The sequence below is a fragment of the Monodon monoceros genome, unplaced genomic scaffold (assembly GCF_005190385.1).
Source record: "Monodon monoceros isolate NGI ecotype Baffin Bay Population unplaced genomic scaffold, NGI_Narwhal_1 Super_Scaffold_22, whole genome shotgun sequence".
NCBI classification, from domain to species: Eukaryota; Metazoa; Chordata; class Mammalia; order Artiodactyla; family Monodontidae; genus Monodon; species Monodon monoceros.
In genome coordinates this window covers 71,845,870-71,906,817 of record NW_021703779.1, presented here as the reverse complement: position 1 = coordinate 71,906,817, position 60,948 = coordinate 71,845,870, and the positions used below count along the sequence as shown (strand labels likewise).

At 38.0% G+C, this 60,948-nt stretch overlaps 2 protein-coding genes across 3 annotated transcripts in view; one reads left to right on the top strand and one right to left on the bottom strand.

Moving 5' to 3' along the window:
• Positions 1–2,614: 2,614 nt before the first annotated feature.
• On the top strand, positions 2,615–27,948 carry SATL1 (spermidine/spermine N1-acetyl transferase like 1). Its single transcript, XM_029240202.1, has 6 exons — positions 2,615–2,947; positions 20,394–20,445; positions 25,883–25,963; positions 26,362–26,463; positions 27,018–27,058; positions 27,721–27,948. Exons 1-6 carry the CDS (start codon positions 2,615–2,617, stop codon positions 27,946–27,948), a joined length of 837 nt encoding a protein of 278 aa, XP_029096035.1.
• A 4,900-nt stretch (positions 27,949–32,848) lies between these two features.
• Positions 32,849–60,948, bottom strand: part of APOOL (apolipoprotein O like) — a 126,502-nt gene continuing 98,402 nt past the window's right edge. For both annotated transcript variants that reach the window (XM_029241320.1, XM_029241319.1), the window contains exons 7-9: positions 45,749–45,862; positions 43,981–44,098; positions 32,849–33,012 (exon numbers count right to left, since the gene is read on the bottom strand). In XM_029241320.1, the coding sequence (XP_029097153.1) occupies positions 32,924–33,012; positions 43,981–44,098; positions 45,749–45,862 (321 nt within the window). In that variant the 3' untranslated portion in view covers positions 32,849–32,923. The remainder of the gene's footprint in view (positions 33,013–43,980; positions 44,099–45,748; positions 45,863–60,948) is intronic.

The window sequence follows — 60,948 nt, the reverse complement described above, 5'->3', positions numbered from 1 at the left end:
CCTGAAATTTAAATAATATGTACACCTTTATTAAATATAAACAAGGTTGCAATGTTTATCATTTAGACTTTGTTTCTAAACTGGATTACATTTCTACCTTGTGGCAAAGACTTATTATTGATGCTTTTGTTTAAATATTGCAAAAAACTATTTTTTCCCTGATAATATACCAGTTATAGTGTGGAGATAATTTGCATGGCTGATGGAGACAGTCTCATTCTGTTTCTAAGATGGAACAAGTTGTGTTAATAAGTAACTGTGAGCAAGAATATGCATTTTTGTGTGTCCCCTTAAAATCACTATTGTATAATGTTAAAAAAACATTAAAAATTAAAAACAAACGAACACCTAAATCACCTTCAAGTGATGGAAAGTTCATGAGCCAAAGTACAAAAGAAACTTGTTAACAACTCTAGATCACTAAACTATAAATTTCTAATTTTACCCCTTTAAGGCATCAGCCAGAAACCTAACACGTCTCCTCCTTTTATAAAGCAAAAAGCAACGTCATTCATCCCCACAATAAATTATGAAAGTGATATGATTTTGTAAAGCAAACAGCAAAATTCCTTCACCTCTTTTCTGGCATTTCAGAAAAGCCAAAATGAGAACTGGGTTTTCCTTATTTTGTCTGGAGTTTCAGTTGTGTGACTTAAATCAAGTTACCTAACCTCTCTGAATCTCAGTTCCTTTACTTGAAAAATGAACATAATAATATAATCTACCTCACTAGATTATTGTGAGCATTAAGTGAGCTAATATAAGTAAATTGCTCCTTAGACCCATGCCTAACACCACAGGAAGCATTCATAAAATTTTAGCTCTCATTGTTATTACAGGTCGATCAAGATCAGGAATGTATCTACATCTAATTTGTGTTGAGTTTGGCATAGTTCTGCGATGTGACTTAATTTGTCTGTCATGCTAAGAAGGTGGGCTCTCTAGTTTTCATTTATAGCTAGTATAGGCAAAATGGTGATTGTACTCTTTAGTTCTATTCGAACCTTCCATCTATGGGATGGGCCTTGGACTCTCCCCATTCTGGCATGTATTAGATTTTGGAAAATTAATCTTTCTAAGTTCCAGTTTCTTTATTGATAAAAATGGGGAACAAGAGTATATATCTCACAGGGTTGCTTTGATGATTAAATAAGTTATGCATACCTAAAGACCTTTTCGCAAAGTGTGAGACTTCACAGCTTCAACCAATGTTTTCTGGTATGTTTAGAAAATAAAAGACACTCCATCTACAACAATATTAGCACTAGTTATATAATATACATTGTTGAGGAAGTGAGCCAACAGATAAAAAGATGGGAGAAGGAATTCTGCGAGGGGGGATGGGGTGAATGGGCAATATACCTGATCTTACAGATGTGGGGGGTGGAGAATAAGCATAGCATGTGTAAGGAGCAGGATAGTGTGATGGTAAAAACCCTGGAGTTGGAATCACATAGACGTGGGTCTGAATTCAGGCTCTTTGCCAACTGTTCATGTCTTGGTTAGGTTGCCAAATCTTATGAATCAGTTTCCTTAGAACTGGGGATAATAGGGTTGCTGTGGGATTGAATGACAAGATGCAAAGTGCCTCCCACTGAACCTAGGTCATAAAATAACTCAATAAATAGTAGCCATAGTTATTCTTAATTATTTGTAAACAAATATTTTCTTCATTAGGGACTTGAGCACCTCAATAGGAGAACCCTTTTAAGCATTCCACTTTCTATGGTGTGGGGAAAAGGTAATAAGTGGAAGTCAGAACAGAAATAGGAAGTGAATTATTTCAGGGCTGGGGCATGGGGAAAACAGAATGGGTTAGGGCAAATATCCTTACAGTTGTTGGTTAAAACAGTGGACACTCTTAGGGTGTCAAGCATATGCTCTGAGATTCCTCCCAGCTTTTTGCTTCAGTCTCTTAAGCTCTTGGGAGGAGGAAATAAAGTGGTGTAGCGGCCCCTGCCTCGCCCCTCCCCCACCACGTGGGGGAGCACTCACACACGTAAATAAGGGCACTGTGACTTCATCACTGTGACGCAGTGATGGTGCAAGGTGGTGAAGCAGTAATACTCTCCCAGGGTCATTTTCTTCTTCCCCTAACTACCAGCCTGTTGGCAGGGAAAGGCCAGATGACAACCTGAAACCCAGCCAAGCCTACAGCTGTGATAGCTGGTAAGGTCAACTCCAGCAAATTGGAGGCATCAGTAATCTTCTTTAGGTAGCACTCCTTTATTTTTCCCATTCTCATCTTGATAGAATGGTATCTCAAAGAACGAATCAAGTTGAGAAAAAAATAGAAACATCCTACAGCCTCCCACCACAGCACTGTAGTTAAGGGCTCCTGTTACATGAAGGCACTTAGTCATTGGCCAACCAGTTGTCTGCCAACCCATCATCCACCAACTAGTTCTAAACCAAATAGCCCTCAGCCAACCAGACACGAATCAACTGGGTATGAATCAATCAAGCTTACCAGACATGAACCAGCCAGGCACGATCTTACGTGGTATGAACCAATTGGACATGAACCAACCAAGTACAAGCCAACCTGACACTAACCAACTGAGTCAACCAGGTAACTAGGCCTGTGCCAAATAAGCATGAGGCAACCTGGCACATGCATGCAGGCCTGAGTCAACTTGGCATGAGGCAAACAGTCGTGAGCCAATCAAGCACGACCCAATCAGGCACAAGTCAGCCAGGCATGAGTCAATCAGGCATGAGTCAACTGCAACCAGACCCAAGCAAATCCAGCATGAATGAACCAGGTATAAGGCAAAAATGCCCAAGCCAATCAATCATGAGTCAGCCAGGCATGAGGCAACCATGCCCGAGCCAATTCAGCACAAGTCAACCAGGCCTGAGCCAATCAGGCACAAGACAAACAGCCATGAGCCAAACAGGCAGGAGACAATCAAGCATGAGGCAACCAAGCGTGAATTCTTTCCAAGTAAGACCTGCGGAGGCTCGAGACTGCCTATGTTTTCCTCTAAGAGTTTTATAGTGTCTGGTCTTTAATCCATTTTGAGTTTATTTTTATGTATGATGTTAGGGAGTGTTCTAATTTCATTTTTTTACATGTACCTATTCAATTTTCGCAGCACCACTTATAGAAGAGGCTGTCTTTTCTCCATTGTATATTTTTGCCTTCTTTGTCATAGATTAGGTGACCATAGGTACGTGGGTTTATCTCTGGGCTTTCTGTCCTGTTTCATTGATCTATATTTCATTGATCTATATTTCTGTTTTAGTGCCAGCACCATACTGTCTTGATTCCTGTAGCTTTGTAGTATAGTCTGAAGTCAGGAAGCCTGATTCCTCCAACTCCGTTTTTCTTTCTCAAGATTGCTTTGGCTATTCGGGGTCTTTTGTGTTTCCATACAAATTTTAAAATGTTTTGTTCTAGTTCTGTGAAGAATGCCATTGGTAATTTGATAGGGATTGCATTGAATCTGTAGATTGCTTTGGGTAGTATAATCATTTTCATAATCATTTTCACAAAATTGATTCTTCCAATCCAAGAACATGGTATATCTCTCCATCTGTTTGTGTTATCTTTGATTTCTTTCATCAGTATCATAATTTTCTGAGTACAGGTCTTTCGCCTCCTTAGGTAGCCCTAGGTATTTTATTCTTTTTGTTGCAATGGTAAATGGGAATGTTTCCTTAATTTCTCTTTCCAATGTTTCATTGTTTGTGAATAGGAATGCAAGAGATTTCTGTATATTAATTTTGCATCCTGTAACTTTACTGAATTCATTGATTAGCTCTAGTAGTTTTCTAGTAGCATCTTCAGAATTTTCTATGTATAGTATCATGTCATCTGCAAACAGTGACAGTTTTTGTTCTTCTTTTCCAAGTTAGATTCATTTTATTTCTTTTTCTTCTCTGATTGCCATGGCTAGGACTTCCTAAACTGTGTTGAATAATAGTGGTGAGAGTGGACATCCTTGTCCTGTTCCTGATCTTAGAGGAAATGCTTTCAGTTTTTCACCATTGAGAATGATGTTTGCTGTGGGTTTGCCGTATACTGTATATGGGCTTTATTACGTTGAGGTAGGTTCCATCTATGCCCACTTTCTGGAGAGTTTTTTTTTTATCATAAATGTGTGTTGAATTTTGTCAAAAGCTTCTTCTGCATCTATTGAGATGATCATATGGTTTTTATTCTTCAATTTTTTAATATGGTATATCACATTGATCAATTTGCATATATTGAAGAATCCTTGCATCCCTGGGATAAACCCCACTTGTTCAAGGTGTATGATCCCATTAATGTGTTGTTGGATTCTGTTTGCTAGTATTTTGTTGAGGAATTTTGTGTCTATGTTCATCAGTGATATTGGCCTCTAATTTTCTTTCTTTGTGACATCTTTGTCTGATTTTGGTATCAGGGTGATGGTGGCCTCGTAGAATGAGTTTGGGAGTGTTCCTCCCTCTGTTAAATTTTGGAAGAGTTTGAGAAGGATAAGTATTAGCTCTTCTCTAAATGTTTGATAGAATTTGCCTGTGAAGCCATCTGGTCCTGGACTTTTGTTTGCTGGAAGATAATTAATCATAATTTCAATTTTAGTACTTGTGATTAGTCTGTTCATCATATTTTCTGTTACTTCCTGGTTCAGTCTTGGAAGGTTGTACTTTTCTAAGAATTTGTCCATTTCTTCCAGGTTATCCATTTTATTGGCATATAGTTGCTTGTAGTAGTCTCTTATGCTCCTTTGTATTTCTGTGGTGTCCATTGTAAATTCTTCTTTTTCATTTCTAATTTCATTGATTTGAGTTCTCTCCCTTTTTTTCTTGATGAGTCTGGGTAAAGGTTTATCAATTTTGTTTATCTTCTCAAAGAACCAGCTTTTAGTTTTATTGATCTTTGCTATTGTTTTCTTCATTTCTATTTCATTTATTTCTACTATAATCTTTATGATTTCTTTCCTTCTACTAACTTCGAGGGTTTTTTGTTGTTGTTCTTCTTCTTTCTCTAGTTGCTTTAGGTGTAATATTCAGTTGTTTATTTGAGATATTTCTTGTTTCTTGTTTCTTGTGGTAGGACTGTATTACATAAACTTCCCTCTTAGAACTGCTTTTGCTGCATCCCATAGGTTTTGGGCCATCGTGTGTTTTTGTCATTTTTTTTCTGGGTATGATTTGATTTCCTCTTTGATTTCTTCAGTGATCTCTTGGTTATTTAGTAGCATATTGTTTAGCCTCCATATATTTGTATTTTTTACAGTTTTTGCTTTTCCTGTAATTGATTTCTAATCTCATAACATTGTGGTCAGAAAAGATGCTTGAAACAATTTCAATTTTCTTAAATTTACAGAGGTTTGATTGCTGACACAAGATGTGATCTATCCTGGAGAATGTTCCATGAGCACTTGAGAAGAATGTGTATTCTGCCACTTTTAGGTGGAATGTCCTATAAATATCAATTAAGTCTATTTGGTCTATTGTGTCATTTAAAACTTGTGTTTCCTTTTTTATTTTCTGTCCGGATGATCTGTTAATCAGTGTAAGTGGGGTGTTAATGTCTCCCACTATTATTGTGTTACTGTAGATTTCCCATTTTATGGCTGTTAGCATTTGCTTTATGTATTGAGGTGCTCCTATGTTGGTTGCATAAATATTTACAATTATCTTCCTCTTGGGTTGATCCCTTGATCATTATGTAGTGTCCTTCCTTGTCTCTTGTAATAGTCTTTATTTTAAAGTCTATTTTGTCTGATATGAGTATTGCTATTCCAATTTGCTTGGAGTATCTTTTTCCATCCCCTCACTTTCAGTCTGTGTGTGTCCCTAGGTATGAAGTGGGTCTCTTGGAGACAGCATATATATGGGTATTGTTTTTGGATCCATTCAGCTAGCCTGTGTCTTTTGGTTGGAGTATTTAATCCATTTACATTTAAGGTAATTATCAATATGTATGTTCCTATTACCATTTTCTTAATTGTCATGGGTTTTTTCTTGTAAGTCTTTTCCTTCTCTTGTGTTTCCTGCCTAGAGAAGTTCCTTTAGCATTTGTTGTAAAGCTGGATTGGTGGTGATCAATTGTCTTAGCTTTTGCTTGTCTGTAAAGCTTTTGGTTTCTCCTTCAAATCTGAATGAGAGTGTTGCTGGGTAAAGTATTCTTGGTTTTAGGTTTTTCCCTTTCGTCAATTTGAATATATCATGTCACTCCCTTCTGGCCTGCAGAGTTTCTGCTGAGAAATCACCTGACGACCGTATTAGAGTTCTTTTGTACATTATTTGTTGCTATTCCCTTGTTGCTTTCAAGGTATTTTTCTTTATCTTTAATTTTTGTCAGTTTGATTACTATGTGTCTCGGTGTGTTCCTCCTTAGGTTTACCTTGCCTGGGACTCTCTGCCTTTCCTGGACTTGGGTGACTGTTTCCTTTCCCATGTTAGGGAAGTTTTCAGCTATTATCTCTTCAAGTACTTTCTCAGGTTCTTTCTCTTCTCCCTCTGGTACCCCTATAATGCGAACGTTGGTTGTTTAATGTTGTCCCACAGGTCTCTTAGACTGTACTCATTACCTTTCATTCTTTTTTCTTTATTCTGCTCCTCAACAGTTATTTCCACCATTCTATCTTCCAGCTTACTTAGTGGTTCTTCTGCCTCAGTTATTCTGCTGTTGATTCCTTCTAGTGTATTTTTCATTTCAGTTACTGTGTTGTTCATCACTCATTGTTTGTTCTTTAGTTCTTCTAGGTCCTTGTTAAACATTTCTTCTGTCTTCTCGATCCATGCTTCCATTCTATTTCTGAGATCTTGGAAAGTCTTTACTGTCATTACTCTGAAGTCTTTTTCAGGTAGATTGCCCATTTCCTCTTTGTTTATTTGGCCTTGTGGGATTTACCTTGCTCCTTTGTCTGCAACATATTTCTCTGTTGTTCCATTTTGTCTAACCTATTGTGTTTATGGTCTCCTTCTGCAGGCTGTATGGTCATAGTTCCTCTTGCTTCTGTTGTCTGCCCTCTGGTGAGTGAGGTTGCTCCAGGGGCTTGTGTAGGCTTCCTGGTGTGAGGGACTGGTACCTGCACTCTGGCGGGTGGAGCTGAGTCTTTTCCCTCTGAAGGGCAGGGCCATGTCAGGTGGTGTGTTTTGGAGTGTCTGTGAGCTCAGTACGACTTTAGGCAGCCTGTCTGCTGATGGCTAGGGCTGTGTTCCTGTCTTGCTGGTTGTTTGGTATGAGTTTTCTTGTGCTGGAGCCTGCAGGCAGTTGTGTGGGGTTGGGTCTTGATGTTAATATGGACTCCTCCAGAAGTGTGCATGCTGAATAATATTCCCTGGGGCCAGGAATTCTCTGGCAGTCCAGTGTCCTGGACTTGGTGCTCCACTCTGGAGGCTCAGACCCAACCACTGGCCAAGGAACGAAGAGCCTGCAAGCTGCACAGTGTGGCCAGAGTAAAAGGAAAGAAAAGAAAAGAAAACCAACAGACAAACAAAACCCAAGACAAATAGCAAAAACAATGGCAAACAAACAGCAGCAATAACAACACTACACACACACACACCGAAAAAATAAAATAAAATAAACCAAGAGAATAAACATACAAAAGAATTTAAAAATGAGAATAGTCAATAAGGACTAAATGAACAAGAACAAAAAATGAAAAAGAAAACAAAAACAGAAAGCAAACACAGGCACTTCCCTGGTGGCGCAGTGGTTGAGAGTTCGCCTGCTGATGCAGGGAACATGGGTTCGTGCCCCAGTCCGGGAAGAGCCCACATGCTGCAGAGGAGCTGGGCCCGTGAGCCATGGCTGCTGAGCTTGTGTGTCTGGAGCCTGTGCTCCACAGTGGGAGAGGCCACAACAGTGAGAGGCCATGTACAAAAAAAAAAAAAAAAAAAAAAAAGCAAACACAAAACAATTACATAAAAATGATCAAAAAATATAAAGAACAAAACCAAAAATAAACACAAAACAACAGAAAACTAAAGTAAAAATAGAAAAATCAAAAAATATATTAAAATTTTTTATAGAATAAATAATAACAACCACAACTGAACAAAATGAAACAAAAAAAGAATAATAGTAATAATAATATTTTCCTAGGCTCTCTGCTGTCAGTGTTCTTACTCCCACAGTGAGCTAGAGCCAAACCCTGCCTCCCCAGGAGGCCCTCCAATACCTCTATTTAGGTCACTGGACCCGCTGTGGGTACTGTGGGGGCAGCTCAGACTCTGGGCTGGCCCAACTCCTGTGTATACTTTCCCCCAAAGTCCACTGCTTCTAAAGGTAGAACAGACTCAGTTGTGATAGCACTTTTTGTCCATTCACATACTCCACAGATGCAGGGTTTACCAAGCTGATCTCTGGGATTTATTCCTTAGCTTTTGCAGCTGCATGGAGAGGTTTCCATTCCTCTTCCTTAGTTGCACCACCCTTGGTGCTCAGCTTTGGTTTTGGCCCCACCTCTGTGTGTGCACCACCCTCAGGTGCCTGTTTCTTTCCCCGGTGAGAGGGAGTGAAAGCAGTGGCTGATTGGGGCACACTTACTCACTTAGGCCGGGGAGGGGCATGGCGGCCACAACTGGGGTGTGTGTGAATTGCCTGCAGCTGCATAGACAGTTGCAACAGACTGGGGTGTGCTTGCTCTTGTGGGAGTCCCTCCCAGTGCCTGCTGAGGCAGGGGCTGGCATGGGGAGGCAGTGGTGGCCCTGCCCCCTTGCATGCCACTCAACAATAGAGCCTTGTTTCCAAGGTAGACCATGCTTCCTCTAGGGGCATTCCACCTGTGGAGCCCCTCACCCACATCCCCTTTGTTATATATGCACAGCCAACATTGGTCCTGTCCCTGGATCTGCTTTCTTAACCCCATGCTTTAGCACTCAGCCCCCATCAGCTTTGGTGGATTCCCATTTCAGGCAGGGGTGACCAGGGCTGATTCCCAAGGAGGCTTTGGGATGGGCGGCACTCGGGTCCCCAGAGCCTACGCGGGTGGAGGAGACCTTGGCTTGAGGGGCGGGCAAGGCTGCTCAGATGGGTGACTCTCCCAGTGGCTGTGGAGGCTGAAGAAGCCAGCAGGTGGGGAAAAGGGTTGTAATTGCGGCTCCACCCCTTGTATGCCACTCAGCAATGATGCCTTGCTTCTATGGTGTCCTGGGCTTTTTCTAAAGACTTTCCTGGCTGTGGAGCTCCTTACTCCTGTCCCTTCAGGCTGTCTTTTCACAGCCAACAGCTGTCCCCTCCCTGGGTCCACGCTCCAAACCTCACTTTCCAACACCGAGCCCCCTTACGCAACAGGTGACTTACGACTCAGGCTGGAATGTGCAGAGCTGTTGTGTAGGCCATGTGTGCAGTTCTTACTTTGTCCTGCCTTCCACAGACCATCCACTGCATTCTCCTTTGATCCCCTGAATGTCCTTTTCTGTCCCAGCTGCTTTCCCCACCGTGAGGGAGTTTATCTGACCGTGGGGACCTCCCCTCACTTTCAGCTTCCCGCCAGGGTTGCTGGTCCCTGTTTTGATTCCTCTTTCCTTTTTTTCTTCTTTCTTTCATCCTACCTACCCAGTTTTGAGGGGATTTTTTTGTCCTTTTAGGTGTCCAAAGTCTTCCGCTAATGTTCAGCAGGTGCTCTATGAGAACTGTTCCATTTGTAGATGTATTCTTGATGTACTTGTGAGGAACAATGAATTTCATGTCCTCCTATTCTGCCATCTTGACTTCTCCTCAATTTTAACTTTGAAAGAGGATCTTTGATAAAAGGAATGCTTAACTCAAATGAATGACCTGTCAGTGATAGAATTTCAGGTATTAATGGCTAAGATTTTAGGGTAGGGCCTCTTGCTTTGAAGACCACACCTACATGTAGAAGCTAATGATTGACTGCCCAGAAAACAATATTTATCCACAACAAATTTTCCGTATAATTTCAGACTGTTCTTTGACTCCTGAAGCCCATCCACAGATAGCCTCCCAGAAGTCCAAGGAGCAGGGTTAAGTTTCTGATTTAAAATTCATTTTAATTATTTTCCTGGAAATCATCCCAGTGCAGTAAAGGTGACAAACTATTAGCCATACTTCAGCTACTGTGCTGAAGTTCTGTGGCACTCAAGGCAATCATGTATGTAATACACAATCTAAACAATTCCATATAAAAGCCCATATAAAAGCAGTAGCCGAGATTTTTTAAAAGAGTAAATATGTGGCTGGAACAAGGCACAGGTTATAGGTAAGGAAAACTTGTAAAAGAGTTTTGTAATGGAACTGTTTCCATATATATATATATATATATATATATATGTATATAATTTAAATTAGGCCAAGTTTCTGTTCCCTTTGATCAGAGCATGTATTTTAATGGACAAAATAAAATACCAGAAGTTTTCTAGTGAAATCTATCTGCTGAAATGATGCTAGGCCTGGTTACAGATCTATAAGAACTGGGTTATCTACCTTCCCATGCCTTCCATTCTATTCTATCCCCAAAAGTTCCCACATCATTTCTCTAACTGGCATTAATCCGCATGACTAGGTCATCAATCAAAATGCTATGCCCAACATGTTAATTATTCTAGAAGCACATTTTTCCAGGTAGAAAATAATTTTAAAGGTTTTTTTTTCTTAGCTTAGTATCTGACGCCCAGTTGGCAATTAATAAATTTATTATTGAACGACAGTGAATCTTTCTATCCAGAAAACTTACCTTCCTCATCTTTCCAAACAGTGCCCATTGTTATCACCAAGGGAAAAATACATCACTAGATTCTCCGACTTCAGTGAACCTGTATCTGTGAAGTTCCTAACCACATTTACTTTTGAATTTGCCTCATGTACCTGAATATACACTAGATGTTTCTTGGAAATAATTCTAATGACTATTCAGTGTAGAAAAATAATAGAAAAGCTAAATTACTCTGCAGCACAGACATGAATATAATGATTAATTAGGTTTGGGATGTTATTCTCTGATAAATACATGTCCATTCACCCTAACTCCTGTTCACTGATAAGTTTTCAAAGCATTCTCTCTTTGCTTTGCAAGGGATTTACGAGAGTTTGCCATCTACAAATTGTTTCCATCTACATATATATGTGTACATCTACAAACTGTTTCCATCTACATATATATGTGTAATATATATATATATACATATATATATATTACACACACACACACACACACACACACACACATATATATATAACTCGCATATATAAATACTCATTCCTTAACTGAGTATTTTTCAGGTTTTACTTACTGCCCTGCCACTAAAATTCTTCCAACCATCCTTTGTATGAATCTGTTTTATCTTATTCTTAATCAAACAATACCACAGCATTATTTGGGGATCTAGTCACTTTATGTCTAGACAGCTATAACTTCTTGCTTACCAGACTTTCCATTTAATGCCTTTTATTATGGTGGTTCTCAAACTGTGGTTTTTGGACCATTGATGATCCATACGAAGGACTGTGTACTATTAATATCTGATTTTTGTTCCTTATGCAAACACTGAGTGCATACTAGGGGAAGGCCACGTGCTAAGTACTATAAAGGATATCAGATTATTAAATTATAGTCCCGGCCCTCAAAGAGTGTACAGCGTCTTAGGGAAGGTGCTCAAAACAGCAGCCAAGAGGCTCAAATTCCATTGGGCTCTGGTTGTACTGAGAATAAAATCCAAATTTCTTAGCAATGATGTACACAATCTGGCCCTTGCTGTCTTCCTTATATATTTTATACATTTTTTCCATTATAAATTTAATGCAATTCCAGTCAAAATCCCCAAATTTTCACGTGGAAGAATAAACATGTGACTGTTTCTAGAAAAATATCAAAAAGAAGAGTGATGAGGGGGAGAAGATCCCTATCAGATATTATAAAACTGTAAGTAATTAAAATACTATGGTAATCTATTACGATAGATGCAGAGATAGATCATTGGAACAGAATGGAGAGTCCAGAAATTCTGTTAAGTATATATGAGAATGTAGTACATGATAAAATGGAAACTTCAAGTCAGTTAATAAAAGATACATTATTAAATAAACAGTGTTGGGATAACTGGGAGAAAAAGAAAAAGGTGAAATTCCACCATCTTACATATACACACACAAACAAAACCAAATTAATCAATTTAATATAAGGAATTTAAAACAGACTGGTGGAGGAAGAGGAAGATGGCGGAAGAGTAAGACGTGGAGATCACCTTCCTCCCCACAGATACACCAGAAATACATCTACACGTGGAACAATTCCTACAGAACACCTACTGAACACTGGCAGAAGACCTCAGATCTCCCAAAAGGCAAGACATTCCCCACATGCCTGGGTAGGGCAAAAGAAAAAAGAATAAACAGAGACAAAAGGATAGTGACGGGACCTGCACCAGTGGGAGGGAGCCGTGAAGGAGGAAAGGTTTCCACATGCTAGGAAGCCCCTTTGCCGGCGGAGACTGTGGGTGGTGGAGGGGGAAAGCTTCGGAGCCGCGGAGAGCACAGCAGCAGGGTTGTGGAGGACAAAGCGGAGATATTCCCGCACAGAGGATCGGTGCCGACCGGCACTCAACAGCCCGAGAGGCTTATCTGCTCACCCGCTGGGGCGGGCGGGGCTGGGAGCTGAGGCTTGGGCTTCGGTCGGAGCTCAGGGAGAGGACTGTGGTTGGCGGCGTGAACACAGCCTGCAGGGGGTTAGTGCACCACGGCTAGCAGGGAGGGAGTCCGGGGAAAAGTCTGGAACTGCCAAAGAGGCAAGAGACTTTTTCTTCCCTCTTTGTTTCCTGGTGCGCAAGGAGAGGGGATTAAGAGAACTTCTTAAAGGAGCTCAAGAGACGGGTGTGAGCAGCAGCTAAAAGTGTGGACCCCACAGACGGGCATGAGACACTAAAGCTGCTGCTTCCGCCACCAAGAAGCCTGTGTGTGAGCACAGGTCACTATCCACACCCCCTTCCGGGGAGCCTGTGCAGCCCGCCACGGCCTGGGTCCCGGGATCCAGGGACAACTTGCCCGGGAGAATGCACGGCGCGCCTCAGGTTGGTGCAACGTCAAGCTGGCCTCTGCCGCCGCAGGCTCCCCCAACACTCTGTACCGCTCCCTCCCCCCAGCCTGAGTGAGCCAGAGTCCCCGAAGCAGCTGCTCCTTTAACCCTGTCCTATCTGAGCAAAGAACAGACGCCCTCCGGCGACCTACACTCAGAGGCGGGGCCAAAGGCAAAGCTGAGCCTCAGGAGCTGTGAGAACAAAGAAGAGAAAGGGAAATCCCTCCCAGCAGCCTCAGAAGCAGCGGAGTAAAGCTTCACAATAAACTTGATGTACCCTGCATGTGTGGAATACATGAATAGACAACGAATCATTCCAAATTGAGGAGGTGGATTTTGAGAGCAAGACTTATGATTTTTTCCCCTTTTCCACTTTTTGTGAGTGTGTATGTGTATGCTTCTGTGTGAGATTTTGTCTGTATAGATTTGCTTCCACCATTTGTCCTAGGGTTCTCTCCATCCGATTTTTTTTCTTAATAATTATTATTTTTATTTTAACAACTTTATTTTATTTTATCGTACTTTATCTTATTCCTTCCTTTCTTTCGTTCTTTCTTTCTTTCTTTCCTTCCTTCCCTCCTTCCTTCCTCCCTCCCTGCCTCCCTTCTTTCTTTCCTTCCTTCCCTCCTTCCATGCTTCCCTCCCTTCTTCCTTCCTTCCTTCCTCCCTCTCTCTCATCTTCCCTTTCTTTCTTTCTTTCTTTCTTTCTTTCTTTTCTTTCTACTTTTTCTCCCTTTTATTCTGAGTGATGTGGATGAAAGGCTCTTGGTGTCCCAGCCAAGAGTCAGTGCTGTGCCTCTGAGGTGGGAGAGTCAACTTCAGGACACTGGTCAACAAGAAACCACCCAGCACCACATAATATCAAATGGCGAAAATTTCCCAGAGATCTCCATCTCAACACCAGCACCCAGCTTCACTCAACGACTAGCAAGCTACAGTGCTGGACACCCTATGCCAAACAACTAGGAAGACAGGAACACAACCCCACCCATTAGCAGAGAGGCTGCCTAAAATCATAATAAGTCCACAGACACCCCAAAACACACCACCAGACATGGACCTGCCCACCAGAAAGACAAGATACAGCCTCATCCACCAGAACACAGGCACTAGTCCCCTCCACCAGGAAACCTACACAACCCACTGAACCAACGTTAGCCACTGGGGACAGACATCAAAAACAACGGGAGCTACAAACCTGCAGCCTGCAAAAAGGAGACCCCAAACACAGTAAGATAAGCAAAATGAGAAGACACAAAAACAAACAGCAGATGAAGGAGCAAGATAAAAACGCACCAGACCTAAAAAATGAAGAGGAAATAGGCAGTCTACCTGAAAAAGAATTCAGAATAATGAGAGTAAAGATGATCCAAAATCTTGGAAATAGATTAGACAAAATGCAAGGAACAATTAACAAGGATCTAGAAGAACTAAAGATGAAACAAGCAATGATCAACAACACAATAAATGAAATTGAAAATACTCTAGATGGGATCAATAGCAGAATAACTGAGGCAGAAGAATGGATAAGTGCCCTGGAAGATAAAATAGTGGAAATAACTACTGAAGAGCAGAATAAAGAAAAAAGAATGAAAAGAAGTGAGGACTGCCTCAGAGACCTCTGGGACAACATTAAACTCACCAACATTCAAATTATAGGGGTTCCAGAAGAAGAAGAGAAAAAGAAAGGGACTGAGAAAATATTGGAAGATATTATACATGAAAACTTCCCTAATATGTGAAAGGAAATAGGTAATCAAGTCCAGGAAGCACAGAGAATCCCATATAGGATAAATCCAAGGATAAATACGCCAAGACACATATTAATCAAATTGTCAAAAATTAAATACAAAGAAAACATATTAAAAGCAGCAAGGGAAAAACAACAAAAAACACACAAGGGAATCCCCATAAAGTTAACAGCTGATCTTTCAGCAGAAACTCTGCAAGCCAAAAGGGACTGGCAGGATATATTTAAAGTGATGAAGGAGAAAAACCTGCAACCAAGATTACTCTACCCAGCAAGGATTTGATTCAGATTTGATGGAGAAATTAAAACCTTTACAGACAAGCAAAAGCTGAGAGAGTTCAGCACCACCAAACCAGCTTTACAACAAATGCTAAAGGAACTTCTCTAGACAAGAAACACAAGAGAAGGAAAAGACCTATAATAACGAACCCAAAACAATTTAGAAAACGGTAATAGGAACATACATATCGATAATTACCTTAAATGTAAATGGACTAAATGCTCCCACCAAAAGACACAGATTGGCTGAAAGGATACAAAAACAAGACCCATATATATGCTGCCTACAAGAGACCCACTTCAAACCTAGAGACACATACAGACTGAAAGTAAGGGGATGGAAAAAGATATTCCATGCAAATGGAAACCAAAAGAAAGCTGGAGTAGCAATTCTCATATCAGACAAAATAGACTTTAAAATAAGGACTATTAAAAGAGACAAAGAAGGACACTACATAATGATCAAGGGATGAAACGAAGAGGAAGGTATAACAATTGCAAATATTTATGCACCAAACATAGGAAAACCTCAATACAAAAGGCAAATACTAACAGCCATAAAAGGGGAAATCGACAGTAACACATTCATAGTAGGGGACTTTAAGACCTCACTTTCATCAATGGACAGATCGTGCAAAATGAAAATAAATAAGGAAACACAAGCTTTAAATGATACATTAAACAAGATGGACTTAATTGATATTTATAGGACATTCCACCCAAAAACAACAGAATACACATTTTTCTCAAGTGCTCATGGAACATTCTGCAGGACAGATCATACCTTGGGTCACAAATCAAGTAATGAAAATTGAAAAAAAGTTGAAATTTTATCAAGTATCTTTTCCGACCACAAAGCTATGAGACAAGATATCAATTACAGGAAGAGATCTGTAAAAAATACAAACAAATGGAGGCTAAACAATACAATACTTAATAACAAAGTGATCACTGAAGAAATCAAAGAGGAAATAAAAAATACCTAGAAACAAGTGACAGTGGAGACACGATGACCCAAAACCTATGGGATGCAGCAAAAGCAGTTCTAAGAGGGAAGTTTATAGCAATATAATCTTACCTTAAGAAACAGGAAACATCTCGAATAAACAACCTAAACTTCCACCTAAAGGAATTAGAGAAAGAAGAACAAAAAATCCCAAAGTTAGCAGAAGGAAAGAAATCATAAAGTTCAGATCAGAAATAAATGAAAAAGAAATGAAGGAAACGATAGCAAAGATCAATAAAACTAAAAGCTTGTTCTTTGAGAAGATAAATAAAAGTGATAAACCATTAGCTAGACTCATCAAGAAGAAAAGGGAGAAGACTCAAATCAATGAAATTAGAAATGAAAAAGAAGAATTTACAATGGACACCACAGAAATACAAAAGATCATGAGAGATTACTACAAGCAACTCTATGCCAATAATATGGACAACCTGGAAGAAATGGACAAATGTTTAGAAATGCACAACCTGCAAAGACTGGATCAGGAAGAAATAGAAAATATGAACAGACCAATCACAAGCACTGAAATTGAAACTGTGATTAAAAATCTTCCAACAAACAAAAGCTCAGGACCAGATGGCTTCACAGGCGAATTCTATCACACATTTAGAGAAGAGCTAACACCAATCCTTCTCAAACTCTTCCAAAATATAGCAGAGGGAGGAACACTCCCAAGCTCCTTCTACGTGGCCACCATCACCCTGATACCAAAACCAGACAAAGATGTCAAAAAGAAAGAAAACTACAGGTCAATATCACTGATGAACATAGATGCAAAAATCCTCAACAAAATACTAGCAAACAGAATCCAACAGCACAGTAAAAGGATCATACACCATGATCAATGGGGTTTATTCCAGGAATGCAAGGATTCTGCAATATACGCAAATCAATCAACGTGATACACCATATTAACAAATTGAAGGAGAAAAACCGTATGATCATGTCAATGGATGCAGAGAAAGCTTTTGAAAAATTCAACACCCATTTATGATAAAAACTCTGCAGAAAGTAGGCATAGAGGGAACTTTCCTCAACATATAGGCCATATATGACAAACCCACAGCCAATTTCGTCTTCAATGGTGAAATACTAAAAGCATTTCCAGTAAGATCAGGAACAAGACAAGGTTGCCCACTCTCACCACTCTTACTCAACATAGTTTTGGAAGTTTTAGCCACAGCAATCAGAGAAGAAAAGGAATCCAAATCGGAAAAGAAGAAGTAAAGCTGTCACTCTTTGCAGAGGTCATGATACTATACATAGAGAATCCTAAAGATGCTAACAGAAAACTACTAGAGCTAATCAATGAATTTGGTAAAGTAGCAGGATACAAAATTAATGCACAGAAATCTCTGGCATTCTTATACACTAATGATGAAAAATCTGAAAGTGAAATTAAGAAAACACTCCCATTAACCACTGCAACAAAAAGAATAAAATATCTAGTAATAAACCTACCTAAGGAGACAAAAGACCTGTATGCAGAAAATTGTAAGACACTGATGAAAGAAATTAAAGATGATACAAATAGATGGAGAGATATACCATGTTCTTGGATTGGAAGAATCAACATTGTGAAAATGACTCTACTGCCCAAAGCAATCTACACATTCAATGCAATCCCTATGAAACTACCACTGGCATTTTTCACAGAATTAGCACAAAAAATTTCACAATTTGTATGGAAACACAAAAGACCCCGAATAGCCAAAGCAATCTTTACAACGAAAAACGGAGCTGGAGGAATCAGGATCCCTGTCTTCATACTATACTACAAAGCTACAGTAATCAAGACAGTATGGTACTGGCACAAACACAGAAAGATAGATCAATGGAACAGGATAGAAAGCCCAGAGGTAAACCCATGCACATATGGTCACCTTATCTTTGATAAAGGAGGCAGGAATGTACAGTGCAGAAAGGACAGCTTCTTCAATAAGTGGTGCTGGGAAAACTGGACAGGTACATGTAAAAGTATGAGATTAGAACACTCCCTAGCACCATACACAAAAATAAGCTCAAAGTGGATTAAAGACCTACATGTAAGGCCAGAAACCATCCAGCTCTTAGAGGAAAGCATAGGCAGAACACTCCATGACATAAATCACAGCAAGATCCTTTTTGACCCACCTCTTAGAGAAATGGAAATAAAAACAAAAATAAACAAATGGGACCTAATGAAACTTCAAAGCTTTTGCACAGCATAGGAAACTATAAACAAGACCAAAAGACAACCCTCAGAATGGGAGAAAATATTTGCAAATGAAGCAACTGACAAAGGATTAATCTCCAAAATTTATAAGCAACTCATGCAGCTCAATAACAAAAAAACAAACAACCGAATCCAAAAATGTGCAGAAGACGTAAATAGACATTTCTCCAAATAAGATATAAAGACTGCCAACAAACACATGAAAGAATGCTCAACATCCTTAATCATTAGAGAAATGCAAATCAAAACTACAATGTGATATCATCTCACACCAGTCAGAATGGCCATCATCAAAAAATCTAGAAATAATAAATGCTGGAGAGGTTGTGGAGAAAAGGGAACACTCTTTCACTGCTGGTCGGAATGTGAATTGGTTCAGCCACTATGGAGAACAGTATAGAGGTTCCTTAGAAAACTACAAATACAAGTACCATATGACCCAGCAATCTGACTACTGGGCATATACCCTAAGAAAACCATAATTCAAAGGGAGTCATGTACCAAAATGTTCATTGCAGCTCTATTTACAATAGCCCGGATATGGAAACAACCTAAGTGTCCATCATAGGATGAATGGATAAAGAAGATGTGGCACATATATACAATGGAATATTACTCAGCCATAAAAAGAAACGAAATTGAGCTATTTTTAATGAGGTGGATAGACCTAGAGTCTGTCATACAGAGTGAAGTAAGTCAGAAAGTGAAAGAGAAATACCGTATGCTAACACATATATATGGAATTTAAGAAAAAAAAATATGAAGAACCTAGGGGTAAGACAGGAATAAAGACACAGACCTACTAGAGAATGGACTTGAGGATATGGGGAGGGGGAAGGGTAAGCTGTGAGAAAGCGAGAGAGAGGCATGGACATATATACACTACCAAACATAAAATAGATAGCTAGTGGGAAGCAGCCGCATAGCACAGGGAGATCAGCTCGGTGCTTTGTGACCACCTAGAGGGGTGGGATAGGGAGGGTGGGAGGGAGGGAGACTCAAGAGGGAAGAGATATGGGAACATATGTATATGTATAACTGATTCGCTTTGTTATAAAGCAGAAACTAACTCTCCATTGTAAAGCAATTATACTCCAATAAAGATGTAAAAAAAAAAACCTGATTGGTGGTTGTTAGAGGGGGGAGGTAGGGGTGGGGGCAATGGGTGATGGTAGTTAAAAGTTAAAGGTTTCCAGGTATAAGATAAATAAGCTCTGGGGATGTCATGTACAGTATGGTGACTATAGTTAACAAAACCATAGTGTATATCTAAAAGGTATTAAGAGAGTACATCTTAAAAGTTCTCATCACAAGAAATAAATTGTAACTATGTGAGATTATTGATGTTAACTAACCTTATCGTGGTAATCATTTCATAACATATACATACATCAATTCATTACATTGCCCACCTTGGACTAATACAATGTTATATGTCAGTTATATCTTAATAAAACTGGAAAAAATAAACAAAAATTAAGAAGGGAACAAAAGTGACTATTTTTATAATCCAAAAGTGGGGATTTCCCTTCCAAGCTTGAGATCCAAACTATGAGGAATTGACTTGAATGTGTAGAATTATTTTAAGAATCCAAATAAACAAAGTCTAAAGTTAAATTGGGAAGAACACCTCACAAGCAATCACAACAGACTTCTCCGTAAAGTCTATGAGCTTTATAATTCATAGACTTTGTGATATCTACCTTGAATGCTCAGAAAAACTTTTGGCTTTACTTCCTGATTTCTGGTTGTATCCAAGGCTAGTTACCTAGACAGTTGACCTTCACAGGAATGATGTATCGACATAGTTAATCGTCTCTCTATATATTGTCTTGTTGCATATGCTGTTTTGGATTTTAAGCTTCTAGATGACTGGAGTTAAGTCTGACTCACTTTTAATACTACCCAGGACGTCGTATGTTAATAAATACTCAATAAAATCTTAATGCCTATCATCTTTAGAATTTGTTACTAGGAATTCTCTGGCGGTCCACTGGTTAGGACTTGGCACTTTCACTGCTGTGGGCCAGTTTCAATCCCTGGTCAGGGAACTAAGATCTCACTAGGTGCTCAGTACAGCCAAAAAATTTAAAAAAGTAATTTGAAAAGTAATTAAAAAAATTTTGTTACTAAACCATAAACTGAATGTTTTCTCTACTTTGACAGGAATTGGCTGCCTGTGAAAACATGCTAGATGCAATGAAGTTAACAGCAAAGGGTAAGATGTTTTATGGTATTTTCAGAGCTAGAAAAAGAAGCATGGCATAATGTGTGCACAAAGTACTACTTGTACCTAGATATGTGGACACTGTTGTCCTTGGTACACAAAGAAGTTGTCATTAATAGTATTTAGATATACAGGGCAAAAGTTTGTATAAAAAGCTATTGTTTAATAGCTTTGTCAGTGCACCACTATTTTATATTTTCTTCATTTTTAAAGTATGAAATTGATAGTTAAGAGCTTTTACATCTTTACAGTGTCAATAAATTTCAACTAATTTTGGAAATGTAAAATGAGAAGTGTAGTTGTCAAAGACAATATAATTTAATGCCCAATGTTAGTAGTAGCTTGATAGGATGAAATGGATAAAAGCAAAATGACTTAAAATTATTTTCAAGATATTTACTACATTTTGAGAGCCAGCAATATTAATAGCCAATGCTAGTGTTTTATGATGAATTGCAACATTTTAGGCAGGAAACGTGAACACTGAGAGAAGAGATGATTAAAGTGTACAGACAGTCCCTGACTTACTTACGGTATGACGTTGAACAATTTTTCAACTTTATAAAGCAATACGCATTCAGTAGAAACTGTACCTCAAATTTTGAATTTTGTCTTTTTCCTGGGCTAGCTATATGCAATAGGATACTCTCTTATGATGCTGGGCAGCAGCAGTGAGCCACAGCTCCTAGTCAGCCATGTGATCATGAGGGTAAATAACTGATACACTTACAACCATTCTGTACCCATACAACCATTCTATTTTCACTTAGTATTCAATAAATTACATGAGATATTTGACACTTTATTATAAAATGGGCTTTGTGTTAGATGATTTTGCCCAACTCTAGGCTAATGCAAGTGCTCTGAGCAGGTTTAAGGTAGGTCAGGCTAAGCTATGATGTTTGATAGGTTAGGTGTATTAAATGCATTTTCGACTTTTATGACATTTTCACCTTATGATGGGTTTATCAGGATGTAACCCTATTGTAGGTCAAGAAAAGTCTGTATAAAATTATACACTTGGAATTCTAAATGAATTTGAGGATCAGCTTTACCACTCCTGTAAAAAAGGATGTTAGAATTTTGATAGGGACAACATTGAATCTTTAGATCACTTTGGGTACTATTGACATCTTAACAATGTTAAGTCTTATCTATGAACACGGGATATCTTTTAATTTATTTAGGTCTTTAACTTCTTTCAGCAATGTTTTATAGTTTTTAGTATGCAAGTATTTCACCTCCTTGCGTAGATTCTTTCCTAGGTATTTAATTATTTTAGAGGAGATTGTAAATGAAATTGCTTTTTAAATTTACTTTTTGGTTTATTCTTTGCTGGTGTATAGAAATAAAACTGATTTTTTTGGTTGATCTTGTAGCCTGCAACTTTAATGAATTAATTTATTAGTGTTAGTAGCTTTCTTTGGATTCTTTGGGATTGTCAATCAGTAGGATCATGTCATCTGCAAATAGAGATAATTTTACTTCTTCCTTTGTAATTTGGATGGCTTTTATTTCTTTTTCTTGTCTAATTGTCTAACTTCCAGTACAATGTTGAACAGCAGTGGTGAGAGTGGGCATCCTTGTCTTGTTCCTAATCTTAGGGGGAATGCTTTCAGTCACTCACCATTAAAGTTAACTTTTTTTAAAAAAAGGTACCCATTATCATGTTAGGGATTTCCCTCTATTCCTAGTTTTCTAAGGGCTTTCATCATAAAAGGGTGTTGGATTTTGTCAATTGCCTTTTCTACACCAATTGAGATGGTCTTGTGTTTTTTTCCCCCCTTTGATTGATTTCCTTATGTTGAACCATCCTTTCGTTCCTAGGATCAATCACACGGTCATAGTGAATGATCCTTTTAATATGCTGTTGAGTTCAATTTGCTATTTTGTTGAGTATTTTTGCATCTGTATTGATAAGAGATATTTATTTGCCTTTTTTTCTGCTAGATTTGAGCTTAGTTTACTCCTTTTTCTAGTTTCTAATGTGTAAGATTAGGTCACAACTTGAGATCTTTCTTCCTCCCTCCCTCCCTTCCTTCCCTTTCTTCCCTTCTTTCTTTCTTTCTTTCTTTCTTTCTTTCTTTCTTTCTTTCTTTCCTTCCTTTTTCTTTCCTTTATTTCTTCCTTTCCTTTCCTTTCCTTCCTTCCTTTCCTCCCTCCCTCCCTTCTACTTCCTTCTTTCCTTCCTTCTTTCCTTTCTTTCTTTCTTTCCCTCCCTCCCTCCCTTCCTTTTTTAATGTTGGAATTTACAACTATAAGTTCCCTTCTGAGCACTTCTTTCACTGAATCCCATAAGTTTTTTATATTGCTTTCATTCTCATTTATCTCTGTTTTCTAATTTCTCTTGTTATTTCTACTTTGAGCCAAAGTTGTTTGAGTGCATTGTTTAATTTCCACATATTTGTGAATTCCCTAGTTTCCATCTATCAGTTTCTAGTTTCAATCCATTGTGATTGGAGAAGGTACTTTGTATGGTTTCAATCTTTCAAAATGTATTAAGACTTGCTTTTTGGCCTAACATATGATATATCCTAGAGAAAGTTCAAGAAAAATTGTGTATTATGTTGTTGGGTGGGATGCACTGTATATTTCTGTTAGGTCCAATTGATCTATAGTTTTGTTCAAATAATCTATTAACATATTTATCATTGGTCTGTTTGTTAAGTACATTACTGAAATTGATGTAATGATGTTTTCGAATATTATTTTAGAGCTCTTTCTATCTTCAATTCTGTCAATATTTGCTTCATATATTTTGGAGCTCTGATGTTTGCTGCATAAATGTTTATAAATGTTATATCTTCTTGGTAAACTGAACCTTCTATCACTATATAATATCCTTCTCTTCAGTAAGAGTTTTTTACTTAAAGTCTATTTTGTCTTATATTAGTACATCCATCCCAGCTTTCTTTTGATTACTATTTTCATGAAATGTCTTTTTCCATCATTTCACTATCAACCTTCTTTTTCTTTTTTAATCTGAAGTAAGTGTCTTACAGACAGCATATAGTTGGATCATTTTTAGAAGTTCATTCTGCTAATCTCTCTTTTGATTAGAGCATTTAATCCATTTACATTTAAAGTAATTACTGATAAGGAGGGACTTCTGACATTTTCCTATTTGTTTTCTATATAGTTTTTTGTCCTTCACTTCCAACATTGCTACCTTCGTTTGTATTTAGTTGATTTTTGTAGTAAAATGTTTTGATTCCCTTCTCATTTCCTTATGTATATATTCTATAGACATTTTCTTTGTTGTTATTGTGGGGATTACATTTAACATCTTAAAGTTATAACAATAAAATTTGAATTTATACTAGCTTGATTTCAATAGCATACAAAAACTCTTCTCCTGTACATGTCAATTCCCCTTTTATGTTATTGATGTCACAGATTACATCTTTATACATTGTGTGCCCAAGAACACACACTAATGACTAATTTTATGCACTTGTCTTTTAAATCATGTAGAAAATAAAAAGAACTACAAACAAATTTAAAATAACACTAGTTCTTTATAATTCCCCATGTATTTACCTTTAACTAGGCACCATTACCTTTATCTTTATTTCTTCATATGGCTTTGAGTTACTACCTAGTTTCCTTCAACCTGAAGGACTCCTTTTAGCATTTTATGCAGGGCAGGTCTAGAGATAACAAACTTCCTCAGGTTCTTTGTTTAGGGGGGATGAGTCTGGGGATACCTTAATTTCTCTTTGTTTTTTTTTTTTTTTTTGCAGTATGTGGGCCTCTCACTACTGTGGCCTCTCCCGTTGTGGAGCACAGGCTCCGGACATGCAGGCTCAATGGCCATGGCTCACGGGCCCAGCTGTTCTGTGGCATGTGGGATCCTCCCGGACTGGGGCATGAACCCATGTCCCCTGCATCAACAGGCGGACTCTCAACCACTGCACCACCAGGGAAGCCCCCTCTCCTTCATTTTTGAAGGACAGTTTTGGTGGATATAGAATTCTTGGTTGACAAGTTTCTGCACTTCTCCCCTCCTTCCCTGTCCCCAGTACTTTGAGTATATCAATCCACTGCCTTCTGGCTTCCAAGGTTTCTGATGAGAAAGCAGATGATAATCCCATTGAAGATCCATTGTATGTGACAAGTTACTTCTGCCTTGCTGCTTTCCAGATTTTGTCTTTCAACAGTCTGATTACGTGTCTTGGTGTTGACTTTTTGGGGTTTATACCACTTGGAGTTTGTTGAACTTGGATTTGTAGATTGATGTATTGCATCAAATCTGGGAAGTTTTCAGTTGTTATTCAAATATTTTTTCCTTTCTCTCTCTTCTTCTGAGAGTCCCATAATATGTATCTTGGTCCATTTGATGGCGTTCCACAGATACCTTAGGCTCTTTGCTTTTCTTCATCTATTTTGTTCCTCAGACTTGATAATTTCAGTTGTCCTATCTTCAAGTTAACTCATTCTTTCTTCTGCTTGCTTAGAAATTCTGATTTTGAATCCCTAGAGTGCACTTCTCATATATTATACTTTTCAGCTTCAGAGTTTTTTGATGGGAATTCTTTTTTTAATAATTTCTATTTATTGATATTCCTATTTTGTTTATACATCTTTTTCTTGTCTTTGTGCATGTCACCCTTTAGCTCTTTTAGCACCTTTAAGTCTTTGTTTAGTAAGTCTGACATCTGGGGTTCCTCAGGTATGTTTTCTGTTAATTTACTTGGTTCCTTTGAATGGGCTATACTTTCCATTTTCTTTGTATGCACTGTGATTTTTTGTTGTTGAAAACTGGACATTTTAATTTTATAATGTGTCAACTCTTGAAATCAAATTCTCTTGCTTCCCCAGGGTTGGCTTTTTTTTATTGTTATAGGGTGCCTGTGTCAGAGATCAATCTGAGTTAAATGTTTAAAGGTATTTTAAGGTCTTTTCTAAGTCTGTGTCTTTCCCTGATCATGCATGGTGGCTTTCTAGATTCTCCTGTATACATGGTTGTTTTTGAATGTCTAACAAAACTGGTGTGGCTCCTTTAAATCTCCTAGAAGCTGCTTTAGTTGGTGGAGGTTAGAAAAATAGCAGCCAACCTCTAGGTCCTCACCTCAGCATTGAGAGTAGCAATCCACTCCAGCAATTCAGGAGTCTCAGCAGTCCCTACAACTGCCTGCCGTGAGATGAGGTAGGACATGATGGAGTTGGGGTGTGTGTGCTTGGAAACCACCACTGGGCTGATGGCTGAATTTTGCCAAAATTAACTGCAATTTACCAGTCAAGCTGTCCTCTGGAAGTTGTAAGTATTCAAATAAACTCTACTGTTCCAAAATATTCACTTCAGGCAGTTTATGCCAGTACAGTTGTTGTATAGGTGAAGAAAGGAATTCTGGTGCTGCCAACTCCACCATCTTCCTTTTCTCTACTGTAAATTTTCTAACATATTTTATGTGAATTGATATTTCAGATGTACTCAGGGGTGGCTTTGGGGACCATCCCCTTTTCTACTGCTTGATTGCAGAAGTACACAATCATCAAAAACCATTAGGTAAAATAAACCTTCCTTTTTCAATTTAATCTAGAGTATATTTTCTCTATCCTGAAAACAAAGTACAGTTTGATAGCATATAATTACTATTAAGCAGAGGAGAAGAGCATAAGTACATAAACTGAGTCTTGTTTTTAAGAGAAAATGTATGGTATGTACTTATGTTTGTAAATGCATAGAAAAAAAAATTTAGGAAGAATATACTCCACACTGTTAAAAGATGGGTTATCTCTTAAAGGTTGTATTATAAAGGACTTAAACCTTCTACCTTATACATTTCTGTATTGCTTGAAATTTTGTCCAGCAAGCTTTTATTACTTTAATAGTTATTTTGGAGGAAAGAACATTACAAGATTCAAAGCATTAACCTCTTTATACCCTCTCTTTCCTCTTCCTAGGCAAAGTGACTGTTGGATTTGCCATGTACTACTTTACATATGACCCCTGGATTGGCAAGTTACTTTACCTAGAGGACTTTTATGTCATACAAGCTTACCGAGGTCAAGTAACAGTTATAGTATTACTTATACTTTAAAAATTAAAATGGTATATTTTAATTTAAGGAGAGTTAGTATAAATGTGTTTAAGTTAGTTTATGTAACTCATTTCTATTTCATGAGCCTGATCACTATCCTAGTTATCCTTGCTTATGGTGAAGACTCAATCACAGATTAGAAAAAGATTTATTAGTTCCCATCAAGGCTTGAATAAGCCAAGTTATGAAAGCTATACTTTCATGTTTAAAACGTGCTTTTACATTTTGTGTTGGTTTGTCTAAAATGAATAAGAAATATATTCTGTGGTAAGATGATAGTGATAGGGACACATTTCCTCTTCACTGATCTTTAAAGTAAATCCAAAATCTTTTCCATTACCTTTGGAACCACATGCCAATTAGGAAAAAGAGATATGAAAAACATTCATGAGTTGAATTTCAACACAAGCTATTACTAATAAGTAACAACCAGATACAGGGTTTAAAGTAAAGCAAATAACTTTTTAAATGGAGTTTTTCAACTTATGTTTTTTTCATTTTGCATTATCTATTTAAAAGGTCTAGGTATTGGAGCTGAAATGCTGAAGAGGCTAGGTCAGGTATATATTACAGTTAGTATTCTTATTCTATATGCTATCCTTTTCTTCATCAAATGTTATTACTTAACATGGCATAAATTAGATAATTTATCTTAACATCTGAACATAATCTCAAAACATGCTTAATTTTTTAATTCTAATTACACTGGATCTTCAAATCAGATATTCATACAGGTCATAATTGAGTTATGTTTAATTAAGAGTTGTGTTCTATATAACACACAACCACATTATATGCCTCTGTGCTACAAAGCAGAAGTAAGCAAAAGGGAGATCAGAAGGCAATTTTACCCATAAAATAGGTCTACAGTATGAATATGAGAACAGTATAAAAAGATTCTTTTATATTTTGGAAATACACATGAGAATTTTAGGTAAACTTTTTCTATAGAATAAAGAAAAAAATAGTGAAGTAGATTTATATAAAACCAATGAGTAGACTTTGCAAATGTGTTTTGGACTTCTAAAGAAAGTATTTTAAAACTTGATGGGAATTTTTTTCTTTTTACAGATTTAGAGAAGTCCAAGAGATAACTATTGTATTATTTTTGGGGAGTATTTTACACACACACAGTGCCTTGCATACAGACCTTTAATAAAATAAATGTACTAATGAAGATTATACTTTCAAGTAACAGTAATATCCATTTGTTTTTAAACAGATAGCCGTCAGAAGCCAGTGTAACTGCATGAAGTTTCTGGTTGTCATTTGGAACCAGGCTTCTACTGACTACTATACTCGTCGAGGGGCTTTAGACCTTTCCTCCGAGGAGGGCAGGCATCTGTTCAGGTTTAACAGAGAAGAACTAATGGACACGGCAGGGGAAGAGTTAAAGATGACTCATCACAAATTGTCCCAATACAGGCTCCAATATTTAAATGTCACCTGAGTCCAACAGCAGTTTGATTTTGAGTGTTGTACAATACAAGTGAACAAACTCTCGTTTCAGCAGATCTTTTACTCTGAAAGAGATTTTACCCGTCAACTTTCCATTATCCAAACTAATATACTAATGGCTAGTAGCAGAGCTAATGATCCAAAATAGCAGATAATTCAAAAGTAACTTACACTTGGCTTTAGGATATTTATTTTTTATCCTCCATATCTTATTATATTTCAAATGCTTATATTTTTACACACTAACAGACCTGAAATCAGGGTAAGTATTATCATTAACTGGCAGCATGTTTTATTTTTTAACATCTTTATTGGAGTATAACTGCTTTACAATGGTGTGTTAGTTTCTGCTTTATAACAAAGCGAATCAGTTATACATATACATATGTTCCCATATCTCTTCCCTCTTGCATCTCCCTCCCTCCCACCCTCCCTACCCCACCCCTCTAGGTGGTCACAAAGCACCGAGCTGATCTCCCTGTGCTATGTGGCTGCTTCCCACTAGCTATCTATTTTATGTTTGGTAGTGTATATATGTCCATGCCACTCTCTCACTTTGTCACAGCTTACCCTTCCCCCTCCCCATATCCTCAAGTCCATGCTCTAGTAGGTCTGTGTCTTTATTACTGTCTTGCCCCGCAGTTCTTCATGAACTTTTTTTTTCTTAGGTTCCATATATATGTGTTAGCATACAGTATTTGTTTTTCTCTTTCTGATTTACTTCACTCTGTATGACAGACTCTAGGTCCATCCACCTCACTACAAATAACTCAACTTCGTTTCGTTTTATGGCTGAGTAATATTCCGTTGTATATATGTGCCACATCTTCTTTATCCATTCATCTGTTGATGGACACTTAGGTTGCTTCCATGTCCTGGCTATTGTAAATAGAGCTGCAATGAACATTTTGGTACATGACTCTTTTTGAATTATGGTTTTCTCAGGGTATATGCCCAGTAGTGGGATTGCTGGGTCATATGGTAGTTCCAGTTTTAGTTTCTTAAAGAACGTTCATACTGTTCTCCATAGTGGCTGTACCAATTTACATTCCCACCAACAGTGCAAGAGGGTTCCCTTTTCTCTACACCGTCTCCAGCATTTGTTTCTAGATTTTTTGATGATGGCCATTCTGACCGGTGTGAGATGATATCTCATTGTAGTTTTGATTTGCATTTCTCTAATGATTAATGATGTTGAGCATTCTCTCATGTGTTTATTTGGCAATCTGTATATCTTCTTTGGAGAAATGTCTATTTAGGTCTTCTGCCCATTTTTGGATTGGGTTGTTTGGTTTTTTGATATTGAGCTGCATGAGTTGCTTGTATGTTTTGGAGATTAATCCTTTGTCAGTTGCTTCATTTGCAAATATTTTCTCCCATTTTGAGGGTTGTCTTTTTGTCTTGTTTATGGTTTCCTTTACTGTGCAAAAGCTTTGAAGTTTCATTAGGTCCCATTTGTTTATTTTTGTTTTTATTTCCATTTCTCTAGGAGGTGTGTCAAAAAGGGCTTCCCTGATGGCGCAGTGGTTGAGAGTCCACCTGCCAATGCAGGGGACAGAGGTTTGTGCCCTGGTCCGGGAAGATCCCACATGCCACAGAGCGGCTAGGCCCATGAGCCATGGCCCCTGAGCCTGCGTGTCCGGAGCCTGTGCTCTGCAACGGGAGAGGTCACAACAGTGAGAGGCCCGTGTACTGCAAAAAAAAAAAAAAAAAAGGATCTTGCTGTGATTTATGTCACAGAGTGTTCTGCCTATGTTTTCCTCTAAGAGTTTGATAGTGTCTAGCCTTACATTTAGATCTTTAATCCATTTTGAGTTTATTGTTTTGTATGGTGTCAGAGAGTGTTCTAATTTCATACTTTTACATTTACCTGTCCAGTTTTCCCAGCACCACTTATTGAAGAAGCTGTCTTTTCTCCAATGTATATTCTTGCCTCCTTTATCAAAGATAAGGTGACCTGGCAGCACTTTTTTCTTGGATTTGATGAAATATCGGTGCATTTGTTTATAAACAGATCTGAGGTAAAAAAATTTATTTAAAATACTGAAGCTTAATTTTGAAAAGCTTACCTATAAAAAACTAGCAAGTGAACTGCTTCCCCACCTTGAGCAGATCAAGGACCACTGCCTCCTTAACTTCATCTCAGAACTACGTTCCATCTCTGAGCATCCATAGTTCTTTTGTAGTACATATCTTAGGGAAGATACTACATAGAACACTGTATTTGTGTATGTTTCTATCCTTTCTAGTAGAATGTAAGCCTTTTGATAGGGTGCAAAAATAATTATAATTCTGTGTTACAACTAGCATGGTAGAACATGTGAGTTTCTACTACATACCAGGTATTCATGGGCATAAAAGCTACACAAATATGATTCAGTCATATCCACAAGGAGCCTTGTAAGTGAAAAAATACTAACCTAGTTTTAGTTTTATAATAAAATGTATGCGCTATCACAGCTATAAATACCAAATGTAAGGGAATGTACAGGAGAGAGCATCTAAATCCTACCTTGGAGAACTGAGAAAGGATGGGTTTGAAGGATGAGTAGGAAGTTGGAATGAAGCAGGATGAGACAGAAAAAATCCTAAGAGGAAACACCAACATAGGCAGAGAAAAAGAGACATAAAATAGCAAAGCATGTTCAAGAAGCAAGTGGTAAGTTATAGATAAAATATACATTGGCAGTACGGTGGGTGGGGAGAAGGAAGGAAGGATTAAAGTTTAGTTGGGATCATATATGAAGGGCTTTGTATGTCATACTAAGGGGTCTTGATTTGATTCTGTAGGCAATGATTAGCCACTGAGGACTTCAGGAACACAACTACCCATAACAGTTGTTAGAAACATAACTATGTCATAATAATATGACAGATGGGTTAGAAGAACAAGGTGGCAGACACTGTGTGTTAGCTTAAACTCAACACCCATTCCAAATCCCTTACCCCTTGCCTTTCTCTCCATAGACAAAAATGTGACTTGCCAATCTTCCTTGAGCTAAATGTGGCTTACATGACAAATTCTGGTCAAGATATAGACATAAGTCTTTTGAGAAAGCACTTACTTCTCTGATAAAAGGGGGTCAGAAGCATCTGGTACAGTTTCTGTAACCCTTCTTCCTACTCTGAGTGTGTATGTGTTCCCCAGAGGTATAGGAGCCATTTTGTGATCATGAGGTGACAAATCAACATGCTAAAGAGCAGAGTAGAAAGAGAATATGTCTAGATCCTTGATGATACCAATGAGCCACTATACCAACCCTGTACTGACCAATTCCCAGACTTTAAATAGACTCTCACTTATTTAAGCTACAGTTAACTGGTTTACTGTTACCTATAAGGAGAATGCATTGTTAAGTGACAAAAAGCAAGATTGATATCAGGCAGATTAACCAGAGGCTACTGTAATAATCCAGGAAAGTGATGAAGAAGACTTGAATGAGAGCAAGGATTAGAGAAGGTAGAAAAGATTTGAGAAACACAGAAATGAGAGCGATGTAGAGACAATTTAGTTTTAAGTCTATTAACATTGAGGATATCTATGGGATATAAGGTGGATATGACTAACAAATAATTAGAAAGATAGCTATACACTTCTGGAGAAATACAGGAGCTGGAAATATAAATAATAATGACATAAATGGTAGCTGAAGTCAGTAAAGTATGTTGAATGGAAATGAGAGCGCACAGAATGAGAAAAGATTAGAAATGCAACCTGAGGAGCCTCAGCATTTAAGGGATTCAGAGCAAGAGAAGAATGAAGAATAACAAGAGGAGCAGCAATGACACCAAAGGGAGGACTGAATTTTAGGAGGGAGTGGTCAAGAGTCAAACATTACAGAATATTCAAGTAGGTATAGAGGCCAAGGTGTCACAACTTAGAGAGGAATTGAAAGTGAGGAAATAAGAAAGTGACATTAATTACTGTTTTATGAAGTCTGAAAATCATAGGAAAGAGAAAGAAAAGATAGCTCAAGAGGAAGAGGTAGAGTTGGGGAAAGGTTTTTGTTACTGTTGTCTTTGGATAAAGAAGATCTGAAGCTATTTAGAGATTGAGAAAACAAAATGAATGAAAAGAGAAACCAAAGACTGAAGATTAAATGGGATGGAATATGGTACTGGAAAAGATAGGAAAGGAGGAGATCAGGAACACAAATAGAAGCATTAGCTTTAGAAAAGGGGGATGCATGGCTGAAAAGAGGTAAGTCTTGAAGGTAGATGTGAAGAAGTTGGGAAAAACTATGTGTAATAACTTATTTTTTTCTCTATGTAATAGGAGACAGTCATCATTGGCAGGTATAGGAGGTTTGAGAATAAAAGGTCTGTAATGCGTCTCCTGGAAAACAGAATAGGAAACCACCCAGGAACCAGTAGAAGGAATGCTAAGCAGCATCGGGGGTCCCATGTAGCATATGTTCCTCTCAAATAGTTAGAGGTATTTTGGGACATTTAAGAGGAGTTAACATTAATAAAACAGAGACAAAGCCAAGTCCAAGTGTCATAAAATATGGATATTTTATTCCAGCTCTGGGAAATGAAAAACAGAGGGGGAGGGAACACATCCTTACACACACAATTCTAATTTAGCTGACATTAATTCATAAAAGTTAAACAAATATATATGTGCATATATATACATAATTATATACACACATACATATTTTTTCAGATTTTAGTCTCATCAGTGTTCATATATTTACTTTTATTTTTTTTATAAATACCCTTAAAAATCACCAAATGCATCCTAATACTTTTACCTCTGCCTCCTCATCGATCATTTAGTATTGTTTGGATTGTATTCAATTTGAGTTTTAATCACTTATGTGATTTGTCTAACTGTACATTAGAAGATGTAAAGGAAAAACTTGGTTTAAATTATACTCCATGCATCACAGTTACCCATTACATGATTTTTTTCATTGTTATTCACAACTTCACACATCTTGTAGTTCTCTATGCAGACTATTTCAGCTTCTAGTGCTGTACATATCTACATCTTCTGGATGGGACTGCCCATGATCCATGAGCTTGGGGTCAGCCATAAACTGTGTAGCACCTGATAAAGTATTAAAATGAAAAATATTAGTCATTCATTTTACAAATTTCCTGTTGATATGGGGCACACATCAGCGAACAAAACAGATAAAAATGTCTGCCAACATGGACCTAACATTCAAGTTGGGTGAGAGAGACAATAAACTAAATGACATACCAGAAGGTGGTAAGTGCTATGCAAAAAAATATTAAATAAATCAGGAAGGAGGGGCATATGGAGTGCTTGGGTGATTTGCAGTTTTAAATAGGGTGGCCAGGGAAAGCCTTCTATATTTGAGCAAAGAACTGAAGGAGGTGAAGGTGTGAGCCCTGTAGATATCTGAGGGAAATGCCTTTCAGGAAGAGCAGGCAGCAAGTGTAATAGAACTTAGGCATGTCTGAGGAGCCATAAAATGGCCAATATGGCTAGAACAGAGCTGGCAAGATATGCTGATGGTGGGTATAATGAGAGTGGTAGGAGGCATGATCAGAAAACAATGGAAGGTCAGGCCACATAGGGCCATGGCAAAGTTTTTCTCCTTATTCTAAGAGATGAGAAGTCTCTGGACAGTTTTGAGCAGAGGAGTGACATGATGTTATGTTTTTTAAAAGATTACTCTTGGCTATGGGGAGAAGAGAGTATAGGGAAACAAGCATGGAAGTAGGGAGAGCAGTTACGAAGCTATTGCAGTACCCCAGGAGGGAGATGCTGATGGCTTTTATTAGGGCAGTAGCAGTGGAGGTGGTGAAAAGGTACTGGATTCTGGATAACTTCTTAAGGTAGAATGGACAAGATTTCCTAAATGGACTCAATATGTTGTGTGAGTGAGACTCTTTAACTTGAGAAACTAGAAGAGTGGAGTTGACATTTACTGAGATAGGGGAAAGTGTAGAACCATGTTTGGGAGAAGGCAAACAAAGTGTTAAGTTTTGGATGTGCTATATTTGAATTGCTAACTAGACATCTGAATACAAATATTGAGTAAGCAGTTAGAAATGTGAATCTAGAGTTCAGCACAGGAGTAGCCTGTGCTGGTTTATAAATTTTATGCTCCTAGCCTATATATGGCATTTAAAACTATGAGACCATATGAAGTCTTCCAGAACATCAAAAAAGAGGTCCAAGAAATGAGCCCTTTGGATACTGCAACTTTTTGAGGTTAAGAACATTAGGAGAGGAGAGTCAAGATGGTGGTGGAGTAGAGGGATGTGGAGTTCAACTCTCTCCATGGGTGCAGCAGGACTACATCTATAGATGCAACAATTCTCATGGAACATCAGCTGAAAACTAGCAGAAGACCTTGGACGAAAGGACTATACAGATCCCTTCATAACTGGGTAGGACAGAAAAAAGAAGAGAGGAGGCAGGATGGGAAGAGCACCCTGGGGTTGGGGAGCTGAAGCAGAGAGATTTCTGAATTTGAGGAAACCCCCTCTCTGACGGGGAAATCAATTTGGACAGAAGGGAAGCATTTGAGGCTGTCAGAAGAGGGTGACACAGCCGATCTGTGGCAGACAGGACAGAGTAAGAAATACAGATGGTCCATACCACAGCCCTACGTACCCCAGACTGGGACATGTGTTCACAGGTGTGCAAGGGGGCTGGGAGTTGGTGCGTGGGGATTGGAGAACAGGCCCAGAGCGAGAACTGCTGTTGGCTGTGCAGAGACGGACTGAGGAGACAGGAAGGAGAAAATCCACAGCAGTGAATGCCTATGGAGGAAGACCAGACTACCATGGAAGCAGGGCACTATTGCTGAGTCACACGTAAGTGGAGGAGCCACTATTGTAGCCTCTTCCCACATGCCAGCGCCTGACAATAACAATAAAAGAAGCCTGCTCAGGGATGGCTCCTGTGCACTGGCTGCTGAGCAATAAAAAAAGCCCCCTTAGAGCTGGCCCTCACGCACTGGCTGCAGGGTAATAAAAATAAAAGCCCTCTCAGGGCTGGCCCTCACACACCTGCTGCCGGGTGCCAGAAAAACCCTGGCCAGGGCTGGCCCTCATACATATTACGCTGGGTGCCAGAAAAGGCCCTCACTAAGGCCATATCTCTTTTGCCTGTAGCTGCTGGCTTCTCTGCACATTTGGTGCCACCAGGGCTCCTGCGGTCCAAGCAGTCATACCACCTCTGTGCCTGGTCCTCCCGGGGCTGACCCAAGAGCTCCAAGGCAGCCTCAGGACCAGACACCTGTGGGTGGACCACACGTAGAGATGGGGATAAAACCAAAGCTGAAACTCAGGGATGGGGGGACTAAGGAAGAAGACTGAAAATCTTTCCATTAGCTGTACAAGCTGCAGATTAAATCCCTGCAATCAGCTAGGTAGACCCTGCATCTATGGAATATCTGAGTAGACAGTGAGTGTTCCCACAAATGAAAATGGTCTAGCTGTGGCAGCTGTGGAATTTGGGGGCAAGTGCACACAGGAATTGGGCCAGATCAGAGTCAGAGTGGTACCCACAGGGCCCACAGCAGGTCCAGAGACCAGCCCAGAGGCAGAGGAGAGCCTCTTGGGCTGTGGTTCACAGCGTGTGCAAGGACAATTACCGTGGAGACCCCAGGGAAACATAATTATTACTATTAATTTTACTATGTTTTGATTCCTTCTGTTGTTGGTTTAGATTATTTTTTGGTTTCTTTTTCTGTTTTTGTTTGTTGTTGTTTCTTTTTTTTAGTCTTTTGGGATCTCTGTGTTTTATAACATATTTTTACTTTTTAATATATTTCTATTTATACTTTGCTTTTCTGTTGTGTTCTTTTCCCTTTTCCTCTTTTTCTTTAATGTGTTTTTCTTTTTTTAATATATTTCTATTTCTACTTTGCTTTTCTGTTGTCCTGCTTTTTTCCCTTTTTATTTTATTATTATTATTTTTTAAAAATCACTTTTATAGGTTTGTTCTGTTTCCTTGCTTTATTCTTCAGTTGGCTGGCATGGCACACGCTCTGGTTTTGTTTTTAGGTTATGTGTTTTTGTTAGTTTTAATCCTAATTGTTTGATTTCATTTTTGAGTTCTTCTATTTGTCTGGTTGTTCTCTTGCTTTTTGTTGTATTTGGCTCTGGTTTTGTTTGTTCCTTTTTTGTCTTTAATATATTTTCTATTTTTTTTTATATTTGTTTCTACATTGCTTTTCTGTTGTTCTGTCTTCTTTCCCCTTTCTCTTTTTCTCTTTTTTAAATATCATTTTTGTCAGTTTGTTTTGTTTCTTTGCTTTATCTTTCAGTTGGCACTCTGCTTTGGTTTTGTTTTTTGGTTTTGAGTTTTTGTCAGCTTTCTTCTTAATTCTTTGATTTTGTTCTTGGGTTCTTTGGTTTGTCTGGTCTCTTGCTATTTGATTTATCTGGCTCTGTTTTCTGTGTGTGTTTGTGTGTTTCCTTGTTTCTGTTTGTTCGATTTTACTCTTTACCATTTGTCTGGGGTTTTGTTAGTGTTTTTATTTTTTTTTTTGAATCCCCTTTATCGCTGGGACGAACGACTTGTGGGGTCTTGGTCCCTCGACCAGAAGTCAGGCCTGAGGCTCCAGAGTGGGAGCACTGAGTCGAGGATGCTGGACCACTAAAGAATTCCCAGCCCCAGGGAAGATTAATCACCTAGCGCTCTCATGGAGGCCTCTATCTGAATCTAAGACCCAGCTCCACCCAACTGCCAGCAGCTCCCAGTGCTGGATGCCTCACACCAAACAACAAACAAGATAGGAACACAAACCCACCCGTCAGCACACAGAAAACCTAAAGTCATACTAAGCTCACAGACACCCCAAAACACACCATCTGACACGGCCCTGCTCATCAGAGGGAAAAGACCCAGCTCCACCACCAGAATGCAGGCACCAGTCCCTCCCATCAGGAAGCCTACACAAGACACTGGACCAACCTCACCACCAGTGGCAGAGAACAGAAGCAAGAGGAACTACAACCCTGCAGCCTAGTGAAAGGAGACCTCAAATACTGTAAATTAGACAAAATGAGAAGATAGAGAAATATCTTACAGGCAAAAGAGCAAGATAAAAACCCACAAGACCAAATAAATGAAGAGGAAATAGGCAAACTACCTGAAAAAGAATTCAGAGTAATGATAGTAAAGATGATCCAAAATCTTGGAAATAGAATAAAGACAAGAATGTTTAACAAGGACCTAGAAGAACTAAACAGCAAACAAACAGTGATGAACACAATAACTGTAATTAAAAATACTCTAGAAGGAATCAATAGCAGAATAACTGAGGCAGAAGAATGGATAAGTGAGTTGGAAGATAGAATGGTGGAAATAACTGCTGAGGAGCAGAATAAAGAAAAAAGAATGAAAATAATGGAGGCCAGTCTCAGAGACCTCTGGGACAACATTAAGCACACCAACATTTGAATTATAGGTGTCCCGGAAGAAGAAGAAAAAAAGAAAAGGTCTGAGAAAATATCTGAAGAGATTATAGTTGAAAGCTTCCCCAACATGGTAAGGGAAATAGTCAATCAAGTCCAGGAAGCACAGAGAGTCCCATACAGGATAAACCCAAGGAGAAACACTCCAAGACACATATTAATCAAACTAGCAAAAATTAAACACAAAGAAAAAATATTAAAAGCAGGAATGGAAAAGCAACAAATAACATACAAGGGAATCCCCAGAAGGTTAAAAGCTGATCTTTCAGCAGAAACTCTACAGGTCAGAAGGGAGTGGCAGGACATATTTAAAGTGATGAAAGGGAAAAACCGACAACCAAGATTACTCTATCCAGCAAGGATCTCATTCAGGTTTGACAGAGAAATCAAAAGAGAATTCAGCACCACCAAACCAGCTTTACAACAAATGCTAAAGGAACTTGTCTAGGCTGGAAACACAAGAGAAGGAAAAGACCTACAATAACAAACCCAAAACAATTAAGAAAATGGGAATAGGAACATACATATCAATAATTACCTTAAATGTAAATCGATTAAATGCTCCAACCAAAAGACACAGACTGGCTGAATCGATACAAAAACAAGACCCATATATATGCTGTCTACAAGAGACCCACTTCAGACTTAGGGACACACACCGACTGAAAGTGAGGGAATGGAAAAAGATATTCCATACAAAGGGAAATCAAAAGAAAGCTGGAGTAGCAATTCTCATATCAGACAAAATAGACTTTAAAATAAAGACTATTACAAGAGACAAAGAAGGACACTAAATAATGATCAAGGGATCAATCCAAAAAGAAGATATAACAATTGTAAATATCTATGCACCCAACATAGGAGCACCTCAATACATAAGGCAAATGCTAACAACCATAAAATGGAAATCAACAGTAACACAATAATAGTAGGCAACTTTAACATCTGACTTACACCAATGGACAGACATCATCCAAACCCAAAATAAAGGAAACACAAGCTTTAAATGACACAACAGACCAGATGGACTTAATTGATATTTATAGGACATTCCATCCAAAAACAACAGAATATACTTTCTTCTCAAGTGAACATGGAACATTCTCCAGGATAGATTACATCCTTGGTCACAAATCAAGCCTTGGTAAATTTAAGAAAATTGAAATTGTATCAAGCATCTTTTCTGACCACAACGCTATAAGACTAGATATCAATTACAGGAACAAATACAGTAAAAAATACAAATGGAGGGTAAACAATATGCTACTAAACAACCAAGAGATCACTGAAGAAATCAAAGAGGAAATAAAAAATTACCTAGAAATAAATGACAATGAAAACATGATGACCCAAAACCTACGGGATGCAGCAAAAGCAGTTCTAAGACAGAAGATTATAACAATACAATCCTACCTCAAGAAACAAGAAAAATCTGAAATAAACACAACCCTGGCTCTTCCGTAAAATGGGGCCTAGAGCAGTAACAATGTTAATTATTTATTTTTAGTATTCAACATAATGCACACAAAGTGGTACATACAATACCCTATGCATGGTAAGCAGGTAAGAACAATTTTTATATTTACTTTGTGACATAAGACTAAAAATATGTTTTTCACAAACTTGTTTTTATTTTAAATGTTTTTCAAACTCTGATTCATTTTGAAATGATTTTTTTTTACATTTGGAAGACACATCTTTTTTCCATAGAGGAATTTAATTTCCAGTTTTATGATTAAACTGAAGGGGAAAAATTTACATACAGTTATTTATTTTACACCTACCTTTTCATAAACAGTTTCTGCTTTATGAACTGGGATAGACCTATATGTAATTTCACCACTAAGTATATTTTAAAAACAGCCAGATCTTAAATAATCACTATCTATGACATTAATACAGTTCTCCACAGACAGATTTTTAACCTGGGATCCCTTTGGGGGAGGGAGGTCTGTGGATAGAATTCATGTGATCTATGAAGTCGAATGGGGAAAATTTGTCTTTATTTTCATTAACCGTTGACTGAAGATGAACGTTTTCTTCGATAATGAATGCAGGCAACAAACCACAATACTATTCATGGTACCTTAGACTTTGCCACTAATAGAAATCACAGATAACCACGCTGCAGTTGCAGATATCTTGAAATATTTACACTTACTACTACTTCAAAATTATAGCCTTAATCAGATATGTTGTTAGATACTGTTGATTAACACAATTAAGGAAGCTCATACATTACTATGTATTTTAGTTTATGCATTTAAAACATTCTGAGAAGGGGTCTGTAGCACACAGAAAAGGTTAAGCTTAGTGGTTCTGTCTGCTTCTTTCCCAAATGCATCTTTACTGCCACCTGGTGGAAGCCTTTGCTCAGTACAAGTGAAAAGTATACTACGAAATAGTTTAATCAATGTCTTTTTTTAATCAAACAGACATACTATAGTAAGCATTGACAAATAGTTATTTTATGTAAGTCTGAATGTGTCTAATTTTCTTAACAATGTCAACCAATTGACTAAGTTTTCTAACACTTCTACTCACTACCTTAATTTATATTCTTGTCCAAAATATGGTCAAAGGGTCAGATCACCTAAATTTGAAAGGCTCCTTTGCCTTTAGAGCTACACCTCTCAAAATTTGTTGAAAGGCTTCAAATTTTTAGTTTATCCATAGCTTATGTCAGATATTATTAACTAGAGGAACGTGCATAGAGAATTCCCTGAGGAGCTTTTCCTAAAATCCACCTGCTTGGAGGCCTCACCTCTGGAGATTCTGATTTATAATTCTTGTTAGAGTGAATTTTAGAAAAAAAAAAAAACTCAAGAAATTGTGATGTGGATCCCTCTGGTTTAGAACCATTCAACCTAGGTCATTTGATTTCTGCCTTTTTTTTTAAAGGGTCATCTCATGCTTTTCTGAGTAATTAAGGATTATATCTTTCCTCTTAGAAATTTCTTCATCCCTTTTGATCCAGGGCTCTCTGTCCTCCCAAAGAATTACCAATCATAAAAACTCTTCTTGAATCTCAATCCCCTAATCATTGTAATGATTTTCTTTGTACTTTATCATATTTAAATCTCTAATGAAAAACAATTTATGCTTAGCTTTTTTTTAGTAGACTTTAAAAAAAGCTGGTGTTATACAAACAGGAAAGGAATAAAGATATTTAAAGTTATAAAACAGCAATGAATTATTATCTCAAATAGCCATTAGGTGTTATCTGTTCACTGATAATTTAGTTCACGTCTTATCTCATTTATATTTTAAGCAAGTTAGGTACAAAAAAAATAGGACAGATCACTAATAAATTGCTGAGTGAAGTTACGAATGTTAGAGATTCTATTTTTGTTTCTTTTGTATAAAATTGGGATGATATTCAGTATTCAGCTTTTCAGTAACTGAAACACTAAAAGATATTAGTCATTGCAAAGTAGTTTCACATGCTGTTCTATTCTTTCCAATCTTTTTTCTCTCTGTACTTCAGTTTGGCTATTTTTTATTGTTCTGTATTTGAGTTCGTTATTTCTGTCCTCTTTTTATATATGATCTGCTATTAAACCCATCCAATGACCTCATAATTTCATGTACTGTATTTTTCACATCTAGAATATCCACTTGATTTTTTAATAGATTTCAACTTGCTGTGAAATTCTCCATCTTTTTATCCATTTTGTTCATCACGTTTTCCATTTGACATATTAGTAATAGTTAAAGTGCTTTTCTGCTAATTTCAATATTTAGATCACCTGTGGGTCTGCTGTTATTTTTTTTTCTCTTTTGTTAGTCACATCTTCCTGCCTCTTTGCATGACTAGTATTTTATTTGTATGGTGGACACCGTGTAAAAAAGAACTGAAGAAGCTCCAGATGATATCATCGGCCAGAGGGGGGACCCTTTTCCTCTTTTAGGAAGGGTGAAGTACTTATCATCTCACTCCAATCAGGCACTGAGCTGAGCTGCAGTTATAGTAAGAGTCAGTCAACCTCTGGTTCCTCCCTCCTCCTCAGGTATGATACTCTCTAGCTTCTGATTGACAGCCTGAGTTTCTGTCTCCCTCACACTAAAAGACTGTAGGAAATTTGGTTTTGCCCTTCAGGGTTTTGAGTTTGACTATTTAGTGTTATGACTTATAAAATAATCTGGGAAATATCAAGAGGGGAAGATGAGTCATGTATATATGGCACACATCATCCCTCTAATACAGAAATCAGCAAACTTTGTTTGCACAGGGCCAAAGTAAACATTTTCAACTTTGTAAACCATAAGGTCTCCATCACAACCACTCAACTCTGCCATTTTAGGGTGAAAGCAGCCACAGACAAGACAATACACAATGAGTGTGGCTGTGTTCCAATAAGACTTTATTTATTTATGGACACTGGAATTTGAATTTCATACAATTTTAACTTGTCATGAAATATTTTTATTTTGATTTTTAAACTATTTTAATCACATAGGAACCATTTGTGAAATGTACAAAAATAGTCCGTGAGCCAGGGTCCATAGTTTGCCAACCTCTGAGAGGGACATTAATCTTGTGAGACTGTGAGAGATTTCATTCTGCTTTCATCAGATTTTGAATAGGTCCATGTCACCAAATTTCCGAATTTGTGATTCCCAAAATAAGTTATTGGCATAAATGTATATGGATGATAGAGAATAATCAAACTCATATTCAGAGCCATGATATATAGTTGGACAGTACACCCAATTTATTCTGTATGGTGAGAAGTGGTGGCCATGGCTAAGTTCCCTAGCTAAGTAATGTGCTCCCAAAGTGTGCTCAATGACAATAAATTTATCGGCAAAATGGCTAATTACTCTAGGCCAATGATAATGATATCTTCTAACACTTACTGAGAACTTAGTATGTGCTTGACATTGTACTTTTTGCTTTACATGCAATATCTCATTTAATCCTCACAACAAGCATGTCAGAAAAACACTATTATTGTCCTCCTTTTACAGATGAGGAGACCAAGGCTTGAGGTATTAGATAACTTGCCCCAGGCAATAAAACTAGTAAATGTTGGATTTAGGATTCAGATCCAGGTTCTATTCTAAAACCTGTACTCATAATCACTACTGTTTTCTGTGTCTTGGACCTTTGGGATTGCATATGAAATGTGGAAATAGTCTCAAGGGTCTCAAGTATAATCAAATCTGAATACTATACAAGGATGAATAGTACTGGGTATTTCTCTCTTCTACATGTCTCCTTAGAATGCTTTTCATATACCACATTACCCATGACAGGCAGGCAAAATGTTCCAGAATCCAGATATGTGAAGAAAAGACATTGGCTGGGGATGGTTTGGTCCCATTGTGAAGCTGCAACACCTCCACAAAGATCTCTGGAGTTGACAGGCATTTAGAGAAATGACCAGATATATTATATGCCTATGGGAATACGATCAACTGGGGATTACTCAGAGAGAGTCTAAAAACCGTATAACTTACCTTGATTAGAAAGGAGACGTGACAGGAAATAGTAAAACTCAAATCAGGTTTACTCAGTGACAGCTTTTATAAAGATTAAGTAAGAGAGGAGGAGGCTGAAATTAGAGACTAAACTCTGGCTTTAAATTAGATAATCTATATGCAATGGAAAGAGCTGGGACTTTGGTGTCAGTAATATCTAGACTATAAACACAACTCTATTCATAAACTATAATTTTGGGCAAGTTACTTAAGCTCCCTGAGTCTCAGTCTCTTTATCATAAAACAATTATAATTACATATATACCAGAGGTTTTTTTTTTTGCTTTTTGGGAGAGGATTGAATAACATAACATACTAACAGTTCTTTGCACCACAGTAGTTGCTCAGTAAAGGGGAGATATTTTCATTATTCCCTAATTCTCTACCTCTGAGTTGGTCCTATTTCCTTTGTAATAAGACAACTTAATACATAGTACCATTTACTTGGTATAGATAAACAAACCTACATAAACCAGTGACTGGTGAGTTTATGTGAATACACTACTGAAATGGTACTAAACACTCTGTTACTTTCTTTTTGATCACAGTAAAACCATGGTAGTATTTGCCTAGGAAGTATAATTGTCACTATTTGGTCCCACAAAGTATTAATTGCCTGTATCTAATACTAGCAAAGATATTAATATTATATAACTTGTGTTATTTTTATTATTTGATGCTGAAAGTTCTTAGTATCTAAACTAAACTGATGGTAGAAGAGAGGATTGATAGGGGTAGATAGCACAAGAAATGGAAACCTGATATTTCTTCTATGTAGATGTGACTCGTCATAGCCTGTAAACTGGTAGAATCCAGAAAGACACATTTTCCTCCACCTGATTAAAAATCTCACATCTATAAATTGATTAAATGCTTCACTCACCCAACCAGCCAGTGCTATTATTCTCTACTCCCATATGCCAAGAACTATGTTATGAGCTATGTGGCAATTAGAAAAAGTTCCACGTATCTGAGTACCTCATAACCTAAAAAGATACACAGACTACATATATGAGAAAGACAAAACATTTATGAGGAAAACACATAAATAAGTTCAAACTACTAATTATAATACTATAAAATTATTTAAGAAAAGAATGAAAACAAAATTGAATTATTCCAAACAAACCTGAGGTGGATTCTGATTTGGTCTTTGTTTCAGAGCTGAGTTCTGTTGACAAAGGCACTGAATGTTTCAGGTTGTGAGTTGTTTTTGCAGGTATTTCTATTTCATCAGAGCTTCCTAGCTGTTTACCAAAAAGGATTTTTCTTTCATAAGTAAATCATTTTACTAAAAGAATAAAATATCTTAAAAAATTATAGCATGTGTCTTTATTCCTGTCTTACCCCTAGGTTCTTCATGACACTTTTTCCCTTAAATTCCATATATATGTGTTAGCATACGGTATTTGTCTTTCTCTTTCTGACTTACTTCACTCTGTATGACAGACTCTAGGTCTATCCACCTCACTACAAATAGCTCAAGACCTACTAGAGAATGGACTTGAGGATATGGGGAGGGGGAAGGGTAAGCTGTGACAAAGTGAGAGAGTGGCATGGACATATATACACTACCAAACATAAAATAGATAGCTAGTGGGAAGCAGCCGCATAGCACAGGGAGATCAGCTCAGTGCTTTGTGACCGCCTGGAGATCAGCTCAGTGCTTTGTGACCGCCTGGAGGGGTGGGATAGGGAGGGTGGGAGGGAGGGAGACGCAAGAGGGAAGAGATATGGGAACATAGGTATATGTATAACTGATTCACTTTGTTATAAAGCAGAAACTAACACACCATTGTAAAGCAATTATACTCCAATAAAGATGTAAAAAAAAAAGATTTTATAAAACCTTCCTCAAAATAGAAATAGCCATAAGGAAAGTTGTAGCATGCTAATGATACAGTACTGTAAATCAAAATGCAATTAGTAATAAGGCCATACATAACTTAGTTACAAACTGACTTTCTTTTGCTAATTGATTTTATGTCAATCTTGAGTTTAAATGCTATGTATCAGGGACTGAAAATTAATACGAATGCTATCTTTACAATGTATGTGCTATAATAGTTCTTGCTGCCCTATTCCTAATACAAAGCATGAAATGTTCTCAAGTTTGAGAGTATTGGTGTCATAGGAAACATGATTAAAACTAATCAATAAGGAACTATGAAATAATCTTCTATATAAGTTCAAACAGTCTGTTTTTGGTTGATTGTTAAGAATATAATTCTGTCTTTAAGCAATAACATGTAATATGTGATTTCCACATTTTTATAAGAAAACAAACTCTTTGTTGCTTAACTCATCAAAATTCTAGTTGTGAAAATTGATTTAATGGCATAATTCCTAAATGAATTTATTTTTATAGATATCCAAAATTTCATCTTAAAATCAAACCAGAACACGAAAAATCTAGACCTCATTGCTTAGTCCATAATTAATATTAATATTGCTTCCAGTGAAATGGGCTTTATGTTATGTTGTTGACTAGAATGGAAGATGTTATGATTAAGGACTCTATTCATATATTGTTGCCAAGAATATCATACACACTTTACAAAGACCTAACAGCAACATATGTCTTAGGACTTAACTCTAGGAAAACCTGTTTCTCTTCTAAGCAGTCATTTTTAGTTTTTTTCATATTACTATATACAAAATTAAGAAAATTATTATTTTTTTCATTTACTATGTATTAGGCACTATTCTTTGTACTAGGTATGTAATAAAACATTGAATTTTCACAGAAAAATAAAGAAAATTATAGCATGCAAAGGTAGTATATTCCTTCATCTCTTTTCAATCCATCCTTGACTTCTGTCTAGGAGTCTCATTACAAGCTAAAACCCACCCAAACAAAACTCAAAATCTACTTTTTTGGTCCATTTAAACTCTACCTTAGTTTTTTCTTTAGGTTCAGGAAGTGACTCTTTTTTGTTGTTTTTTGTCCACAATGATTTAACTGCTTCATAAATCTGCTGGCTTGTAGCATATGTCTTTTTCCCAGTTACCTAATTAAAACAAAAAGTGAGTCAAATAATACACACTTTTAAAAGTTAAAATAACAAATACTAAAAAATTTACATCTGGTATTTTATAAGAACACCCAGGTCAGAATCAATAATAAAGATATAAATCTCTAGATCATGAGAACACAAAGCCTCATTTTCTATATCTTATATGAAAAATTATTTGCCTCATGTAAAAGGCTAAAATATATATATTTAGTACAACACCAAGAGTGAATCCTAATGTAAACTGTGGACTTTGGGTGATAATGATGTGTCAGTGTAGGCTAATCAATTGTAAAATAATTAGGAGACTCATTAGCGCAGTAGGTAGTGCACAGCCTCATAACTGTAAAAAATGTATCCCTCTGGTGAAGATGTTGATAACGGAGGAGGCTACGCATGTGTGGGTGCAGGGGGTGTACCAGAAATCTCTGTACTTTCTCCTTAATTTTGTCGTGAATCTAAAAGTACTCTAAAAAATTAATAAAGTCTTAAAAATGTATAGTTTGCATTCACACTGTAACGTGAATTTAAAACTCTGTTTAACAGGAGTTTGGGAAAGACAGTTTGAGATAACAAACAGCTGACTGAGAAAAAGATTTTAAGATGCTAAAAAGTTAATGCTTTTGCTTAAATTTTTATGTTGCTTTCTCCAATCACAAAGAAAAACAATTAATGTATTTCTCTAGAGAATAATACTTTTTTGGTAGAAACGTGAAATAAACAATGAACTACAAACACACTAAAGCAGAGGCTAGGATGCTAACTGAATTCCTGAAGCTGCTATTATTTTCATTCATATCTCTTTTCCTTTGGAAAAAATCTCTTTCTGATTCCTCCTTTCTATTCTTTTCCCACCCTTTTTTTTTTATCGTTAAAGTAATGTTAATAGCTATTGATTTCTCAAACTTTAAAGAGGTTTTGAGGCGCTTTCTAGTTTTACACTTTCTATAAACATAAATTTTTAAAAACTATGTTTTTCTTCCTTAAATAGAAATATTTTTATTATTTTTGCTAAGTATATATCTATACTTAAGAAAAATCAGTCAATCCACTAGTAATGAAAGTCCTCTTCCTCCTCTCAGTGTAACCTTTGTTAACAACTGTACGGATATTCTTCTTGAATTTTTACTCTTTTATGTTCATTATATATGCACACACATAGCATTTTAAAACAAACAGAATGTTGATACTTATACATCTACCAAAGGGATGATGTAGATCTATATGCACTGACATGGATAGAAATCCATGATGAACCACTGAATTGCAAAAAAGAGAAGAATAGATTACCAACTACAATCTCAATTATGTTTTAAATTAACATTGAAAATAAACTGCCCACACATACACTTTTTTTCCTTTTTAAACACAAATGGAGTCACGTGATACATATTGAGGTGTGATTTTTTAAAAGCTTAACAATATGTCACAGAGATGTTTCCATATCAGTTTATATGCCAGTAGATCTGCTTCTAACAGCCACACAGCTAGTATTCTATATGGATACATCACAATTCGTTTAACAAATCCCCTATTGATGGGCATATGGGCATTATGACTTGTTTAACAAATCCCTTGTTGATGGGCATACGGAATACTTCCCTTTTTATCCTGGCAATTATAAGCCTGCTGTAATTAGCACCCTTACACAAATAACTGGGACCATATACTGTTGTGGTATTTCCTTGGAAAAATTTCTAGATGGGAAATATCTGGATTAAAGATTATATACATTTTAATTTTTGATAATATTGCCACATTGCCTCTAGAAAGTCAGTGCTATCCTGTAGCAATTTACACTCCCACCAAGAGTATATATGTTTTCCAACCCCATTTACCAGCAGAAGTGTTATGATTTTTTTAAATCTTTGTCAAATGGAAAGGCTAAAAAACAGTATCTAAATGATTATTTAAATTTTCATTTATTTGATTGCTGATGAAGTTAAGCATCTTTCATATATTAGGCCATTTATGTTTCTTATTTTGTGGAATGCTTGTTCATATACTTAATTTTCATAGAGGGCATTCATCCTTTTCCTATCGATTTATAGAAGTGTTTAATATATGGAAGGATATTATTTAATCCTTTGTTAATATGTTGCAAATAGGTCTTCCAGTTTTTCATTTATCCATTTACTTTGTATACAGTATACTGTAGTCAACAGAAATGTATCACTTTGATGTAGTAAAGTATATTCATTTTTCTTCTTCGATGGCTTCTGGATTGTGTTTTGCTTAAGAAAGCCTTTCCTATCTTAAGATTACACAAAAATTCCTCTTTTCTCGTCTAACATTTTATAGCATTATATTTTATCATTAGATCTTTATTCCACCTGCAATTTATTTTTGCATGATATTTAGTAAACGTCTAAGTATTTTTCCAAAAAACCAATTATTCCAACACATTTCTTGAAGAGTCCATCTTTTCTTTCTTTTTTTTTTTTCTGATTCCCAGTTAAGTTTACTATCTTTTTTCTTTTAAATATCTTTATTGGAGTATAATTGCTTTACAATAGTGTGTTAGTTTCTGCTTTATAACAAAGTGAATCAGCTATACATACACATATGTTCCCATATCTCTTCCCTCTTGCGTCTCCCTCCCTCCCACCCTCCCTATCCCACCCCACTAGCTAAACCACCGAGCTGATCTACCGGTGCTATGCAGATGCTTCCCACTAGCTATCTATTTTATGTTTCGTAGTGTGTATATGTCCATGCCATTCTCACACTTTGTCACAGCTTACCCTTCACCCTCCCCATATCTTCAAGTCAATTCTCTAGTAACTCTGTGCCTTTATTCCCATCTTACCCCTAGGTACCTCATCACCTTTTTTTTTTTTTCCTTAGATTCCATATATATGTGTTAGCATACGGTATTTGTTTTTCTCTTTCTGACTTACTTCACTCTGTATGACAGTCTCTAGGTCCATCCACGTAACTACAAATAACCCAGTTTCATTCCTTTTTATGGCTGAATAATATTCCACTGTAAACATGTGCCACACCTTCTTTATCCATTCATCTGTTGATGGACACTTAGGTTGCTTCCATGTCCTGGCTATTGTAAATAGAGCTGCAATGAACATTTTGGTACATGACTCTTTTTGAATTATGGTTTTCTCAGGGTATATGCCCAATAGTGGAATTGCTGGGTCGTATGGTAGTTCAATTTTTAGTTTTTTAAGGAACCTGCATACTGTTCTCCATAGTGCCTGTATCAATTTACACTCTCACCAACAGTGCAAGAGGGTTCCCTTTTCTCCACACCCTCTCCAGCATTTATTGTTTCTAGATTTTCTGATGACGGCCATTCTGACCGGTGTGTAAAAATATATCACTGTAGTTTTGATTTGCATTTCTCTAATGGTTAATGATGTTGAGCATTCTTTCATGTGCTTGTTGGCAATCTGTATATCTTCTTTGGAAAAATGTCTATTTAGGTCTTCTGCCCATTTCTGGACTGGGTTGCTTGCTTTTTTGTTATTGAGCTGCATGAGCTGCTTGTAAATTTTGGAGATTAATCCTTGGTCAGTTGCTTCATTTGCAAATATTTTCTCCCATTCTGAGTGTTGTCTTTTGGTCTTGTTTATGGTTTCCTTTGCTATGCAAAAGCTTTTAAGTTTCATTAGTTCACATTTGTTTATTTTTGTTTTTATTTCCATTTCTCTAGGAGGTGGGTCAAAAAGGATCTTGCTGTGATTTATGTCATAGAGTGTTCTGCATATGTTTTCCTATAAGAGTTTGATAGTGTCTGGCCTTATATTTAGGTCTTTAACCCATTTTGAGTTTATTTTTGTGTAAGGTGTTAGGGAATGTTCTAATTTCATTTTTTTTTTTTTTTTTTTGCGGTACTGGGGCCGCTCACTGTCGTGGCCTCTCCCGCTGTGGAGCACAGGCTCCGGACGTGCAGGCTCAGCAGCCATGACTCATGGACCCAGCGGCTCCGCGGCATGTGGGATCTTCCCAGACTCAGGCACAAATCCGTGTCCCCTGGATCAGCAGGCGGACGCTCAACCACTGTGCCACCAGGGAAGCCCTAATTTCATACTTTTACATGTACCTGTCCAGTTTTCCCAGCACCACTTATTAAAGAGGCTGTCCTTTCTCCACTATACATTCCTGCCTTCTTTATCAAAGATAAGGTGACCATATGTGCGTGGGTTTATCTCTGGGCTTTCTATCCTGTTCCATTGATCTATCTTTCTGTTTCTGTGCCAGTACCATACTGTCTTGATTACAGTAGCTTTGTAGTATAGTCTAAAGTCTGGTAGTCTGATTCTTCCAGCTCTGTTTTTTGTTCTCAACATTGTTTTGGCTATTCGGGGTCCTTTGTGTTTCCATACAAATTGTGAAATTTTTTGTTCTAGTTCTGTGAAAAATGCCAGTGGTAGTTTGATAGGGATTGCATTGAATCTGTAGATTGCTTTAGGTAGTAGAGTCATTTTTACAATGTTGATTCTTCCAGTCCAAGAACATGGTATATCTCTCCATCTGTTTGTATCACCTTTAGTTTCTTTCATCAGTGTCTTATAATTTTCTGCATACAGCTCTTTCATCTCCATAGGTAGGTTTATTCCTAGATATTTTACTCTTTTTTTTGCAGTGGTAAATGGGAGTGTTTTCTTAAATTCACTTTCATATTTTTCATCATTAGTATATAGGAATGCCAGAGATTTCTGTGCATTAATTTTGTATCCTGCTACTTTACCAAATTCATTAATTAGCTCTAGTAGCTTTCTGGTAGCACCTTTAGGATTCTCAATGTATAGTATCATGTCACCTGCAAACAGTGACAGCTTTACTTCTTTTTTTTTAGCTTTTTTTTTTTAACACCTTTATTGGGGTATAATTGCTTTACAATGGTGTGTTAGTTTCTGCTTTATAACAAAGTGAATCAGTTATACTTATACATATGCTCCCATATGTCTTCCCTCTTGCGTCTCCCTCCCTCCCACCCTCCCTATCCCACCCCTCCAGGCTGTCACGAAGCACCAGGCCAATATCCCTGTGCCATGCGGCTGCTTCCCACTAGCTATCTACCTTACTACGTTTGTTAGTGTGTATATGTCCATGACTCTCTCTCACCCTGTCACAGCTCACCCTTCCCCCTCCCCATATCCTCATGTCCGTTCTCCAGTAGGTCTGTGTCTTTATTCCTGTCTTACCCCTAGGTTCTTCATGACATTTTTTTTTCTTAAATTCCATATATATGTGTTAGCATACGGTATTTGTCTTTCACTTTCTGACATACTTCACTCTGTATGACAGACTCTAGGTCTATCCACCTCACAACAAATAGCTCAATTTCATTTTTTTTTATGGCTGAGTAATATTCCATTGTATATATGTGCCACATCTTCTTTATCCATTCATCCGATGATGGGCACTTAGGTTGTTTCCATCTCTGGGCTATTGTAAATACAGCTGCAATGAACATTTTGGTACATGACTCTTTTTGAATTATGGTTTTCTCAGGGTATATGCCCAGTAGTGGGATTGCTGGGTCATATGGTAGTTCTATTTGTAGTTTTTTAAGGAACCTCCATACTGTTCTCCATAGTGGCTGAACCAATTCACATTCCCACCAGCAGTGCAAGAGTGTTCCCTTTTCTCCACACCCTCTCCAGCATTTATTGTTTCTAGATTTTTTGATGATGGCCATTCTGACTGGTGTGAGATGATATCTCATTGTAGTTTTGATTTGCATTTCTCTAATGATTAATGATGTTGAGCATTCTTTCATGTGTTTGTTGGCAGTCTGTATATCTTCTTTGGAGAAATGTCTATTTAGGTCTTCTGCCCATTTTTGGATTGGGTTGTTTGTTTTTATGTATTGAGCTGCATGAGTTGCTTGTATGTTTTGGAGATTAATCCTTTGTCAGTTGCTTCATTAGCAAATATTTTCTCCCATTTTGAGGGTTGTCTTTTGGTCTTGTTTATGGTTTCCTTTGCTGTGCAAAAGCTTTGAAGTTTCATTAGGTCCCATTTGTTTATATTTGTTTTTATTTCCATTACTCTAGGAGGTGGGTCAGAAAGGATCTTGCTGTGATTTATGTCATAGAGTGTTCTGCCTATGTTTTCCTCTAAGAGTTTGATAGTTCCTGGCCTTACATTTAGGTCTTTAATCCATTTTGAGCTTATTTTTGTGTATGGTGTTAGGGAGTGATCTTATCTCATACTTTTACATGTACCTGTCCAGTTTTCCGACCACCACTTAGTGAAGAGGCTGTCCTTGCTCCACTGTACATTTCTGCCACCTTTATCAAAGATAAGGTGTCCATATGTGCCTGGGTTTATCTCTGGGCTTTCTATCCTGTTCCATTGATCTATCTTTCTGTTTTTGTGCCAGTACCATACTGTCTTGATTACTGTAGCTTTGTAGTATAGTCTGAAGTCAGGGAGCCTGATTCCTCCAGCTCCCTTTTTCGTTCTCAAGATTGCTTTGGCTATTCGGGGTCTTTTGTGTTTCCATACAAATTGCGAAATTCTTTGTTCTAGTTCTGTGAAAAATGCCAGTGGTAGTTTGATAGGAATTGCATTGAATCTATAGATTGCTTTGGGTAGTAGAGTCATTTTCACAATGTTGATTCTTCCAACCCAAGAACATGGTATATCGCTCCATCTATTTGTATCATCTTTAATTTCTTTCATCAGTGTCTTATAATTTTCTGCATACAGGTCTTTTGTCTCCTTAGGTAGGTTTATTCCTAGATATTTTATTCTTTTTGTTGCAATGGTAAATGGGAGTGTTTTCTTGATTTCACTTTCAGATTTTTCATCATTAGTATATAGGAATGCCAGAGATTTCTGTGCATTAATTTTGTATCCTGCTACTTTACCAAATTCATTGATTAGCTCTAGTAGTTTTCTGGTAGCATCTTTAGGATTCTCTATGTATAGTATCATGTCATCTGCAAACAGTGACAGCTTTACGTCTTCTTTTCCGATTTGGATTCCTTTTATTTCCTTTTCTTCTTTGATTGTTGTGGCTAAAACTTCCAAAACTATGTTGAATAAGAGTGGTGAGAGTGAGCAACCTTGTCTTGTTCCTGATCTTAGTGGAAATGCTTTCAGTTTTTCACCATTGAGGATGATGTTTGCTGTGGGCTTGTCATATATGGCCTTTATTATGTTGAGGAAGGTTCCCTCTATGCCTACTTTCTGCAGGGTTTTTTATTATAAATGGGTGTTGAATTTTGTCAAAAGCTTTCTCTGCATCTATTGAGATGATCATATGGTTTTTCTCCTTCAGTTTCTTAATATGGTTTATCACATTGATAGATTTGTGTATATTGAAGAATCCTTGCATTCCTGGAATAAACCCCACTTGATCATGGTGTATGATCCTTTTAATGTGCTGTTGGATTCTGTTTGCTAGTATTTTGTTGAGGATTTTTGCATCTATGTTCATCAGTGATATTGGCCTGTAGTTTTCTTTCTTTGTGACATCCTTGTCTGGTTTTGGTATCAGGGTGATTGTGGACTCGTAGAATGAGTTTGGGAGTGTTCTTCCCTCTGCTATATTTTGGAAGAGTTTGAGAAGGATAGGTGTTAACTGCTCTCTAAATGTTTGACAAAATTCGCCTTTGAAGCCATCTGCGCCTGGGCTTTTGTTTGTTGGAAGACTTTTAATCACAGTTTCAATTTCAGTGTTTGTGATTGGTCTGTTCATATTTTCTATTTCTTCCTTGTTCAGTCTCAGTAGGTTGTGCATTTCTAAGAATTTGTCCATTTCATCCAGGTTTCCATTTTACTGGCATAGAGTTGCTTGTAGTAATCTCTCATGATCCTTTCTATTTCTGCAGTGTCAGTTGTTACTTCTTTTTAATTTCTAATTCTATTGATCTGAGTCTTCTCCGTTTTTTTCTTGATGAGTCTGGCTAATGGTTTTTCAATTTTGTTTATCTTGTAAAGGAACCAGCTTTTAGTTTTATTAATATTTGCTATCATTTCCTTCATTTCTTTTTCATTTATTTTTGCTGTGATGTTTATGATTTCTTTCCGTCTCCTAACTTTGGGTTTTGTTTGTTCTTTTTTCTCTAATTGCTTTAAATGCAAGGTTAGGTTGTTTATTTGAGATTTTTCCTGTTTGTTAAGGTAGCATTGTGTTGCTATAAACTTCCCTCTTAGAACTGCTTTTGCTGTATCCCATAAGTTTTGGGTCATTGCGTCTCCATTGTCATTTGTTCCCATGTACTTTTTAATTTCCTCTTTGATTTCATCAGTGATCACTCGGTTATTAAGTAGTGTACTGTTTAGCCTCAATGCGTTTGTATTTTTTACAGATCTTTTCCTGTAATTTATATCTAGTCTCATAGCGTTGTGGTTGGAAGAGTTACTTGATATGATTTCAATATTCTTAAATTTACCAAGGCTTGATTTGTGACTCAAGATATGATCTATCCTGCAGAATGTTCCATGAGCACTTGAGAAAATTGTGTATTCTGTTGTTTTTGGATGGAATGTCCTATAAATATCAATTAAGTCCATCTTGTTTAATGTATCATTTAAAGCTTGTGTTCCTTTTTCATTTTCATTTTGGATGATCTGTCCATTGGTGAAAGTGGGGTGTTAAAGTCCCCTACTATGAATGTATTACTGTTGATTTCCCCTTTTATGGCTGTTAGTATTTGCCTTATGTATTGAGGTGCTCCTATGTTCGGTGCCTGAATATTTAAAATTGTTATATTTTCTTCTTGGATCTATCCCTTGATCATTATGTTGTGTCCTTCTTTGTCTCTTGTAATAGTATTTATTTTAAAGTCTATTTTGTCTGATATGAGAATTGCTACTCCAGCTTTCTTTTGATTTCCATTTGCATGGAATATCTTTTTCCATCCCCTCACTTTCATTCTGTATGTGTCCCTGTGTCTGAACTGGGTCTCTTGTAAATAGCATATATACCGGTCTTGTTTTTGTATCCATTCAGCCAGTCTTTGTCTTTTGGTGGGAGCATTTAATCCATTTACATTTAAGGTAATTATCGATATGTATGTTCCTATACCCATTTTCTTAATTGTTTTGGGTTTGTTATTGTAGGTCTTTTCCTTCTCTTGTGTTTCTTGCCTAGAGGAGTTCCTTTAGCTTTTGTTGTAAAGTTGGTTTGGTGGTGCTGAAATCTCTCAGCTTTTGCTTGTCTGTAAAGGTTTTAATTTCTCCATCAACTCTGAATGAGATCCTTGTTGGTAGAGTAATCTTGGTTGCAGGTTTTTCTCCTTCATCACTTTAAATATGTCCTGCCACTCCCTTCTGGCTTGCAGAGTTTCTGCTGAAAGATCAGCTGTTAACCTTGTGGAGATTCCCTTGTGTGCTATTTGTTGTTTTTTCCCTTGCTGCTTTTAATGTGTCTTGTTTGTATTTAATTTTTGACAGTTTGATTAATATGTGTCTTGGTGTGTTTCTCCTTGGATTTATCCTGTATGGGACTCTCTATGCTTCCTGGACTTGATTAAATATTTCCTTTCCCATATTAGGGAAGTTTTCAACTATAATCTCTTCAAATATTTTCTCAGTCCCTTTCCTTTTCTCTTCTTCTTCTGGGACCCCTATAATTCAAATGTTCATGCATTTAATGTTCTCCCAGAGGTCTCTGAGACTGTCCTCAGTTCTTTTCATTCTTTTTTCTTTATTCTGCTCTGCAGTAGTTATTTCCACTATTTTATCTTCCAGGTCACTTATCCGTTCTTCTGCTGCAGTTATTCTGCTATTGATCCCTTCTAGAGTATTTTTAATTTCACTTATTGTGTTGTTCATCATTGCTTTTTTCCTCTTTAGTTCTTCTAGGTCCTTGTTAAAAGTTTCTTGTACTTTCTCTATTCTATTTCCAAGATTTTGGATAATCTTTACTATCATTTGTCTGAATTCTTTTTCAGGGTGACTGCCTATTTCCCCTTCATTTGTTAGGTTTGGTGGGTTTTTACCTTGCTCCTTCATTTGCTGTGTGTTTTCCTATCTTCTCATTTTGCTTATCTTACTGAGTTTGGGGTCTCCTTTTCGCAGGCTGCAGGTTCATAGTTCCCATTGTTTTTGGTGTCTGTCCCCAGTGGCTAAGGTTGGTTCAGTGGGTTTTGTAGGCCTCTTGGTGGAGGAGACTAGTGCCTGTGTTCTGGTGGATGAGGTTGGATCTTGTCTTTCTGGTGGGCAGGCCCATGTCTGGTGCTGTGTTTTGGGGTGTCTGTGGCCTTATTATAAATTTAGGCAGCCTCTCTGCTAATGGATGGGGCAGTGTTCCTGTCTTGCTAGTTGTTTGGCATATGGTGTGCAGCACTGTAGCTTGCTGGTCGTTGAATGATGCTGGGTCTTGTTGTTGAGATGGAGATCTCTGGGATATTTTCATCGTTTGATATTACATGGAGCTGGGAGGTCTCTGATGGACCACTGTCCTGAAGTTGGCTCTCCCACCTCAGAGGCACAGCACTGACTCTTGGCTGGGACACCAAGAGCCTTTCATACACATGGCTCAGAATAAAAGGGAGATAAAATAGAAAAAAAGAAAGAAAGAGGATAAAATAAAATAAAGTAAGATAAAATAAAGTTATTAAAATAAAAAATTATTAAGAAAAAAATTTTTTTAAGTAAAAAAGAAAAAAGAACGGACGGACAGGACCCTAGGACAAATAGGGAAAGCAAAGATATACAGACAAAATCTCTCACAGAAGCATACACATATACACTCACAAAAAGAGGAAAAGGGGAAAAATAATATGTTTTGCTCCCAAAGTCCACCTCCTCAATTTGGGATGATTCATTGTCTATTCAGGTATTCCACAGATGCTGGGTACATGAGGTTGATTGTGAAGCTTTAATCCACTGCTTCTGAGGCTGCTGGGAGAAATTTCCTTTTCTCTTCTTTGTTTGCACAGCTCCCGGGGTCCAGGTTTGGATTTGGCCCCGCCTTTGCATGTAGGTCACCTGAGGGCATCTGTTCTTTGCTCAGAGAGGGTGTGGTTAAAGGAGCAGCTGATTTGGCGGCTCTGGCTCACTCAGGTCAGGGGGGAGGGAGGGGTACAGTGTGCAGGGCGAGACTGCGGCAGCAGAGGCCAGTGTGTCGTTGCACCAGCCTGATGAGAGCCATGTGTTCTGCTGGGGAAGTTGTCCCTGGATCATGGGACCCTGGCAGCGGCGGGCTGCACAGGCTCCTGGGAGGGGAGGTGTGGATAGTGACCTGTTCTTGCACACAGGCTGCAGCAGTAGCCTTAGCGTCCCAGGCCCGTCTCTGGGGTCTGCGCCGATAGCCGCGGCTTGTGCCCGTCTCTGGAGCTCCTTTAAGCAGGGCTCTTAATCCCCTCTCCTCGTACACCATGAAACAAAGAGGGAGGAAAATGTCTCTTGCCTCTTCGGCAGTACAGACTTTTTCCCGGACTCCCTCCCGGCTAGCTGTGGCGCACTAGACCCCTTCAGTCTGTGTTCACGCAGCCAACCCCTGTCCTCTCCCTGCGATCCGAATGAAGCCCGAGCCTCAGCTTGCAGCCCCCGCCCGCCCCAGCAAGTGAGCAGACAAGCCTCTCCGGCTGGTGAGTGCTGGTCGGCACTGATCCTCTGTGTGGGAGCCTGCCCTCTTTGCCCTCTGCACCCGTTTCTGTGCTCTCGTCCACGGCTCTGAAGCTTCCCACTCCACCACTCGCAATCTCTGCACGTGAAGGGGCTTCCTAGTATGTGGAAACCTTTCCTCCTTCACAGCTCCCTCCCACTGGTGCAGGTCCCATCCCTATTCTTTCGTCTCTGTTATTTCTTTTTTCTTTTGCCCTACCCAGGTACGTGGGGAGTTTCTTGCCTTTTGGGAGGTCTGAGGTCTTCTGCCAGCATTCAGTGTGTGTTCTATACGAGCAGTTCCACGTGTAGATGTATTTCTGATGTATCTGTGGGGAGTAAGGTGATCTCTGCATCTTACTCTTCCACCATCTTCCTCTGCTTCTGTCCACCTTTTCTTTACACACTGATCTGAAATGCCACTTCTACCATACCCTCCCCCACCCTCCACCACGTATACGAAAATATACTCTACAAATTTGTTTTTGGACATTTTCTTTTGTTCTCTTGGTATATTTTATTATGTATGCTATAGCTTAGTATCGATCCCAATACATGGTACATGGACAACAAACTCTGGTTGAATGAATGTCACGTTTCCTCCAAATGCAGGAATTTTGTAAGAACCGAATTAAATATATAAATTTGAGAACATCTGCCATATTCCAATACTGAGTCCTTTCATCCAGACAAGACATATCACTAAACCTATTGAATTAAACAAAAATGCTGTTCAGTAAAGTTTAACAGTTTTTGAAATATATGTTTTAAAACATTATTTGATAAGTTTATTCCTAGATATTTTATAGTTTTCAAATACAGATTTTTTTGTTACTCTTTACATAAGTTAATAATGAAAATCTTGTGAGGAAAAAAATATAAAAAACAAAGAGTAATTCCATTTTGAAGTGTATTTCCAAAATAGTGAATAACTGGAGTGTGACTTTTATTTTTCAAAGAACCTTCTGGACTATCATTTTGTAACCTTTTTTACACCATAGACAATCTTGGACAATCTCTTGAAATGTATGAGCCATTTCCTTCTGAAAAATACACATATACCTTACATTGTTTTAAGAGACTTGTCTGATTAACTAAAGCTGTTTTAAAAATGTATAATAGGAGGAGCTTCAAGATGGCAGAAAAGTAAGACGCAGAGATCACCTTCCTCTCCACAAATACATCAGAAATACATCTAAATGTGGAACAACTCCTACAGAACACCTACGGAACGCTGGCAGAAGACCTCAGACCTCCCAAAAGACAAGAGACTCCCCACGCACCTGGGTAGGGTGAAAAAGAAAAAACAGACACAAAGAATAGGGATGGGACCTGCACCAGTGGGAGGGAGCCGTGAAGGAGGAAAGGTTTCCACACACCAGAAGTCCCTTCGTGGGTGGAGACTGCAGGTGGGGGAGGGGGGCAGCTTCAGAGCCATGGAGGAGAGCGCAGCAACAGGGATGCGGAGGGCAAAGTGGAGAGATTCCTGCACAGAGGATCAATGCCGACCAGCACTCACCAGCTGGAGAGGTTTGTCTGCTCATCCACCGGAGCGGGCAGGTGCTGGAAGCTGAGTTTCGGGCTTCAGAGGTCGGATCCCAGGGAGAGGACTGGGGTTGGCTGCGTGAACACAGCCTGAAGGGGGCTAGTGAGCCACAGCTAGCCGGGAGGGAGTCCGGAAAGAAGTCTGGAGCTGCTGAAGAGGCAAGATCCCTTTTCTTGCCACTTTGTTTTCTGGTGCGTGAGGAGAGGGGATTAAGAGCACTGCTTAAAGGAGCTCAAGAGACAGGCACGAGCTGCGACTATCAGCACGGACCCCAGAGAAGGGCATGAGACGCTAAACCTGCTGCTGCCGCCACAAAGAAGCCTGTGTGCAAGCACAGGTCACTCTCCACACCTCTCCTCCCGGGAGCCTGTGCAGGCCGCCACTGCCAGGGTCCCATGATTCAGGGACAACTTCCCCAGGAGAACACACGGCGAGCCTAAGGCTGGTGCAATGTTATGTTGGCCTCTGCTGCCGCAGGCTCACCCGGCATCTGTACCCCTGCCTCCCCCGGGCCTGAGCGAGCCAGAGCCCCCGAATCAGCTGCTCCTTTAACCCAGTCTTGTCTGAGCAAAGAACAGATGCCCTCAGGCGACCTACATGGAGGGGCAGATCCAAACCCAAAGCTGAACCCTGGGAGCTGTGGGAACAAAGAAGAGAAAGGGAAATCTCTCCCAGCAGCCTCAGAAGCAGCGGATTAAATCTCCACAATCAACTTGATGTACCCTGCATCTGTGGAATATCTGAATAGACAATGAATCATCCCAAATTGAGGAGGTGGACTTTGAGAACAATGATATATATATATTTTCCCTTTTTCTCTTTTTGTGAGTGTGTATGTGTATGCTTCTGTGGGTGATTTTGCCTGTATAGTTTTGCTTTTACCATTTGTCCTACGATTCTGTCTTCGTTTTTTTTCTTTTTTACTTTGAAAAATTTGTTTTTGTTAATTAGTTTTTACTGTTAATTTTAATAACTTTATTTTATTTTATATTAATTTATCTTCTTCTTTCTTTCTATTTTTTCTTCCTTTTATTCTGAGCTGTGTGTAGGACAGGCTCTTGGTGCTCCAACCAGGCATCAGGGCTGTGCCACTGAGGTGGGAGAGCCAAGTTCAGGACACTGGTCCACAAGAGACCTCCGAGATCTACGTAATATCAAATAGCGAAAATCTCCCAGAGATCTCCATCTCAATGGCAAGACTCAGCTCCACTCAACGACCAGCAAGCTACAGTGCAGGATACCCTATGCCAAACGACTAGCAAGACAGGAACATAAACCCATCCATTAGCAGAGAGGCTGCCTAAAATCATAATAAAGCCACAGACACCCCAAAACACATGACCAGATATGGACCTGCACACCAGAAGGACATGATCCAGCCTCATCAACCAGAACACAGGTACTAGTCCCCTCCACCAGGAAGCCTACACAACACACTTAACCAACCTTGACCACTGGGGACAGACACCAAAAACAACAGGAAGCACAAACTTGCAGCCTGCAAAAAGGAGACCACAAACACAGAATGTTAACCAAAATGAGAAGGCAGAGAAACACACAGCAGATGAAGGAGCAAGACAAAAACCCACCAGAGCAAAGTAATGAAGAGGAAGTAGGCAGTCTACCTGAAAAAGAATTCAGAATAATGATAGTAAAGATGATCCAAAACCTTGGATATAGAACAGAGAAAATATAAGAAACGTTTAACAAGGACCTACAAGAACCAAAGAGCAAACAGCGATGAACAACACAATAAATGAAATTAAAAATTCTCTAGAAGGGATCAATATTAGAATAACTGAGGTGGAAGAACGGATAAGTGGCCTGGAAGATAAAATAGTGGAAATAACTACTTCAGAGCAGAATAAAGAAAAAAGAATGAAAACAACTGAGGACAGTCTCAGAGACCTCTATGAAAACATTAAATGCATGAATATTTGAATTATAGGGGTCTCAGAAGAAGAAGAGAAAGAGAAAGGGACTGAGAAAACACCTAAAGAGATTTTAG

What these genes read in the sequence shown, in the direction of transcription:
- SATL1 (XM_029240202.1), top strand. Translation starts at nt 2,615, where the DNA reads ATGCATGCAGGCCTGAGTCAACTTGGCATGAGGCAAACAGTCGTGAGC. An exon ending in AATGAAGTTAACAGCAAAGG is followed by an intron (nt 20,446 to 25,882) that starts GTAAGATGTTTT and finishes TTGATATTTCAG; the next exon opens with ATGTACTCAGGGGTGGCTTT. An exon ending in CAATCATCAAAAACCATTAG is followed by an intron (nt 25,964 to 26,361) that starts GTAAAATAAACC and finishes TCCTCTTCCTAG; the next exon opens with GCAAAGTGACTGTTGGATTT.